The sequence below is a fragment of the Chiloscyllium plagiosum genome, unplaced genomic scaffold (genome assembly GCF_037043375.1).
Source record: "Chiloscyllium plagiosum isolate Xiang-an unplaced genomic scaffold, Cpla_swu_hap1 HiC_scaffold_27, whole genome shotgun sequence".
NCBI lineage: Eukaryota > Metazoa > Chordata > Chondrichthyes > Orectolobiformes > Hemiscylliidae > Chiloscyllium > Chiloscyllium plagiosum.
In genome coordinates this window covers 3,097,527-3,169,615 of record NW_028270165.1, presented here as the reverse complement: position 1 = coordinate 3,169,615, position 72,089 = coordinate 3,097,527, and the positions used below count along the sequence as shown (strand labels likewise).

General features: G+C 45.4%; 5 non-coding genes across 5 annotated transcripts; all 5 read left to right on the top strand.

The window, feature by feature from the left end:
- Positions 1 to 8,843: 8,843 nt before the first annotated feature.
- On the top strand, positions 8,844 to 8,917 carry trnan-guu (transfer RNA asparagine (anticodon GUU)). The gene has a single exon. It is a non-coding gene; the product is annotated as a tRNA-Asn (tRNA).
- Positions 8,918 to 12,218: 3,301 nt separating this feature from the next.
- On the top strand, positions 12,219 to 12,296 carry trnan-guu (transfer RNA asparagine (anticodon GUU)). The gene has a single exon. It is a non-coding gene; the product is annotated as a tRNA-Asn (tRNA).
- A 3,208-nt stretch (positions 12,297 to 15,504) lies between these two features.
- Positions 15,505 to 15,576, top strand: trnae-cuc (transfer RNA glutamic acid (anticodon CUC)). The gene has a single exon. It is a non-coding gene; the product is annotated as a tRNA-Glu (tRNA).
- Positions 15,577 to 33,557: 17,981 nt separating this feature from the next.
- trnae-uuc (transfer RNA glutamic acid (anticodon UUC)) lies at positions 33,558 to 33,629 on the top strand. The gene has a single exon. It is a non-coding gene; the product is annotated as a tRNA-Glu (tRNA).
- Positions 33,630 to 38,214: 4,585 nt separating this feature from the next.
- trnam-cau (transfer RNA methionine (anticodon CAU)) lies at positions 38,215 to 38,286 on the top strand. The gene has a single exon. It is a non-coding gene; the product is annotated as a tRNA-Met (tRNA).
- Positions 38,287 to 72,089: the final 33,803 nt, after the last annotated feature.

The window sequence follows — 72,089 nt, the reverse complement described above, 5'->3', positions numbered from 1 at the left end:
TGTGTGGAGGGGTGAGGATGGGGGAAAAGAGCTAAAGAGGGGAATACAATTAAGGTGAAGCTGGATACAGATACATAGGAAATACAAGAATTGTACGATAAATTTCAGACCACATAGAAGCACTTGCAGGGCTTACTGAAGATCTACAATATGCTGCAGTTCGATATTACAAGCCCATAAACAACTGCAAATCAGACAAGGTATTTTCAGAAGTTGGACCATGAACGCCTGAAGCTGCTGCTGCTCTTTCTCTCTCTCTCTCTCTCTCTCTCTCTCTCTCTCTCTCTCTCTCACGCAATGAAGATTGATCTTCACCCAGACTAGAACTTCTTTCCTCTGTCCAAATATTTGTGAACGCAGACCTTGTTTTGAAGGATGGCATGTTGTCTGATCATCACAATTAAAGGGGTGTCTTCCCCCTGATATGCAAAGGGACAGTCAGTCAGGGGAGGGCAGGGTCACGTCTTGTGTTGTTGTGTGGAATCTGTGACAGCTGCAACAATTCATCCCAACTCCTGTACTCAGTGCTCTGACTGATGAAAGCAAGCATGCCGAAAGTCTTCTTCACCGACCTGTCTACCCATGACTCCACTTTCTAGGAGCTATGAACCTTGGTTTGAATTACTGCATATGAAACAGATTTGGTGCTTATCTCAAATCTAATTCGGTATTTTATACTGAATGCCATGACTGATGAAGGCCAGTGTGCCAAACAATTTCTACCTGTGACTCCATTTTCAGAGAACTGTGAACCTGTACTCCAAGATCCCTCTGTTCCACTACACTCCTTAAGGTCCTACCATTCACCATGAAATTCCTACCTTGATTTGACTATACAAAATGTAAGACCTCACACTTATCTATATTAAACTCCATTTGCCATTAACTTTAAACCTATGCCCTCTAATTTTGGACTTCCCCACCCCAAGGGAGAAGACCTTGCCTATTTAACTTACCCATGTCCCTCATGATTTTATAAATGTCTTTAATGTCACCCCTCAGCCTCCAAAGCTCCAGGGAACATAGCTCCAATCTATTCAACCTCTTCCTGTAGCTCAAACCCTTCAACCCTGGCAGCATCCTTGTAAATATTTTCTGAACCCTTTCAAGTTTCACAACACCCTTCCTGTAGCAGAAAGCACAGAAATTGCATGCAGCATTGCAACAATGATGGAACCAATGTCCTCTCTGAAGAGGATTTTAAAACAATATTTATAACTACAAGCAAATCAGGTTAGTTGGGCATGACTTTCCCAAAGCAGTTTGTTTTGGTTGTCCTTCATTAACCTATGCTTTAAAATACATAAGAAAATATTTTGAGGGATGGGATTGTTGCTAGCACGTCCAACATTTGCTCCCCATTCCTCATGGCCTTTGGACTGAGCGATTGGCTTCCTGCGAAAAGGCAGTTGAGAGTCAACCACATTGTAGTAGGTCTGGAGTCACATGATGTGAGCGTGTGCACGCGTGTGAAGAGTTGTCAGTGGTAGATTTCCCTCCCTAAAAGAACACTTTCACAACACTCTGTCATGACTGGACAAAAACAACAGTTCTGGCAGCATCTATGAGGAGACGACAGTGTTACTGTTTTGAGTCCGGTGGCCTTTCAAAATTAGGCTGGATTCAAAACATTAACTGTTTTCTTTCCACAGATGCTGCCAGACCTGCTGCATTTCCCCAGCAATTGTGTCTTTTGTTGCTGATCTCCAACAGCTGCAATTCATTGTCTTAGCCAATAATGGTTTCCTGGTTGCCAGTGCAGAGATAAACTCTCATTTCCAGATCTTTTTATTCGTTGAAAATAAAGTCCACTAGCATCCATGATGGGATTTTAATTTTTGTTCTCAGAAGACCGAGATCTTTGGGCTACTTAACCAGTATCACTAGATCGCAATCTTCCCTTCACTGACAGTGACATTGACAATCTTGTCCTGAATATTTTTCTTTATTCATTCATGGAACGTGACACTTCGTCTCCCAAAAAATAACCAAGTGCCAATTCAGAGGGCAGTTAAGAGTCAACCACATGACTTTGGATCAAGAGTGACACATTCACCAAACTGGGAAAGGACTGAAGATTTCCTTCCTTAAAAAAAGGTTATTAGTGAACAAGATAGGTACTTATGATAATTGATAAGATCACTAAAGCAGCGATAAGTTTATATTCCAGATACATAAATTGATTTCAAATTGCATCGGGGCCATAGCAGCATCAATTTGAAACTCCAGATGTTAAATCCAGTAACAATGCCCAAATGCCACCAACTCCCTCCAATCTCTAGGCTTCCAACACTGACTGGTCTGTAATTGACAGTTGCATCCTTTTCCTCCTTACTATTTACTCAAAGTTTGTGCGAAGATTTGTCGCTCGGGTGCTCGTTGTTGTGTGACCCCTAGGACTCATAACGGTACACAAACCAACAGCCACGCTCAGACAACAACTCACCAGAACGAAGGACCCGATACCCAACATGAGCAAGACGGATGTAGTGTACAAAATACCATGCAAGGACTGCACTAAACACTATATAGGACAAACAGGAAGACAGCTAACAATCCGCATACATGAACATCAACTAGCCACGAAACGACACGGCCAGCTATCCTTAGTAGCCACACACGCAGACAACAAGCAACATGAATTCGACTGGGACAACACTACTATCATCGGGCAAGACAGACAGAGAACAGCCAGGGAATTCCGAGAGGCATGGCATTCATCCACAAACTCCATCAACAAACACATCGACCTGGACCCAATATACCAACCACTACAGCGGACAGCTGAAACTGACAACCGGAAGCGGCAGGGTCAGACCACTATAAACACCGGAGGAAACATCAAAGAAGCGCTTCGCAGGAGGCTCCCAAGCACTGATGATGTCGCCTAGCCAGGGGACGAAATGTTTGCAACAAAAACTTCCAGCTCGGTGAACAGAATTACTATTTACTATTCAATTCAGCCCATTGAGTTGACTCTGCCATTTGTTCAGATCACGATTATTCTGGGAAACATTTACTCCATTTTGCTGCCATTTCCCCATAATCCTCAATTCGCTTACTGATTTAAAAAAAAATCTATCTCAGCCTTGAATGCACGTAACAACCCAGGCTCAACAGCCCTCTGTAGTATCAAGTTCCACAGATTTACTGCCCTCAGGAGAAATTCCTATCTGTCCTAAACATGCAATCTCTTATTTGGAGGTTACTTCCTCTGGTTCCAGACTCACCCACTTTTCCACGTCGAGCCTGTCAAGTCTCCTCAGAATCTTGTACGTGACAATAAGGTTACCTCTAATTCTCCAACTTCTAATAAGCACAGGCCCAAACTATTCAGTTCTCCTCATAAGACGTTCTTTCCATCCCTGGTATCATCATGGTCAACCTTCTCTGGACTGCCTCCAATGCCAATATATCTTTCCTACAGGTAAAGGGCCCTAAACTGTTCACAGTATTCAGTTGTGGCCTGACTAATGCCTGACATAGGTTCACTATAACCTCCCTACATTTCTACTCTATTGAAAAGGCCAACCTCCCATTTGCCTCCCTATTACTCACTGAAATTGGATGAAGAGATTCGTGGACGTGATTCCAAATCCCTCTATTCTAAAGCTTTCTCCATTAATATTCATTTCTTCACCTCCTGACAAACTGTATTACCTCATTTTCCCATCTGCCAAGCTTTCGCTCATTTGCTTAACCTGTCTATATCCCTCTCCAGATATCTAATGTCATCCTCACCACCTGCTTTCACATCAACTGTCTCTTCTACAAATTTAGCAATAGTACCTTCACTTTACTTATCCAAGTAATTCGTATATATATTGTAAATAATGTTGGCCCCAGCGCTGATCCCTGTGGTACACCACGAGTTACAAGTTGTCATCCTGAACATGCCCCTTACCACAACTGTGGTAGTTAGCCAATCCTCTATCCATGCTAACATACAGCCTCCCAACACTGTGGGCTCTTTGCTTACTATTTCATGAGATGTGAATGTCATTGGCTGTGCCAACAACTCTTCCCAAACACACCTTGAAAAGGTGGTGCTCAACTGCCTCTTAAATTGCTTCACAAATATGATGTGGACTGCAACAATGTTCAGGAGTGAGTTCCAGCATTTTGGTCAATAACAAAGAAACAATGCGATATATCTTGCAGTCGGAAGCCTGTGTTCACACTTGTCTGTTCTTGGTGGTTGAGGTCATGACTTGGAAGGTGCTTTTGAACCACCACCACTCATGCAATCAAGCCAGACTGATAGATTGTGGCCCAAGACTCTGCCATTTTGACTTCCCTCATCAATCTACATTCTTTCCAGCGAAGTTTCAGTCTCAAACCGCCATGCCTTCTGTTACGGCTTAAAAGATAAGAATACACATGATTACCAACCGTATTTTGGGTTGTATAAATCTTTGCCTGCCAGAATTATTTTCCAAAAGACTTTAATTAAACTGGGTGACTGCATGAAATGGTTTGTTGGTCAGACTATAATCATCATCCTCAAAGGAGACAATGCCAGTAATACCATTGAACTCGTCTTTTTGTTTAAAAAGCACAAGTTCTTGATTTGTTTTTACAACTTACTGGCATTACACCATTAATTTTGTTTTACAACAATCCAACAGATTAATTAATAATACACAGTGAATACCAAGGCTGATTAATGTGAAATTAAATTTGACTGAAAATGTAAAATCGAGATGAGAGATAGCAAATGGAGGAAGGGCAGAAGGCAGGAAATGCAGCATCACAGAAGGTGCTCCTCCAGGGAGTGTATTTTACCAACTACAACTGCTCAATATAAACAAACACTCTGACATGATCCTCTGGTTTTGATGTAAACCATAGCCCCATACAGTAGGTACCATTTAAATAAGTTAATAGATACAAGCCTTGAGCAAATCCAGCCTCCAGCCGGGCCCCCCGCTTCTTGGAGCTCGGAGAGGGGTTCCCACTCATTCATTCAACAGGAGGCGGCTCAATTTATTGTAATGGGCACGGAGGGTACAGTGGTCGTGTCTCATGTTGAGGAGGAAGCTGTTTCCTCTCATTCAACTCAAGAGGACCTATTTACTGGAGGTTTTTTTTTGTGGTGCAGCTGTAGTCACCCATAGAGCCCTGAGGCTCAGGTTCAAATCCCACTGCTCCAGTGTGTGTAATAACATTACTTCCCAAGTCACGTGCCAATTGGCACAGGGATAAGAAAATTAGGGAAGTAAACACGTCAACCTGTTCAATGCTATCTCCAATCATTTCACTTCCTGTCCCATTCGTACTCCAGGGAGCCCAGCCTCGTTTCACGAAGGTTCTTTTTGAGAAGTTTAATCGGGCATTTTTGCACAAGTCAAGTTAAGAAAGCCGGGATCTCTCGCCAGATTGCGCGGGAGACAACAACAGTAATTCTCGGCGGGGAGGCTGAATTATGAATTCACTAATAGCCTCGCCTAAGCGATGGCACAGCGGATGCCAACGCCTGTCTCTGTGGCGCATTTGTTCAGCGCGTTCGGCCGTCAACCGAAAGGTTGGTGGTTCAAGCCCAACTCGGGTGGCAGTGTTTGCTGTTCTTCCTTGGCTTCGAAGCTGCACGCTTTTAATGGGGTCAGGAAAGTGTTCCCCAAACGGAAATCCTCTCCCCAAAGGGGTTTCTGAATTGAATTAATGTCTAACGTAAGGGACTGCGGATGCTGAGAAGCCGAGACAAAAAGACAAACTCGGCAGGTTTGACAGTACCTGTCGGAGAAAACAGAATTTTGAAATGTTGTCTCTGATTCTCTTTCCACAGATGTTGCCTGACCTGCTGAGTTCCTCCTGCAATTTCTAGTTTTGTTTTTAACGGAAATTTCACCTTTTGGGATGAAACATCTCGACTCGCCATGTGCAGATATTTAATCCTTTCGAATCACTGTGAAGTGATTGGATTCAAACAAACTCTGCGATGATTCACTCTTTCTCAGCTCCAAAGGCACACAGACCTGGGAAGTGAAGTTGTCAGTGTGGTTCTGTATTCGTGGGCCGAGTGGTTCATGCGATGGACTTGAAATCCATTGCGGTTTCCCCACGCAGGTGTGAACCCTGCCGACTACAAAATGAGAAATGTCGTCGAAAAGAAAGGGAGCTTGCTCCCCGGCTTCTTCTTTAAGATTCAAATCAGTGGAGGGGGAAAAGTATTTCACTCACATTGGGACTGGTGGGAATCTGCAACCCACTGCCTGTTCGGGTGGAACAAGCAGATACCCGCAGAGATTTGTTTGAGGCTGTGAAGAAAGTGTTTGGAAATGAGATTAGAACAGGGACGGGCATGAAATCGTGATCGAAATGAAGCAGGCACCTGAGGACAAGGGTGTTTCCTTTGCCAGTGAAAGATGCTGCTTCACAAAGTTGGGCCTGTGGAAGGGAATCAGTGACGGTGATTATCTTTGGTTGTTCACCTTGTGAAGGTTCCCATTGCTGCACATGTCCGTGTTAACGTCAGAACTCTGCAGCATGGTGGCGTTAGATACGCACAGGGCCGGGGCGCAATGGATGACGCATCTGCTCCACCTACCTGTTTGAAATGCAGCTCACAGCTTCTTCACACACCCCAATTAATCTTTCTCATTGTCCTGAAGCCGGCATACGGTTTGAATTCCCGATCTGCGGGAATGAGAATCTTTTCACTGTCTCGCGTCAGTCAATGTCCCTGAGAACATCGGAGTCAAGTCACAGCGCTGTCAGATGAGGGGAAGCTGAAATAGCCCCACACGCTGCTCACGGGCACATTTTACTTTCCCCAACTCACCGCTTCAACCACTGCGGCTCCTGGGAGTGGAAAGGAACAATCACCAAAAGCCAGTCTTAGCTTTGTGAATCTTCAGAAAATCCGCAAACGTTCATCCCTTCGGATTTTCTATCCTGGGCTGAGAGGGATTTGTATTGTCACTCTTTTGTAGGACATTGCAAGTGGATGTTTTGCAGAAAAGCACCACAATGCAATCTGATTAATCAGGACCTGGATGTTTTCGGTCTTTGAATGTAAGTGTTGTGCTCAACAACTTTGTTGTTCACAGTTTATAATACTTATCTTCCCAGTCCACTGTATCACTTGTTGAAAATGTTTAATTTGCGTCTTGTAATCCTTTCACTGTCTGCTAATGAGGATCGCGTTTCCGTGTTTTACCTAAATTATCTTGACCTTGCATACCTCAAGCCTCAAGCTCATTTCACGAGAAACCTTCTCCAGTTCAAAAGCCAACTGTTAATGATGGCTCTGTTTCTTGTCACGTATCCAATTTCAGATCGATGTTGTTAATGTCCCTTTTATTCCTTCAGATCCAAGTTTCGCTCTCAGGGCTAGAACAGAACTGTCACCAAATACATTTACCAATCTCCGTTCATCCTACCGATTGTATTAGCATCATCAACACTTCTCATCAAAATAACTCGAGAGACTTTTATCACAATTTTCTGTGAACAGTTCTACATTAGCTTTGCTGAATGAACCCCAAATTTCTTGAAGTGGCTCCTTATTTTCGGCCCTGATTATTAATCTCTCTATGCATGGGAATGGATCCTTCCCACCCGCTCTATCACTCATCCATGTGTGTAGTTCAATTCGATCTCCCATCAGCCTCCTTTGTCCTGATCAAATCCAGGGGAACAGGATACGTTGGGGCTATGGCGCGGACAGGACAAGCCCAATACTCACCTTTCCTGTTAGAACCATTCCATGAGAAATTTTAGACCACAACTTTGGGCGTGCAGTTGTGGCCGAACACTTAAGGTGTTGGCGTAGAGATCCTTTGGGGCTCCCCCGCCCAAGGTGGTAACCTGCTGACTATGCTTTCTTCGCTGGCGATTTTAAATGACTTCCTGTTGGTTGCATTATCGCTCAAACTTCACTAAACCCGTCTCAATAAAGTCCCGCTTTCTCATGTCTGGGAATTGATTGCCATGCAGGTAACTCTGGTTCTGAACAAACAACGTACCAGCCTCATAACGCCAGCTCTGTTTACCTTTCCACAGATGCTGCTCGACCTTTTGGCTTTCTGCAGTATTCTCTGTGTTTATTAGGCACAAGTGCTGCTTTTCATTCAAGAACTTCAATCCCTGTCCTCTGGTAACTGACTCTTGTCAGTGGCAATTGGTTCTTCTGATCATTAATCTGCCCATTCCCACCGCTTCTTCTCCCATCATTACCAACAGCCCCAGGAAATCTCCAGTTAACCTTCTTTGCTCCAAAGCGAACATTCCCAACGTTGAGAATGTCTCTCCAAAATGGAAATTCCTCATCCCTGGACATGACGCAAGGGGTACAATTGGGAAGAGATTTTGGCAAAATATTGTCAGTTAGGAAATGGAAAAATGTTCATGAAGCAAAACAGAAATCCCAGTCTCCAGCTTTGTGAATCTTTAGAAACTCTTTGGGAAGCGGATTTAGAGGAGAATGAAAGATGAACTGTCCGATTGAGTAGAGACTGTCCTGACACCGTCCCCTTGTTGAAGAGGCCGGGAGATTGACTCTGATGTTCACGGGACATGAACTGATCTGAGACATTGAAAGAATTGTCGTTCCTGCACATCAGGAATTCAAACCCCTTCTCGTCTCCGAGCCAATGAGAGAACTCGGGAACAGGCAAAACACTGAAAGGCTCGAAGGGCGACGGCCCCGGAGTAAGAAAGCTAGTTCCTCCTGACGTGGATGAGTCTCCAGCCTGTCCCCGGTGTCTCCACAATAAATCTCCCAGGCGTTATTATGGAAAAGTAAAACTGATAGACGCCAAATGTAATTCTAGGCGGGGTGGCTGAATTATGAATTCGCTAATAGCCTCCCCTAAGCGATGGCGCAAGCCTCGGGGTCCCCTGTCTCTGTGGCGCAATTGGTCAGCGCGTTCGGCTGTTAACCGAAAGGTTGGTGGTTCGAGCCCACTCAGGGGCGGTGTGTTCGTTGTTATTCCTTGGTTTCAAAGTTGTGTGCTTTTGATGGGGTCAGGAAAATGTTCCCCAAACGGAAATCGTCTCCACAAAGGGGTTTCTGAATTGAATTAATTTCGAACGTCAGGGACTGCGGATGCGGAGAAGCCGAGACAAAAAGAGAAACTCGGCAGGTTTGACAGTACCTGTCGGAGAAAACAGAATCCTGAAATGGTGCCTCTGATTCTCTTTCCACGGATGCTGCCTGACCTGCTGATTTCCTCCTGCAATTTCTAGTTTTGTTTTTAACTGAAAGTTCATTTCATCTTTTGGGATGAAACACCTAAATATCTGCAAACACCGTGTGCAGATATTTAACTCTTTCGAAACACTGTGAAGTGATTGGATTCAAACAAACTCTGCGATGATTCACTCTTTCTCAGCTCCAAAGGCACACAGACCTGGGAAGTGAAGTTGTCAGTGTGGTTCTGTATTCGTGGGCCGAGTGGTTCATGCGATGGACTTGAAATCCATTGCGATTTCCCCACGCAGGTGTGAACCCTGCCGACTACAAAATGAGAAATGTCGTCGAAAAGAAAGGGAGCTTGCTCCCCGGCTTCTTCTTTAAGATTCAAATCAGTGGAGGGGGAAAGGTATTTCACTCACATTGGGGCTGGTCGGGAATCTGCAACCCACTGCCTGTTCGGGTGGAACAAGCAGATACCCGCAGAGCTTCGTTTGAGGCTGTGAGCAAAGTGTTTGGAAATGAGATTAGAACAGGGACGGGCATGAAATCGTGATCGAAATGAAGCAGGCACCTGAGGACAAGGGTGTTTCCTTTGCCAGTGAAAGATACTGCTTCACAAAGTTGGGCCTGTGGAAGGGAGGCAGTGACGGTGATTATCTTTGTTTGTTCACCTTGTGAAGGTTCCCATTGCTGCGCATGTCAGTGTTAACGTCAGAACTCTGCAGCATGGCGGCGTTAGATACGCACAGGGCCGAGGTGCAATGGATGACGCATCTACTCCACCTACCTGTTTGAAATGCAGCTCACAGCTTCTTCACACACCCCAATTAATCTTTCTCATTGTCCTGAAGCCGGCATACGGTTTGAATTCCCGATCTGCGGGAATGGAAATCTTTTCACTGTCTTGCGTCAGTCAGTGTCCCCGAGAACATCAGAGTCAAGAAACAGCGCTGTCAGATGAGGGGAAGCTGAAATAGCCCCACACGCTGCTCACGGGCACATTTTACTTTCCCCAACTCACCGCCTCAACCACTGCGGCTCCTGGGAGTGGAAAGGAAACAATCACCAAAAGCCAGTCTTCGCTTTGTGAATCTTCAGAAAATCAGCAAACGTTCATCCCTTCGGATTTTCTATCTTGGGCTGACAGGGATGGGTTTTGTCACTCTTTTGTAGGACATTGCAAGTGGATGTTTTGCAGAAAAGCACCACAATGCAATCTGATTAATCAGGACCTGGATGTTTTCGGTCTTTGAATGTAAGTGTTGTGCTCAACAACTTTGTTGTTCACAGTTTATAATACTTATCTTCCCAGTCCACTGTATCACTTATCGGAAATGTTTAATTTGCGTCTTGTAATCCTTTCACTGTCTGCTAATGAGGATCGCGTTTCCGTGTTTTACCTAAATTATCTTGACCTTGCATACCTCAAGCCTCAAGCTCATTTCACGAGAAACCTTCTCCAGTTCAAAAGCCAACTGTTAATGATGGCTCTGTTTCTTGTCACGTATCCAATTTCAGATCGATGTTGTTAATTCCCCTTTTATTCCTTCAGATCCAGGTTTCGCTCTCAGGGCTAGAACAGAACTGTCGCCAAATACATTTACCAATCTACGTTCATCCTACCGATTGTATTAGCATCATCAACACTTCTCATCAAAATAACTCGAGAGACTTTCATCACAATTTTCTGTGAACAGTTCCACATTAGCTTTGCTGAATGAACCCCAAATTTCTTGAAGTGGCTCCTTATTTTCGGCCCTGATTATTAATCTCTCTATGCATGGGAATGGATCCTTCCCACCCGTTCTATCACTCATCAATGTGTGTAGTTCAGTTCGATCTCCCATCAGCCTCCTCTGTCCTGATCAAATCCAGGGGAACAGAATACGTTGGGACTATGGCGCGGACAGGAAAAGCCTAATACTCACCTTTTCTGTTAGAACCATTCCATGAGAAATTTTAGACCACAACTTTGGGCGTGTAGTTGTGGCCGAACACTTAAGGTGCTGGCGTAGAGATTCTTTGGGGCTCCCCCGCTCAGGGTGGTAACCTGCTGACTATGCTTTCTTCACTGGCGATTTTAAATGACTTCCTGTTGGCTGCATTATCGCTCAAACTTCACAAAATCCGTCTCGATAAAATCACGTTTTCTCATGTCTGGGAATTGATTGCCATGCAGGAACCTCGGGTTCTGAACAAACAACGTACCAGCCTCACAACGTCAGCTCTGTTTACCTTTCCACAGATGCTGCTCGTCCTGTTGGCTTTCTGCAGTATTCTCTGTGTTTAATCGGCACAAGTGCTGCTTTTCATTCAAGAACTTCAATCCCTGTCCTCTGGTAACTGACTCTGGTCAGTGGCAATTGATTCTTCTGATCATTAATCTGCCCATTCCCACCGCTTCTTCTCCCATCATTACCAACAGCCCAGGAAATCTCCAGATAACCTTCTTTGCTCCAAAGCAAACATTCCCAACCTTGGGAATGTCTCTCCAAAATGGAAATTCCTCATCTCTGGAAATGAATCATGGCGTACAATTGGGAAGAGGTTTTGGCAAAATATTGTCAGTTACGAAATGGAAAAATGTTCATGAAGCAAAACAGAAATCCCAGTCTCCAGCTTTGTGAATCTTTAGAAACTCTTTGGGAAGCGTATTTAGAGGAGAATGAAAGATGAACTGTCCGACTGAGTAGAGACAGTCCAGACACCGTCCCCTTGTTGAAGAGGCCGGGAGATTAACTCTGATGTTCTCGGGACATGAATTGATCTGAGACATTGAAAGAATTGTCGTTCCTGCACATCAGGAATTCAAACCCCTTCTCGCCTCCGAGCCAATGAGAGAACTCGGGAACAGGCAAAACACGGAAAGGCTCGAAGGGCGACGGCCCCGGAGTAAGAAAGCTCGTTCCTCCTGACATGGATGTGTCTCCAGCCTGTCCCCGGTGTCTCCACAATAAATCTCCCAGGCTTTATTATGGAAAAGTAAAACTGATAGACGACAACTGGAATTCGAGGCCGGGAGGCTGACTTATGAATTCACTAATAGCCTCCCCTAAATGGTACCGCAACCCATGTCATCGCCTCTCTCTGTGGCGCAATTGGTCAGCGCGTTCGGCTGTTATCCGAAAGGTTGGTGGTTCGAGCCCACCCAGAGGCGATGACCGTCTGGTTGCCTGTCCCTTTAGCACGCCACCCTGTTCCCTGGCCAACATCTCTGTCTCAGGCATGCAGCAGTGTTCCAGCAAAGCTCCGCTCCAGATGGAAGACCAGCGCCTCATTTTCCGTTTGGAATCCTCCAGTCTTCAAGATCGAGTTCAATATTATTTGGATCCGAACTCCCGCATGCCCTTGATCCCTACCACACCCACACGAGGCCGTGTTATCACATCGTCTGCTGTTACACACGACTTATTGTTCGCCAGGAATAGTCTCCATGAACAGTTCGTCAAACCTGACACAGATCGTTATTCTCTCCTTTGTCCCTCCAATGTTCTCCCTCTGAACTAGTGGCAAAGAGAGCAATGTAGATTGATATCCCTGAGCCAGCTCTTTGTCCCATCTCCAGGAACCGGGTTCTCTCCACTGGCGGATAATTAAACCACTTTGTTGTTGCGTTGACGTGAGGAGATTGTATAAATATAAACTTTTCTAAATCCCCACCTTCCGTTGATTGAACTGTGAGTTCACTCTGAATCACAACACGTGTCACAGCGCAATTTGAGGCCCACATTAGTTCTGCTGGTTCTACACAGCAAGTAAATGAGAGTCTCTATTCGTATCATTCTCTTGCCTTCGCCCTGTAAATCTCCACATTGTTACTTTGGACATGACCACCGAATGCCCTTTTGTGTTCTTGAATCTGCCTCCTTGTCACGGTCGGACAGGGACAAGAAAGTGTTCTTCCTAATGTCACTTTTACTTTTTTTACCGAATGCCTTGAAATCTCTGACAATTTTTTGGGAAATTGAAAGGATTCTCATTCCTGCACATGAGGTTGAATTGATTTAATTTCTAACGTAAAGGACTGCGGATGCTGAGAATCAGAGACACAAAGAGGAGCTGCTGGAGAAACTCAGCAGGTTTGGCAGTACCTGTGGGAGAAAACAGAGTTCTGAAATATTGTCTCTGATTCTCTTTCCACCGATGGTGCCTGACCTGCTGAGTTGCTCCTGCAATTTCTGTTTTTGCTTTTAACTGAAAGTTTATTTCATCTTTCGTGATGAAACAACCAGACTCGCCATGTGCAGATATGTAACCCTTTCGAAACCTGTGAAGTGATTGTATTCAAACAAACCCAGCAATAACTCACTATTTCTCAGCTCCACAGGCAGAGAGACCTGGGAAATGAAGCTGTCAGTGTGGGTCTTTGTTCGTGGGTCGAGTGGTTAATACGATGGATTTGAGATCGATTGCGGTTTCCCCACGCAGGTGTGAACCTTGCCGACGACAGTTGAGAAATGTCGTCAAAAAGAAAGGAAGACTGTTCCCCGGTTTCTTCTTTAAGATTCACATCAGTGGAGGGGTTGGAAATCTGCAACCCATTGCCTGTCAGGGTGGAACAAGCAGATACCCACAGAGCTACTTTTGAGGCTATGAGCCAAGTGTTTGGTAATGAGACGAGAACAGTGAGGGGCGTGAAGTCGTGATCGAAATGAAGCAGGCACCTGAGGACGAATGTGTTTTATTTGCCAGTGAAAGATACTGCTTCACCAAGTTGGGACAATGGAAGGTAAGCAGTGACGGTGATTATCTTTGGCTGTTCCTCTTGTGAATGTTCCCATTGCTGCGCATGTCCGTGTTAACGTCAGAACTCAGCAGCATGCTGGCGTCAGGTACGCACAGGGCCGGGGTGCAATGGATGAGGCATCTGACTCCACCTACCTCTTTGAAATGCAGCTCACAGCTTCTTCACGCACTCCAATTAATCTTTTTCATTGTCCTGAAGCCGGCATACGGTTTGAATTCCTGATTTGCGGGAATGGGAATCTTTTCACTGTCTCGCATCAGTAAGTGTCCCTGAGAACATCAGAGTCACGTCACAGCGCTGTCAGAGGAGGGGAAGCTGAAATCGCCCCACACGCTGCTCATGGACATATTTCACTTTCTCCAACTCACCTCCCCAACCACTGCGGCTCCTGGGAGTGGAAAGGGAACAAACACCAAAACCCAGTCTCAGCTTTGTAAATCTTCAGGAAATAAGAAATCTGTTCATCCTGTTGGACCTTGCATCCTGGCCTGACAGCGTTGATTTTAAATGGCTGTCCAGTTAGTGCCGATTCGTTTTGGCTGAAAAAAATCTTCCTTATCTCATCCCAGCATTTCTTGCCACAGAGAACTGTGCGGCAGAGTTCATGTATATATTTCCTTGTATGGTATTTTGTAAATAACATTCGTTTGCGGGTTGTTTGTATAGGCTATTCCAGGTTCATTAGCCGCTGTTTAAGTGTGTTGGTAGGTTTGTGGGCTACCATGATGCTGAGAGCGTTGAGTTGTCTGGACATCATTTCCCAGATGTCTTTTATGTAAAGTAATGTGGCTAGGGTTTCTGCACACGTTGTGTCTGCTTGTGTCAGTTTGTTGATGTGAAATCGACACACTTGGTAGGCTAAAGTGCGGATTGCAGATGCTGGAAACCAGAGTTTAGATCAGAGTGGTGCTGGAAAAGCACAGTAGGTCAGACAGCTTCCGAGGAGCAGGAAAATCGACTTTTCGGGCAAAAGCCCTTCATCAGGAATGGAAGCAGGACACCTCCAGGGCGGAGAGATAAATTGCGGGGTGGAGGTGTGCTGGGCCGAAGGTAGCAAAGAGTTCAATAGGTGAATGGGGGTGGGGATGGAGGTGAAAGGTCAGAGAGGAGGGTAGAGCGGATAGGTGGGAAGGGAGATTGGCAGGTAGGACAGGTCATGAGGATAGCACTGTGCTGGAAGTTTGGAACTGTAGTAAGGTGTGGGGAGGGGAAATGAGGAAACTGGTGAAGTCTACATTAATGTTCTGGGTTTGAATTTATCCGAGGCGGAAGATGGGGCGTTCTTCCTCCAGGCATCGGGTGGGGAGGGAGCGGCGATGGAGGAGGCCCAGGACCTGCATGTCCTCGGCAGAGTGGGAGGGGGTGTTGAAATGTTGGGCCAGAGGGCGATGGGGTTGATTGTTGCGGGTGTCCTGGAAATATCCCCTCAAGCGCCGTGACTGGACTCTGCGAGGAGTCTCCAGCCTCCACAATGTAGAGGAGACCGCATCCAGAGCAATGGATACAAGAAATGACATTGTTGGATGCACAGGTGAAAGCTTGCTGACGACCGCGGCCCAGGTTCGATTTCCGGGCAGGAAAGTAATTTTTAGGAGAGCTGATAAGCGGACTCCGCATCTCCCTGGTGGTCTAGTGGCTAGGATTTGGCGCTCTCACCGCCGCGGCCCGGGTTCGATTCCCGGTCAGGGAAAGCATTTTCAGGGGTGCAGGCTACCCATTCTTCTTAAATGCGCTGTGTAATTATTTATAGTCGTTCCTGGGTGCTGCAGTGTGTCGTGGCTCGTTGAAATAGTGTCCTGATTCAGATTTGTTTGTGGAGGGATGATTGCTTCTGTAGTTCAGTACTTGGTTCGTGTGTGTTGTTTTCCTGTAGACGCTGTTTTGAATTTACCATTGACTGTTCGCTCTACTGTGACATCTAGAAATGGCACTTTGTTGTTGTTCTCCTCTTTTGTGAATTTTATGTCAGCGAGGATATTGTTGATGGTGTTGTAGGTTTCCTCTAATTTGTTTCATTTTTTGATGACAAAAGTGTCATCACTGTAGTGGACCCAAAGTTTGGGTGGATCGTTGGAAGGGCTGTTTGTTCGAGTCTCTGCATTATTGCTTCTGCTCGGAATCCTGATACTGGTGGTTTCATGGGTATTTCGTTGATTTGTTTGGAGGGCTTGTTACTGAATATGAAGTGGGTGGTAAGACACAGTTCTACGAGGTTGACAGTGCTATCTTTGCTGATGAAGTTGGTGCTGTGTTTGTGTCTCTGGTTCTTCGAGTAGTGTCTTCAGTTTTGTTTGGCCACGTTGATGTTAATGGATGTGAACAGGGCTGTTATGTCATAGGACAGCATTATTCCATCCTCTTCTATCTTAGTGTCTTTGGTGTTCAGGAATTCTTGGATGGAGTAAATGGAGTGGCGTGAATCTTCGACTTGGTGTTTTCAGTGGAGGCCTTTGACTAGTCTGCATATTGGTGTTCCAAATGGTGAGGCTTTGGGGCTGAGGGGGGCTCCTGGTTTGAAGAGGAGAACAACAACAAAGTCCCATTCTTAGATGTCACAGGAGAGCGAACAGTCAATGGGGAACTTCAAACTAGCATCTACAGAAAAACAACACACACAAACCAAATTCTTATCCACAGAAACAATCATCCCAACACCCACAAACGTTGCTGCATCAGGACATTATTTCAACGAGCCACTACACACTGCAGCACAGAGAAACTACGAAGAGCAGAAGAGGAATACGTATATAGTGTATTTAAGGAGAACGGGTACCCAATAAACCCAGTCCGCCGATTTCTCATTGATGCTTCCAAGCTGACTCTCAAAAATTCGTTTGTCCCTCCATTCTTTCCTGTTTGTTTTTTGTGGGTTTTGAAAGCTTTCGCAATCCTCTGACTGAGTATTTGAGTTGTGAAGTTATGTTGTGGCTGTACAGGACATTGGTTAGACCAGTTTTGGAATATTGTGTGCAATTCTGGTCTCCTATCAGAAGGATACTGTGAAATTTGAAAGGGTTCTGAAGCACCAGTGGGTCCACAGAGGGGAAGAGGCCCTTCTGCTGCCCTGAGTGTGGGAAGGCCTTCAGTGATTCCTCTGCTTGCTGCCGCAACAGTTGGTCCACACCGGGGAAGGCTGTTCTCCGGCCCCAAGTGCGAGATGGCCTTCAGCAGTTCTTCCCACCTGCTGAGACACCAATGGGTCCACACTGAGGAGAGGCCGTTCTTCTGCCCCGAGTGTAGGAAGGGCTTTGCTCTTTCCTCCGACCTGCTGGCCCATTGGTGAGTCCACATGGGGGAGTGGTCGTTCAGTTGCCCTAAGTGCAGGAAGTCCTTCAGCAATTCCTCAGCCCTGCTGAGGCACCAGTCCGTCCACACCGGGGAGAAGCCGTTCTCCTGCCCCGAGTGTGGGAAGGGCTTTATCCGCTCCTCCACACTGCGGAAGCACCAGCTGGTCCACACGGGGGCGTGGGGGGGGGGGTGAGGCCATTCTGCTGACCTGAGTGCGGGAAGGCCTTCAGCAATTCCTCCACCCTGCTGAAACACCTGTGTGTCCTTCAGCAGTGGGAGGCCCTTCAGCTGGCCCGAGTGTGGGAAGAGGTTCATGTTTGCTTGCAACTTGCGGAAGCACCAGCGGGGGCACTGCTGCTCATTGAGCCAGGGACTGCACATTGCCAATGAAATGATCCAAATAAACCTCAGACCGCAAGACCATCGGAGCAGAAGTTAGGCCATTGGGCCCGTCGAGTCTACTCTGCCATTCGTTAGAGACAAAATTAGTGCAGATGAGATTAGCGACAGGAAACAGGCCATTTGTCCCAACAAGTCCACACAAACCCTCCGAAGAGTAACCCATCCACACCCATTTCCCTCTAACTAATGTACCTAACTCTATGGGCAATTAAGCATGGCCAATCAACATGACCTGCACATCTTTGGTTTATGTAAGAAGACAGGATCACCCAGAGAAAACCCATGCAGACACTGGGAGATTGTGCAAACTCCTCACAGACAGCTATCCAAGGCTGGAGTCAAACCTGGGTCCCGTGCGCTGTGAGGCTGCAGTGGTAACCACTGAGCCACTACATATTGCAACCCGAAGTTGCAAGCAGGAGGTTGGGAGAATACAACCTCAGAATGTGGAGTAGTCAGCGTTTTGGGTATTAACCCTTCTTCAGGACTGAAACGGTAACTTCTCCATGAGAAACGATTTATGGGAATGATGCTGGGGGTTGTAGGGTTTGAGCTCCAGGGAGAGGCTGAATAGGCTGGAGCTGTTTTACCTGGAGCATCGGAGGCAGAGGAGTGACCTAATAGAGGTTACAAAATCATGAGGGGCATGGACAGGGTAAGAGACAAGGTCTTTTCTCAGGGGTGGGGGAGTCCAGAACTAGAGGGCATAGGTTTAGGGTGAGAGGCGAAATATATTAAAGGGACAACGTCTTCATGCAGGGGGTGGTACATATATGAAATGAGCTGCCAGAATATATGGGTCAGGTGCTGTCAAATGGGACTAGATTAATTTAGGATATCAGGTCAGCATGGACAAGTTGGACCGAAGGGTCTGTTTCCATGCTGTACGTGTCTTTGACTACTGGTCCTGATGTAATTTTAAAATAGGGTCCAAGTAACTTTGAATAGTTCAATCTTATTGAGCTCACTTCCTGAAAAGTTTCAAATCAATCATCTGAGCGATACTGTTTAAACATGCTAAGTTGGACAAAGTATCCCATCAAGTTCAACACAAACCCAGAGTTGAAGAAGTCAGAACACCAAGGGGACCAAAACTGATCACAATATTCCAGGTGCAACCTCATCAACGTCCTGTATAACTACAACATAACTTGCCAACATCTATACTCAATTCCCTAATTGATGAAGGCCAGTGTGCTGAAATCTTTCTTCACTGCCTTGTGTACCGATGTTGTCAGAGATATAGGACCTACTTTAAACTGATCCACAATCCAGCTACTGGGAGCCCAGAAGCAGAGTAGTGCTGCGTGAGTGTGCTGGGCACATAACCCAGAGGTCGATGGGAAAAAACCATGTGATGCTATTGCCCAATGTCTTCGTAAGCTGCTTTCATTTACAATGGTGCTCTGTTCTGTATCTTGCCTTTGCATCTGCTTCCCAAAGCTTCTTCAGTGGAGGAGTGGCAGCTGGAGCCCAGGAGTTCAACGACCCGCCGGAGCTTGAGGAAGGTCCAAGCTCCAAGAAGCGGGGGGTAAGGCTGGAGGCTGGATTTGCTCAAGGCTTGTTATTTTAACTCATTTAAATGGTACCTACTGTATGGGGCTATGGTTTACATTGAAACCGGAGGATCATATCAGAGTGTTTATATTTAGCAGCGGTAGTTGGTAAAATACACTCCCTGGAGGAGCACCTTCTATGATGCTGCATTTCTTGCTTTATGCCCTTCCCCCATTTCTTATCTCCCAGCTTGGTTTTATGTTTTTTTGGTCAAATTTAATTTCATTTTATTCAGACTGGGTATTGACTGTGTGCTATTAATTTGCTTCTTCGAATATTGAAAGTCAAAATTAATGGTGTAATTTCATTTCTGATGTCAGAGTTTGACATTGAATGTGCAGATGTGAATACCAGTAAGTTGTGAAAATACATCAAGAACTTGTGGTTTTTAACAAAAAGAGCAGTTCACTGATATTCATGGCATTGTCTCATTTGGGAGTGATGATTCAAATCTGACCAACAAACCGTTTCATGCAGTCACCCAATTTAGTTAAAATTTTCTTTAATTTAATTAAAGAAAAGAGCTCTGGCAGGCTAAGATTTATGCAATCTATTTATAAGATTATGTCCATTGCTTGCAATATGGTCTCATCCACATTGGGGAAACTGGACGCCAACTCGCGGAACGTTTCAGGGAACAGCTCTGGGACACTAAAACTAAACGACCGACGCCCTGTGGCTGAACGCTTTAACTCGCCCTCCCATTCCGCCAAGGACATGCAAATCCTGGGCCGCCTCCACTGCCAAACTCTTGCTACCCGACGCTTGTAAGAAAAACACCTCACCTTCTGACTTGGGACCCTCCAACCACATGGTATCAATGTAGATTTCATCAGTTTCCTCATTCCTCTCCCCTACCTTGTCCCAGATCCAACCTTCCAATTCGACACCAACCTCTTGACCTGTCATACCTGTCCACCTTGCTTCTCACCTATTTGCTCCACCCTCATATCTGACCTATTACCATCAATCCCTACCTCCATCGACCTATTGCATTCCCAGCTGCCATTCATCCAGCCCTACTTCCTTCCCATTTACCTCTCAGCCCCTTGGGCCACCCTTTATTCCTGATGAAGAGCTTATGCTCTAAACCAAGACTGTGATGAAACAACATTCTCAACAATTAGGAAATGGCTCCCAAGTCAGATTTCATTCCCTCTTCTGTTTCCCAGTTCTTTCAGAAATAAGATATGTCTTTTTCTTCCACTAGAAAGTGATCTTCCACTTTGCGCTGTCTGAAGTGTTATGCCACATTATTACTTCAGCCACCTTTTAAGAATCCTTTCAACCTGTTTTTCTAACAATTGTGGAGGTGACCAAAAGCAAACATTACACTCCTCCTGAATGTCCCATTTCTCCTCCTATGAGCCATTTTGTCATGTTGTCTGTGTTACAAGCAGCCGAGTGCACTTGGTTTCTGAATTGAAATTTGGCCATTGAAGTGATCAGAATTACTATATATCGATGGATAGCTATGTTTGCACTAACTGTAATTATCCACCAATACGATGTCGTTTGTTCCACCAAAACTGGAAACAATGCTTTGTGATTATATTGCAGTCGGATGTAGAAAATCATCCCAGCGATCTTCACGTTATTATAGTTTACTGTGGCCATACAGCATTGCGAGGCAGTTTGATGTGACTAAAACTTGGATGGAAAGAATGTAGATTGATGAGAAGTCAAAATGGCAGTGTCTCTGGCCACAATTGATCTGTCTGGCTTGATTATATGAGTGGCGGCTCTTCAAGAGCAACTTCCACTCCATCACTTCAACCAGCAAGAGGAGATAAGTGTGAACACAACATTCCAACTGTGACATATACGCATTGCTTCGATGTTATTGATCAAAATCCTGGAACTCGCTCCTGAACCTTTATTATAAACCACATCATATTTGTGAAGTAATTTAAGAGGCAGCTCACCACCACTTTTTCAAGGACAGTTTGGGAAGACTTGCTGGCAGAGCCAATGATATGCACATGATATTGGAAACAGTCTAATCGCATGGATAGATGATTGGCTAACCAATGATACAGAAGGGATAAGGGGCATGCTCAGGATCGCAACTTATAACTAGCAACGTTCCACAGGGATCAGTGCTGGGGCACAAAATTATTTACTATATTTATATGAATTACTTGGATAAGTAAAGTGAATGTACTATTGCCAGGACTGCAGTAGAGACAGTTGATTAGAATGCAGGTGGTGAGGATGACATGAACTCTTCATCCAAGTTCAGTGAGTAATCGGGAAGGCAAAAGGGAGATTGGCCTTTCAATAGAATATAAAAGTAGGGAGGTTATAGTGAACTTCCGCCTGGAGGTTTTGATTGAAAGTGCAGTGAAGATTCAACCAGCTGACAGTGGATCTGAATCACATGTAGATCAGACCAGGTTTGGACAGCAGGAAACCAGATAAGTTTTTACAACAAACCACAACGATTTCATCATTTGACTCTTAATTCCAGATTTATATTGAATTCAGATTCCACCATCTGCCGTGGCAGGTTTTGAACCCAAATCCCGTGAACATTACCTGGGTGAATGGTCTGGTGACAATAAAGTGGCCATCGCCTCCCCTGAACACATTGGCTTCTTGTGTTCAGAGGTAACAAAGGAGCAAGAGGTTTCAGCAGCTGCTAAATTGTTGATATTACACAAGGGAACATTAGCACTCTCAGTAATGGCACAAACTGAAGTCAATGTCCTGTATCAGAGGTAAGGGCTCGGGATCCACAAGAAATAGGAACAGCAATACGCCATTCAGCCTCTTGAGCCTGCTCCTCCATTCAGTAGGATCGTGGCTGATCTGGCATTCCCCACATCCACTTTCCTGCCCTTTCCCTGTAACTGTTCATCCCCCGACTGATCACGAATCTATCGATCCTAGTTTTAAATGTGACAAGAAGGATGTCAACAGAGTTACTGGGGTTGGGGGAGGGGCGGGGGGTGCTCAGGTCGAACTTGGGGACTAAAACAATGGCTTCACACTTCACAATATTTAACTAAGGGAATGTTTATGGTTATCCAATGCTGGAAATTGGGCAGGCATTCAGATGAAATTATTGATAAATTATGAATGACAGAGGAGTCGGGAGAGAAGTGGTGTTCAGGCACAGTTGGATATCATCAGTATAGATGCCAACACCAGCAGCTACGGTTAAATAAATAAGAACGGAAGACGCTAAAAGCAGACCCTCCCAGAGGATACAGCGATGTTGGAGAGGGTCAGTACTGTCATTAACCCTGATCAAGGCTGTCCGCAGGTCGACGAGGGAATGTTCATCCCTGTCACCGTTACAAAGGATGTCAAATATGACCTTGATAAGAACTGTTTCAGGGCTAGAAACCAGACTCGAGGGCTTTAAATATAGAATTCTGGAAAAGATGGGAATGGCTAATTCAATAATGTTACATCCAAACCAACACTTCCATTGGTGCGATAATTATAGAAGTGTTTTGGTTTTTATTTAGATGATTCTCAGCAATACTGAGTAAGAAGCAACAAAATTAACACAAGAAATATTGCAATTGCTACAATATGCCTGCTCCCAATAGGAGACCATCTGGTGTTCACTTAACTGTCTGCAAGGCGCAATATTGGAAAGGAATTATCCAGTTCATAGCTATAAGAGGGGAGACACAGACTGCTTGATACAAAGGGCGGGAGTAGGCCACTAGGCCCTACGAGCCTGCTGCAACATTCAATAAGATCATGGCTGATCTGAATACAACCTCAGCTCTACATTCGTCCACATCCCCGACAATCTGTCACCCACTTGGTTAGCAAGAACCTATCTACCTCTGCCTTAAAGATTTTGAATTCACTGCCTTTTGAGGAAGACACACAACCATGAGAAAGAAAAAAAATCATCCTCATTTTTGTCTTCTACTTTTAAAATATGACCCTCTATTTTCAGATATTAAGATAGGGATACAATCTGCATTCAAATAATACCTGTGGTACAGTTAACTATCTCAAAGTGCTTCACGTGAACATAATGAAAATTCCTTTAAAAATCACAAGAGTGGAGCACAGATTAGGACAGGTGACCAAAGACTTGGTCAAAGGGGCAGGTTTAGGGCAATCTTTTAAACAGGTTCAATTTCCCAAACATCTGAGGATAAAGACGTAAAGAGCAAACACAAAATAGCAAAAGATGGGAAACAACAGTGTGGACATAATGTCACAGGATGAGTAATCCAGGGAACATGAGTTCAAATCCCACCACAGCAAGAGGTGAGATGTGAATAATTCAAATCATAAATGGGGAACACAAAATTAGTCTCAGTATGGTATCGATGGCACTGACGTCAATTGTCATAAAAGCCCATGTTCACCAATGTCCTTTCAGGAGGGAAACTGCCATGCTTACCTGGTCTGGCTTACATGTGACTCCAGACACACAGCAATGTGGTTGACTCTTAAATTGCCCTCTGAATTGGCATAAGCAAGACACCTTGCACTTAGGGATGGATATACACCATCAACCTTGTGAAAGTGTCAGAACAGAAAGTGCTGGAGAAACTCAGCCAGTCTGGCAACACCGGTGGAGAGAGAGAGAAAGAAACAGAGTCAATATCCTGGCATGCGCCCAGAACAGTTGTGAAGAAGGGTCACAGCACTTGAAATGCTAACTCTGCTTCTCTCTCCACTTGTGATTCCAGTCCTATTGAGTTTCTCCAGCAATTGGTGCATTTTTGTGTTTCAGATCTCCAGCATTGCAGTTCTTCATTACACTGACTTAGGGAAGCTCAAATCCGATAAAAGAATAAAACAGAAGGGATGGAATTACTCAGCAAGTCTGGCAGCAGCTATGGAGATAAAAACAGTTAGTTATTCGGGTCATTGAATGATCTTACATCGGGGACAAACTTTTGGCAAGCTGCAAGAGTAAAAGGCACTGGTGTAACTTCAACATCTGGGAGAACTCTCTCAGCCATGGAGGTCAGACTGACTCAGCATTCTGGTCCTGCTCATTACCTGTTAACTTCTCTATTTGTTGTTCTTGTTATATTTCTACATGATTGACACATTCCTATGTTTTAAAATGATATTCCAAACTGACAGGAATTTTCCATGTAAGTAATCATACATTAGAGGGTTTGGAACGTGAATGTAACTTTTAAACAAAAAGTATTTATTCATGCATGGTGTGTGGGCATCGCTGGCAATGCTTGCATTTATACCATCCTTAATCACCCTGTGGTTGGTTGGAAAAGTGAATGAAGTTGTCTGAGAGTGTCTTGATTAGCACAGCAATCTCAAAGATGGGTGTGCTCAGGTAGAAGTACCCTCCACTCCCACAGCAAGTCTGCATTCACTTCAATTACAGATGCCATCTCACACTCCCAGGAAAAGGACAGCATGGGATTACAATCAGAATAAAGCTTCCTCTACTCTTAAATTGAAAGTGAAGCTACCTCAACACTGTCCCCAACAAACACTGTCAAGACAGAGAGAGCATTGGGTTAGATACAGAGTAAAACTCCTTCTATACTTCCCCATTCATTCAGTCCCTGGACAATGACAGCAAAGGGTTAAATAAACAGTAGAGCTTCTTCCATTATGACTGACACTTTGTACGTTCTACACCAATCCTCAAAGATAATTCAGAACTGAGTCTATTATCTGGTACTGAATTCACACACCCAAAGGGAATGACAGCAACAGAAAATCAGGTAAAACACACACAATGTACAAGAAACTATACCGTTATTGGGATCTAAGATATTTAAATGAGAGGAGATATGATCCCTGCAATGATCTGAATGTGAGCTGAACAACTTTCTCGTTTGAACAATATTCTCTGGGAATGCAATGTCCACCTCACTGCTGTCTATTCAGTTCCTCTGCTCTCGTTCAGGGCTGAGTTGCGGCTGACCACATGGTGGCGTGGGCGTCAAGAGGTTAGACAATTAAGGTCAACTTGGATTGAGGGCATCCTGTGTCATGCCAGTGAGGTCGAGGGTCGCTGATTTACTCAACTTATAATCGGGGACAAGGGGATGTCAGGCTGGGCTTGTATCAATTTGCGTTTAGAAGAAACAGATGATCTGATGAAGCTGTATAACATCTGGAGAGGACTGAATGTCAATGTAATGTCCACTCATTTCCAGCCAGAGACTAGCCTCTCATTTAAGATAGGAGAGTTTTGTTTTTCTCTCAAGTGTTCCCAAGTCTTTGAAATTCACTTCTTTAGAAAGCAGCATGTGGTGGTGGCACGGTGGGTAGCACTGCTGCCTCACGGCATCAGTGATCTGAGTTTGAACCCACCCTTTGTGAGGAGTTTGCACATTCTCCCCTTGTGTTTGCGTTGGTTTCCTCTGGTGCTCTGGCCTCCTACCACAGTCCAAAGGATGTGCAGGTGACTGTAGATTGACCATGGGAGATGCAGTGTTACAGAGATAGAGTAACGAACTGGTTTTGGGTGGGACGGTCAGTCAATGTTGACTCGATGGGCTGAATAGCCTACTTGCACGCAATTGACCTATATCAAGCAACAGTATACTCTTGCTTTATGGTTACCGGCATCAAATTACATTCGTGGTTTTGGTTATTTTATCGCTTACGTCATCATATTCAACCAACTGCAGCATCTCGAAACTTGCTTAATTACAATATCCAATATCAGCAGAGTACTTTTTCTTTTTGTCACGACCATTATCTTGAAATCTGACGTGTGACCTCTTCATTGCTGTCAAAGTTCCTTATTTGTCCCTACATTGTCATGGTTTTACTTTGTCGAATGACTTCCTGGCTTTTGCATTTAAGACCCTATATTCTGCCCTCGTCAACATTTTCCCTTCCAATTCTGGACTAAAGATTTCATGAAAAACCTCAGAGTGTGGTGAGACTGTGGAACTCACTCCTATAGTGAATAGTTGGGGTGAAAGACATTACAACTAAGGGTAAGCAACCAAATACAAATGAATGTCACTCTCACCAGATTCACAACACAGTGAAATTAAAACATGCAATGTCCCTCAATTTCTCAACTGTTCCTAACCAGACTTGATGAAGAACAGATCTTGCACATCAACATTATAATTTAAACAAAAACCAACAATTATAAATACGGCAACTTTTCTAGGCCAAAGTTAAGTAGATAATCTAATTAATAGCAATGAATTAAACCCTTTGATCAAATCCCCCATCATCTCAGAAATAGAAATTTCAGCGGCAAATTAAGAAAGAATTTTTTTTAAAAACTTACCAATTCAAACAAACAGTTTCCAACAATGTATTGCCAAGCCTTTGTGCAATACTTGGACTATGAGTGTTTCACAGACACGTAACTGTAAATCCAATTTAAAAGTCACTGCTGAATGTGAATAGACACCCCAAAGTATTCAGCTATTTCTTACAGGCTGGGACTCATTCCCAGAAAGTGCCAACAATTCTTTAAATGGACAGTAGAATCTAGAGAGAACAGCTCCTGGGCTCAACAAGCAGCAACGCCCAATGGAAGCAAAGTTGGCGGCGGGACAGGGCGGGGCAAGGGCATAAAACAAAAAAGCCCACTGACTCTCCCACTGCACAAACACACTGTCAGAATGCACAGGGGCTCAGTCCTGGGAGTGACCCACAGCAGTTTCATCAAGAGGACCACACTTGATGAACACATCTTGCACACCAGAATTATAATTTAAACAAGAACAAACAATTATGAATACCGCAAATTTACTAGGGCAAAGTTAAACAAAATAATCCAGTTAATAGCGATGATTTAAGCCTTATGATCAAGTCCTCCACCATCCCATAGACACAAAATTAAGGGGTAAATTATGGAAGAGAATTTTTTAAATTATCAATTGAAGCAATCAATTCCCAACAATGGATTGCCAACCCGTTGGGCAATTCTTCGATGATGAGTTGTTCACAGGCACATAACCGTAAATTTAATTTCAAAGTCATTGCTGAATGTGAATGGACACCCTGAAGTATTCAGCTATTTCTTACAGACTGGGGCTCGTTCCCAGACAGAGCAAATAATTCTTTAACTGGACAGAAAACACTAGAGAGAACAGCTCCTGGTCTCAACGAGCAGCAGTGCCCACTGGAAGCAAAGTTGCGGGGGTGGGGAGCACGACGGCATAAAACAAAAAAATCCGACCGACTCTCCCGCTATAAGCACTGTCAGAATGGGCAGGGGTTCAGTCCTGGCAGTGACCCACAGCAGTTTCACCAGCAGAATCAGATTGCTGGGAGCACTGGTGTGCCCGCTGGTGCTTCTGCAAGGTGCAGAATGATGAGAACCTCCGCCTGCACTCGGGGCAGGTGAACGGCCTCTCCCCGGTATGGCCCCGCCTGTGCCTCAGCAGGTGGGAGGAATTGCTGAAGGCCTGCCCGCACTCTGGGCAGGGGAAGGGCCTCTCCCCGGTATGGACCCGAAGGTAGGATGCCTGGTTAAAGCCCTTCCCGCACTTGAGGCAGGAGAACGGGCTCTCCCCGGTGTGGACCCGCTGGTGCCTCAGCAGGGCAGAGGTATCGTTGAAGGCCTTCCCGCTCTTGGAGCAGCTGAAGGGCTTCTCCAATATGTGGACCCGGCGGTGGGTCAGCAGGACGGAGGAATAGCTGAAGGCCTTCCCGCATTCGGGGCAGGAGAATGGCCTCTCGCTTGTGTGACCCGCTGGTACCTCTGCAGGACAGAGGAAATGCTGAAGGTCTTCCCGCACTCAGGGCAGCTGAAGGGTCTCTCCCTAATGTGGACCGGCTGATGGCTCAGCAGGCAGGAGGAATTGCTGAAGCCCTTTCCGCACTCAGAGCAGGAGAACAGTCTCTCCCCGGTGTGACTGCGCCCATGAGTCTCCAGGTCAGATGGGAAACAGAAGCCTTTCCCACAGTCGCCATACTTCCACGGTTTCTCCACGGGACGGGATTCCTTAGGTTTCTCCATGACCGAAGCTTCACCTGCACACAAACGCGTGTACAGTACCTCTCTGCCGTGAATTCCTCTTCCCAGTCTGTATAACATTTACTGGCTCCACAACCAAAGTGCTGCAACAGTAGGGTCTCTCTTCCAGTCTCACTGATGCTGAAAACGTACTGAAACAGGAACTAAAACGCTTGGTTCCTTCTCACAGAATCATGGTCGAAAATTGTTATAGTCCCGATGGATTCAGTGACTGTCAGACATTGACGTGAAATTGAGGACTGCAAATGCTGAAAGGTCAGAGTCAAAGTGCAATGCTGGAAAATCACAACAGATCAGGCAGCATCCGAGGAGCAGTCGAGTCAATGTTTCAGGCAAAGCCCTTCAGCTATTGATATTGAAACTTGCGTCTTCAGATCTTCAAATAATCTGTAAAAAGAGATTACAAAAATCATCACTGTCAGTCCAGGTGAGAAATTCCAAACAAGCAATTCTACTTTACGCAGAACATTCTTTTCTTTTTCCACAAAATTGAAAGCACCATCCCACCCCCTCTCACTCCTCTATTCTCACTCCGCTCAAACTAATTCTCCCGATGGTACTGATTCAGGATCTTACAGAGACCGAAAAGTGAAAACATCAAGACAGACACCTCTGAATTTTGGATACATCCACCTGAAAGTTAGTATCTTTCACGATATGAAGCAGTGAGTAAGTCTGATTTTGGGAAGCAAAAAAAGTACCAATTCAGGATGAACCTTCAATGCAGCTTCTTGAGAAACAACCAGACACGGAATGGTTAACATCTGGGGAGGTGGAGGAAATGAGATATCAAGGCATTGGCACCGACACCAGACAGGAACTGAACATACAGGCATGGCAAACATTACGGGCAAGCCAGAGTCATTGAGATACACAGCACAAAAACAGGTCCTTCAGTCCAACTCATCCGTGCCGACCAGATAGCCTAAATTAATCTCGTCTCATTTACCAGCACTTGGCCCATATCCCTCTGAACTCTTCCTATTCATATATCCATCCAGACGCCTTTTAAATGCTATAATTGGATCTACATCCACTACTTCCTCCGGCAGATCATGCCTTACACTTGCCTCCCTCACGCCAAACATACTACCCTCCTGTTCTGGACTTCTCCCATCCCTGGGAAATGACTTTGTCTATTTAACCTATCCATACCTCGCATGACTCTATAAACGTCTGTAAGGTCACCCCTCAGCCTCTGGTATACCGGGGAAAACAGCTCAAGTAATGCACTGCGTGTACTTTTAGCTTCACACTCGCTGAACCTCCCTCCCGTGTAAAACATTGTTTCCCTCCCCAACACTGTCCATGGGAAAAGCCAAGAGTGCTGAGACTCTGGAGTTGGGGGAATGCCACGTAGAATTCCTACAATGTGGAAACACGCCATTCAGCCAAACAAGTCCACGCAGACCATCCAAAGTGTAACCCATGCATACAATTTCCCCTATCCCATTTCACTACACTACACTACACTTACTGCACACTCTGGGCCCATTTAGTATGGTCACTTCTCCCGAAACCGCACATCGTTAGACTTTGGGAGGAAACCAGAGCAGCCGGAGGAAACCCACGCAGACACGGCAGGGAGAATGTGCAAACTCCACACAGACAGTCGCCCCAAGGCTGGAATCGAACGCTGGTGCTTGGTGCGGTAACGCAGCAGTGCTCACCACTGATTGTGCTACTTACGTGTGCAAAAGGAGGTGGGGCCTGGGAACTTTGTTAATTGTACCACACAGTGGATTGTTGAGTCAGGTTAAATCTCACGGGATCCAGGGAGAGCTAACCAACTGGGTACAAAATTTAGAAGCGCGTTGTTGTAGATGCTGGAATCCTTCCTGAAAACAACAAATGCTGAAGATCACAGTGGGTCAGGCAGCGCTGTGCCACTCTATTACCGGACAGTGTGGATGTGGAGATGATGTTTCCACTAGGAGAAGGGTTGAGGATGCCAAGTCATTGAGGGCATTTAAGACAGAGATAGGTTCTTGATTAGTAAGGGGTCAAGGGTTATGAGGAGAAGGCAGCAGAATGGAATGGAGAAATATATCAGCCATGATCGACTGGTGGAGTAGACTCGATGGGCCAAATGGCCTCATCCTGCTCCTGTGTATTATTGTCTTAAAGCGGAGCAGTAGTCTTAAGAGGTTCTCACAAACTATTTCAGAATCCTGAAGAGGAGTTGTTGGACTGGAAACCTTAACTCTGCTTTTTCTCCACATATGCTTCCAGTCCTGCTGAGTTTTTCCAGTGTTGTCAGTTTTTGTTTCAGTTTTCCAGCATCCACAGTTCTTTGTCTTATTTATCACAGTCATTTCTTGCCTTTCCCAAGTGTCTGGAACTTCATCTCCCTGATCTACAAACTGTTCAGTTACCCTAGAAATGACCGCTATCTCCTTATCAGAGTAGACCCCTTTTTTGCAAAATGATTGTTCAATTCTGTGACCAAAATAATTGCATTCGTAATTACTTACACCAGGGACTCTCAATATCTCAGGCAAGAACACAGCCAGATTTTTTCAGACAGTACATTTATGTGATTTGATACAAATCCCTATTCCCTACTTTACCAGCGTGCTGCTGGGAATGGAGGGTTTGAGTTAAGAAGAAGCTGGGACATTTTTCCAACGAAGCCTAGCAAGTTGACAGATAACTTTATAGAGATTTTTAAAATCAGGAGGGGGAAAAAATAAGGTGTCATTTCCTGGAGGCTCAGAATATTTTATTGCTCCAGAAGGTGTAAAAGGGGGTAAAAGATTCAGCAGAAATCGAGTAGAGCTGAGAACAGACAACATTTTACTCTGTTTGAACAGGGGGACCAGAGGACAGAGAAATCAGGACCTGAAATCGAGCTGACACCAGACTACCATGTTATCAGTGCTTTGACAATGGCACTTCTGTGCGGGGCAGGTTGAATTATGAATTGAATAGTAACTTCCTCAAGGAAACTGTGCAGGAAGGGCCGGGCCTGTCTCTGTGGCGCAACTGGTCAGCGCGTTCGGCTGTTAACCGGAAGGTTGGTGGTTGGAGACCACCCCGAGACGGCGCGTTTGTTGTTCACGCTCAAACCGCTTTCTTGGCTGCAAAGATGCGCGTTTTTAATGGTGTCTGGAAAATGTTTCCCAAACGGAAATCTTTTCCACTGAGGAAGCACAAAGGGGTTTCTGAATTGATTGAATTTCTAACGTAAAGGACTACGGATGCTTACAGTCCGAGACAGAAAGCGAAACTGCTGGAGCAACTCAGTACCTGGATGAGGAAAAAAAAGTTCTGAAATGTTGTCTCTGATTCTCTTTCTACAGATGCTGCCTGACCTGCTGAGTTGCTCCTGCAATTTCTGGTTTTGTTTTTAACTGAACGCCCATTTCATCTTTCGGGATGAAACACCCAGAATCGCCATTTGCAGATATTTAACCCTTTCGAAACCTGTGAAGTGATTGGATTCAAACAAACTCTGCAATGATTCACTCTTTCTCAGCTCCACAGGCAGAGAGACCTGGGAAATGAAGCTGTCAGTGTGGTTCTGTATTGGTGGGCTGAGAGGTGAATGCGATGGACATGAAATCCATTGCGGGTTCCCTACGCAGGTGTGAACCCTGCCGACTACAGTTGAGAACTGTCGTCAAAAGGAAAGGGAGATTGTTCCACGGCTTTTTTAAAGATGCAAACCAGTGGAGGGGTTGAAATATTTCAATCACATTGGGACTGGTCGGGAATCTGCAACCCACTGCCTGTCAGGGTGGAACAAGCAGATATCCGCAGAGCTGCTTTTGAGGATATGAGCCAAGTGTTTGGAAATGAGACGAGAACAGTGAGGGGCATGAAGTCGTGGTCGAAATGAGGCAGGCACCTGAGGACAAAGGTGTTTTATTTGCCAGTGAAAGATACTGCTTCACAAATTTGGTACAATGGAAGGGAAGCAGTGACGGTGATTATCTTTGGCTGTTCACCTTGTGAATGTTCCCATTGCTGCCCATGTCCGTATAACGTCAGAACTCTGCAGCATGGCGGCGTCAGGTCCGCACAGTGCCAGGGGCGCAATGGATGACGCATCTGACTCCACCGACCTCTTTGAAATGCAGCTCACAGCTTCTTCACACACCCCAATTAATCTTTCTCATTGTCCTGAAGCCGGCATACGGTTTGAATTCCTGATCTGCAGGAACGAGACTCTTTTCACTGTCTCGCGTCAGTAAGTGTCCCTGAGAACATCAACGTCACGTCACAGCGCTGTCAGAGGAGGGGAAGCTGAAAGAGCCCCACACGCTGCTCACGGGCACATTTCACTTTCTCCAACTCACCGCCCCAACCACTGCGGCTTCTGGGAGTGGAAAGGGAACAAACACCAAAACCCAGTCTCCGCTTTGTAAATCTTCAGGAAATAAGAAGAACTAATTGTCCCTTCCAATCTTCCATCCTGGCCTGACAGCGTTGATTTTAAATGGCTGTCCAGTTAGTGCCGATTCGTTTTGGCTGAAAAAAATCTTCCTTATCTCATCCCAGCATTTCTTGCCACAGAGAACTGTGCGGCAGAGTTCATGTATAAATTTCCTTGTATGGTATTTTGTAAATAACATTCGTTCGCGGGTTGTTTGTATTTAAGGTTCACTAGCCGTTGTTTAATGCTGAGAGAGTTGAGTTATCTGGAAATCATTTCACAGATGTCTTTAATGTAAAGTAATGTGGCTAGGGTTTCTGCAGACGTTGTGTCTGCTAGTGTCAGTTTGTTGATGTGAAATCGTCACACTGGGTTTATTGGGTAGGCAAAAGTGGGGACTGCAGATGCTGGAAACCAGAGTTTAGATCAGAATGGTACTGGAAAAGCACAGCAGGTCAGACAGCTTCCGAGAAGCAGGAAAATCGACATTTCGGGCTTAAGCCCTTCCTCAGGAATAGAGGCAGGATCCTTCCAGGGATGGCGAGATAAATTGGGGGGTGCTGGGCCGAAGGTAGCAAAGAGTACAATAGGTGAATGGGGGTGGGGATGGAGGTGACAGGTCAGAGAGGAGGGTGGAGCGAACAGTTGAGAAGGGAGATTGGCAGGTAGGACAGGTCATGAGGACAGCGCTGAGCTGGAAGGTTGGAACTGAGGTATTGTGGGGGGAGGGGAAATGAGGAAACTGGTGAAGTCCACATTGATGTCCTGGGGTTGAATTTATCAGAGGCGAAAGGTGGGGCGTTCTTCCTTCAGGCATCGGGTGGGGAGTGAGCGGCGATGGAGGAGGCCCAGGACCTGCATGTTCTCGGCAGAGTGGGAGGGGGGTTGAAATGTTGGGCCAGAGGGTGATGGAGTTGATTGGTGCGGGTGTCCTGGAGATGTTCCCTCAAGCGCTGTGACTTGACTCTGCGAGGAGTCTCCAGTCTCCCCAATGTAGAGGAGACCGCATCGGGAGCAATGGATACAAGCAATGACATTGGTGGAAGCCTTCTCACGATCGTGGCCCAGGTTCGATTTCCGGGCAGGGAAGCAATTTACATTAGAGCTGTGAGGGAGTACTGCTGTCTCCCTGGTGGTCTAGTGGTTAGGATTCGGCGCTTTCACCGCTGCGGCCCGGGTTCGATTCCCGGTCAGGGAAGTATTTCTCACTGGATCTTTTGCCTACCCATTCTCCTTAAATGCGCTGTGCAGTTCCTTATTGGTCTTCGTCGTTACTGGCTACTGCAGTGTGTATTGCCTCGTTGAAATAGTGTCCTGATTCAGGCTTGTTTGTATGTGTAGGGATCATTGCTTCTGTAGCTAAGTACTTGGTTCGTGTGTGTTGTTTTCCTGTAGACGCTGTTTTGAATTTACCATTGACTGTTCGCTCTACTGTGACATCTCGAAATGGCACTTTGTTGTTGTTCTCCTCTTTTGTGAATTTTATGCCAGTAAGGATATTGTTGATGGTGTTGTAGGTTTCCTCTAATTTGCTTCATTTTTTGATGACAAAAGTGTCATCACTGTGGCGGACACAAAGTTTGGGTTGGATCGTTGGAAGGGCTGTTGGTTTGAGACTCTGCATTATTGCTTCTGCTAGGAATCCTGATACTGGTGGTTTCATGGGTGTTTCGTTGATTTGTTTGAGGCTTGTTACTGAATATGAAGTGGGTGGTTAAGGCACAGTTCCACAAGGTGGATAGTGCTATCTTTGCTGATGAAGTTGGTGCTGTATTTGTGTCTTTGGTTCTTCGAGTAGTGTCTTCAGTTTTCTTTGGCCACGTTGATGTTAATGGATGTGAACAGGGCTGTTATGTCAAAGGACATCATTATTCCATCCTCTTCTAACTTAGTGTCTTTGGTGAGACTATGGCCTGAGGGGGGCTCCTGGTTTGAAGAGGAGGAGAACAACAACAAAGTGCCATTCCTAGATGTCACAGTAGAGCGAACAGTCAATGGGGAACTTCACACTAGCGTCTACAGAAAAACAACACACGCAAACCAAGTGCTTAACCACCGAAGCAATCATCCCAACACCCACAAACGAAGCTGCATCAGGACATTATTTCAATGAGCCACTACACACTGCATATAGAGGATTATAAAATCATGAGGGATACGGATGAGGTGAACAACAGGTGTCCTTTCCCTCAGCTGGGGGTTTCAGGATCAGGGAGCAAATATTTTGAGGTGAGTAGAGAAAGATTTTATAAAGACAGAACAAGGATCGTTTTTAAGAGAGTGGTCTGAGTGCAGAATGAACGTCCAGAAGAAGTCATAGAGTCACAGAGATGTACAGCACAGAAACAGACTGTTTGGTCCAACTTGTCCATGCCGACCAACTATCCCAACCCAATCTCGTCCCACCTGACAGCACACGGCCCCATATCCCTCCAAACCCTTCCTATTCATATACCTAACCAAATGCCTTTTAAATGTTGCAATCGTACTAGACTTCACCACTTCCTCTGGCAGTTCATTCAATAAACGTACAATCCTCTGCGTGAAAACGTTGCCCCTTAGATCTCTTTTGTATCTTTCCCCTCTTATGCTAAACCCATGCCCTCTCGTTCTGGACTCCCCCACCCCTGGGAAAAGACTTTGTCTATTTATCCTATCCATACCCCTCATGATTTTATACACGTACAGTTACAACGTTTAAAAGACATTTGGATAAGTACATGAATATGAAAGGTTCGAAGGTTTATGGGCCAAACACTGGTAGGTGCGACGAGTTTAGTTTGAGAACATACTCAGCATGGACGAGTTGGATTAAGAATCACAACATTCCTTGCAGTAATTCACCACCCTGGTCCAGACGAGAATGACAAGCATGTCAGAAACCGCATCACGACTCAGACATAGACCCCTAATATTAGGACGGATACCACCGATTGTGAATAACCTCAGAGAGAGAGACAAGTGACAGACAGTCGCCGTGGATTCGATGGGCTGAACGGCTTCTGTCTGCGCGAGAATGATGCTACGTGTTTATGCCATTCCACTGCCTGTCTCTGGGACAGAGAGGCTGAGGGGGCAAAACTGGTTCATTTTTAACCGTCCCTTCCGTGTTGGACTGCCTGCAGTCCCTCAGCTCAGAGCCGTGGGGATGACTCTCAGTGAGTGAAGGTTTCACTCGGATTCTCTTCATCTGGGACACTTGGGGCTCAGATGTTAACTGCTGCGCGGTCGCAGCAAAGAAAGCGATGCCCACTTTGCAATAGACTTTCCGTAAGATTGCTGCGTGAAGACGATTTCTGAACACCAAGAAGGCTGCACAACAATGTGAATTTACGTGGGTGAAGAGTCCTCGGTGTCCATTTCTTTCTGTCCTGCCAGCACAGCATCTTTCTATCTCTCCGATAACAGACCCTTGGAGAAAGTTCACAATCAAAGTTGTTCATGTTCCCCGCATTAACGTAACTGAGACCTCTCACCCCAAGGGTTTCAGAGATAGAGAGAGCAGAAGAGCGAATGGACTCTACCCGCCCCCCGCCCTACACTCCGTCCCATCCCCCAAAACAACGTGCAAGTAGAAATGAAATGGTTGAATTATCCACCAGTGGAGGTAGTCGAGTTCCTGGGGATGAGACAAATATCAGCGCCCCGGGGACAGAATGACAAGCAGATGTTCTGGAAACGCTTTGCTGCTTGCAATTGTTGGAGCAATGTGGAATGTACTTCACACTGAGCAAGTTTCAGCTGGCTCAGAGTCTCCGATGTACATTGCTGTGTTTGCCGCCAGCTCAGAGAGAGAACAATAGGAAGGACGTGGGAGTGAATAACGATCCGCGTGAGAGGGCGAATAACTGTTAATGGAGACTGTTAGCGGCTAACAATACGTAGTGTGTCATAGCAGATGAGGTGGTAACAAGGAGTCGTTTGTGCGGCAGGGGTCAAGGACATGGGGGAGTTCAGGCCCTAAAGTTATGGAACTCGATATTGAAGACCGGAGGGCTGTAAGGTCTCCAAGTGGAAAATGAGGTGTTGTTCTTTCATCTGGAGCTAGAACACTGCTGCAAGCCTGAGACAGAGATGTTGGCCAGGGAACAGGGTGATGTGTTAAAGTGGCAGGCAACCGCAAGGCCAGGGCCTTTTTCCTGCGGGCAGAACCGGGATGTTCTCCGAAGCAGTCACCCAGTTTATGCTTCATGCTACATTGGGGAAATGACACTGTGAGCAGCGAATGCAGTGGACTAGGTTGTGGCAAAAGTGCTGCTTCACCTGGCAGGTATGTTTGAGCCCTTGGATATTCAGGAGGGAGCAGGTAACTGGGCAGGTGTTACACATTCGGCGGTTGCAGGGGAAAGTGCCTTGGCACTATGGGAGGTGGGTGTGGGGTGTTGCGAGTGAAGCAAGAGTGGAACCGAGGTGGAACCCCTGGCACAACGGGTGCGTGTTGGGACCATAACCCAGCTGAGAAAGCATTCTCTCCTATTCACTCAATGTCGTCTTTAGCAGCTTTCCGGTATAACAGCGCTCTGTTCTGCACCTCGCCTTCTCATCTGCTGCCGAAAATAGCTTGGACATAAATATTTCCCAGTGATATACTGGCCCAATGTGCACAGTCGAGTTGATACACTCGTGGAGGTTTGCGTGGTCTTCTCCTGTTCTCTGTACCCTATGTTGAGGAGGGCAATGCTTGTCACTGGCCACTCGGGTGTCAGAGAAAAGTTTCGAAGCAAAATGGTTGAATTATCTGCCAGTGGAGAGAGCCCGGTTCCCGGGGACGGGACAAACAGCAGCAGGGAGACTGAATGAGAAGCAGCTGTTCGGGAACCTCTTTGCCGCTTGCAATTCTCAGAGCAATCTCAAATGTATTTTATACTGAGCAAGTCTCAGGTCGCGCAAGCGGTGTGGGCGGTTCGCTGTGTGCTGGCTCTCTGGTTCGTTGGTCTAGGCGTATGATTCTCGCTTAGGGTCCTTTCCAGTGCCGAGTTGCGAGAGGTCCCGGACGAGCCCGCGTTTTTTAACTTGACTTGTGCAAAACTGCCTGATTAAGTTTCTCAAAAAACGCCTTCGTGAAACGAGGTTGGGCTGTCTGGAGTACGAATGAGGCAGAAAACAGGGAAGTGAAATAGTTGGAGATGGTGTTCAACAAGTTGACGTGAGTGGTGCGGTGTTTGAGGAATGTCAACAATCAAGGGAGATTGGAAAATTGGAACAGCTCTCCTCGGAGAACCGAACTTTTCCAAGTCATGAGGGACCAAGAAACAGGAAATAATGTTGTGAAAATGCTCCCACACCTGAAAGGATCCACAACGATTCGGCAGAATTTTAAAGTCACGAGGAAAAGAAGGAAAAGTGACATGAGGAAGAACGTTTTCGTACAGGGAGTGGTTAGGGTTAGTAAGTCCCTGTCTGTCATTGACAAAGAGTGAGATTCAATGGACACAAAAGGGAATTCGGTGGTCACGTTCAGATGTGCAGATTTACGCTGAGAAGGCGAGAGAATGAAACGAATAGAGACACACGTTTACTTAAGTGTAGAACCAGCAGAGCGAAGGTGGGCCGCATGGCCTCCGTCTGCGCTGTGACACATGTTGTGATTCAGTGTGAAATCACAGTTCGACCAACAGAATGTGGGAATTTAGAAATAAGTTTATATTTACACAGCCTCCATACATCCGCGAAACAGCATATTACACGGCAGCAGTGGAGGTCTTTGACATCAGGCTCGAACGTGCTTGCCGCGTGCCAGACGGAAACCTGAAGTGTTCTGTGGAAGGGGCGGCGCGTGCAGCAGCAGAGTGGCGCAGCGGGAGCGTGCTGGGCCCATAACCCAGAGGTCGATGGATCGAAACCATCCTCTGCTATTGTTCAATGTCGCCTCGAGCTGCTTTCCTTTGGATCGGTGCTCTCTTCTGCAAGTTGTGGAGGAGGATCATAAGACACAAAATATATAAGAAAAGATTATCGTGTCATGTAACATAAATGTTATGTTGAAGAAACCTAGATTGCTGTTGAGCCTTTCATCTTTTAAAACGGGTTGTAGATTTCGGTTCATTAATCTGTAAATCCCAGAACTTTTTAAATGTCACATTCTCCAGGTAACTTTAGGTTCTATAAAAGGAGGTGACACCTCAGGTCAGACAATGCATGAACGCTGTGATGGTAGGGTCTATCTGTATCCTAATCTTGAGTGAGACTGGTTCTATTTCCAAATATATAATCCTGCAAACGCAGATTCACCCCAAAGACTTCGATATGTGAGCGCATGCATGAGAGAGAGCGTGTGTGTGCGTGTGCGTGTGCATGCTGGGTACTGTGTGTGTTTGTGTGTGTGTGTGTGTGATGGAGTATAAGCATGAGAGATGGTGTGTGCGTAGGTTTGAGTGTGGGGATGTATTACTGTGTGTCTGAGAGAGAGCATGTCTATCAGAGAAGGTCTGCATGAGCGTGTGAGTACGTAAGAGAGTGTGCTTGTGTGTGAGAGAGTGTATTGTGTAGCCTGGTCTCCTGTAGTGTGCCATGAACCCAGGGTCTCGGCTGAGGTCATTCTCATGTGTTCTAAACTTGGCTATCAACCTCTGCTCGGCCACTAGATCAAAGACGGCTGAGGCACGAGAAAGGACGGGCGGGGACACTGGTGGTGGTGGATAAGGGAGAGAAATGGAGAGGGGACAGAGGTTGGGGAGTAGAGAATGACTGGGGTTCAGAGGGTTGGGGAGAGAATCGGGGTGCAGTGTGAAGAGGGGAGAAAGGGCGGGGGCAGTGGGTGGGGAGAAAATGGACAAAGGGCAGAATGGGAAGCGAGAGACAGCACAAATCCCACCTTCCCCAGGACTGGTGTCAGTGTCCTACGAACTGGAACCCACTCGTCCCACAGCAGATTTGCGGCAACCATTTCTCAATATAAGCATGGCTAAGGCATATCATCCCTGCAGGCCATTCACACCGACCTTCCCAACAGCATCCCACCCAGACCCACTGGATTACGCTACAGCCCTGCAGTTCCCCTTGGCTATTTCCTGATGAAGGGTTTTGCCCAAAACGTCGATTATCCTGCTCCTCAGATGCTGCCTGACCTGCTGTGCTTTTCCAGCACCACACTCTCGACCCTAATTTCCAGCGTCTGCAGTCCTCACTTTCGCCCTGTAAGGGGTGAATGTTCTATGCCTAGTCTTTTAAATCCTTTAAAATCTTTTCCCCTCACCCTAAACCTATACCCTCTAGTTTTGGAATATCTCTACCCTGGGCAAAAGACAAAATGCCAAAGGAATAACATGTCGAGGCACAGGGAAAAAAAAACATTTCGACAAAAAATTGCTTTGGTATTTTTCTCTCGTATTCGCATTTGGACACTTAAAATTTGTGGAGGTGCCCGTGTTGGACTGGGGTGTACGAAGTTAAAAATCATACAACACCAGGTTACAGTCCAATCGGCTTGTTTGGAAGCACTAGCTTTCGGAGCGCCGCTCCTTCATCAGGCGGTTGTGGAGTATAAGATCATATATTCTGTGTCTTACGATCTTATACTCCACAACCGCCTGATGAAGGAGCAGCGCTGTGAAAGCTAGTGCTTCTAAATAAGTCTGTTGGACTATAACCAGGTGTTTTGTGATTTTTGACTTTAAAATTTGTAATAAATTCCTGCACACTGAGCATGCTCCGCGGTGTCAGCAAGCACTGCGCATGACCGCCATGGTCAGCAAAGCACTGCGCATATTCCTTGGTGCCCGCAGAAACTGCGCGTCAGCTCCTTTCCATGGACCAATGGATAACCTTGGAGGACCGGAAGGAGACTGGTCCTCCAGCCAATCAGAGCCGGCCATTGTCGAAATATGGCGGTTGGACCGTGCGCTTTGAAGCTGATGCTGCACCTTTCTCTGTGAACTTCACCCCAGACTGTAACTTCCTTTCTCTGTCTAACTTTTGTGAGTACAACAGTCTGTTTCTCACCACTTTTTCCATTTTTTGTTTCATTCTGGGGTTCAATTGTTAACTTGCAGCAACTGAAAGGAAAGAGTGAATCGAGGGAGGGGGCAGACTCTGAAAAAGTTGATCCAGGTCTGTCTCAATTTACAAACACATGGCAAATGCAGTGACACAATCTATAGCCTTTGATGTTAAAAAAAAGCGCAGAGTGGAGGCGCATTGTTTAAATGGTGATATGTTGAGATGTGATGAAAGTGAGATGATGGAGATCAGAGTTGAAAAGAGTGGCACTGGAAAACCACAGCAGGTTAGGCAGCAACTGAGGAGGAGGAGAGTCAATGTTTTGGGCACGAACCATTCATCAGGAATGATGAGTGGATGGACAAAGGGGCCTCAGCGTCCTTCTGAACCAGTCGATGCCAGTTGTCAGACAGGAGCAGCAAGCAATCAGCAAGGCAAGTGGTATATTAGCAAGAGGAATTGAGTTCAGAAGTGGGGATGTCTTCCTGCAGTTAGGTCAGTCATTGAATGTATTCAAGGCTGAGTTCATTTGACTTTGAAGAACAAAGAATTGCTGAGTATTGGGGGGAGGTAAGAAAATGGTTTTAAGACCAGGATAGAACAGTTACAGAGTCATACCGCACAGAAACAGACCATTAAGTCCAACTAGTCCATGCTGACTGTGTTCTGAAACTAAACTAGTCCCACCTGCCAGTGTTTGGCCCAGACTCTCTGAACCTTTCCTATTACAATTGCAACATTTAAGAGGCATTTGGATGGTTATATGAATAGGAAGGGTTTGGAGGGATATGGGCCGGGTGCTGGCTGGTGGAATTAGATTGGGTTGGGATATCTAGTCGGCATGGATGGATTGGACCGAAGGGTCTGTTTCCATGCTGTACATCTCTATGAATCTATGTACTTATCCAATGTCTTTTAAACACTGTAACTGTACCTGCATCCACCACCTGCTCTGGACATTCTCTGTCTTAAAATAAAAAGGTGCCCCTCATGTCTTTTTAAAATATTTCTCCTCTCATCTTCAAAGTTTGCTCCCTAACGTTGAAACACCCATCCCAGGGAAAGAATACCTGCTGTTCACTACATCGATACCCCTGAAGATTTTATAATCCTTTCTAAGGTCATCTCTCAACCTCCGATGCTGCAGTGAAAAAAATCCCACCCTGACCACCTAGATGCCGGTATATTTATATCCAGTTATGAACTGTTCAATGCTGGTGCCGACTGGAAAGACCAAATGACCTATTCCTGCTCCCAATTCTCATACTCTGTGTCCAGGACAGCAAAAGACCATATGACATAGGTGCAGAAATTCGGTCATTCAGCCCATCAGATCTACTCCACCATTCAATCACAACTGATACGTTTCTCAACCCCATTTTGAAATTTTGATTTTGGAAAGGCAGATCAGGGCAGGATCTGCAAAGTTAATGGGGAGTGTTGTTGACCAAAGATACCTTGGAGTGCCGGTTCATAGTTTCTTGAAAGTGGAGTCGCAGGTCGACAGGATAGTGAAGGAGGTGTTTGGTATGCTTTCCTTTATCGGTCAGTGCATTTCAGTACAGATGTTGGGAGGTCATGTTGCCCCCGTACTGGACATTGATTAGGCCACTTTTGGAATACTGCGTTCAGTTCTGGTTACCCTGCTACAGGAAAAGTGTTGTGAACCTTTGAAAGGGTTTGGCAAAGATTTACAAGGCTATTGCCAGAGTTGGAGGGTTTGAGTTATAGGGAGAGGCTGAATAGGCCGGGGCTGTTTTCCCTGGAGCATTGGAGGCTGAGGGGTGACTTTACAGAAGTTCATATGGAGCATGGATAGGGTGAATAGCCAAAAACATTTCCACATAGTAGGGAAGTCCAAAACTAGAGGGCATAGATTTGAGGTGAGAGGGGAAAGATTTAAAAGGAACCTTATGGACAACTTTCTCACACAGAGAGTGATGCAAGCATGGACTGAGCTGCCAGAGGAAGTGGTGGAGGCTGGTATAATTACAGCATTTTAAATGGCATCTGGTAACAGGGTGAATTGAGAGGGATATAGACTAAGTGCTGACAAATGGGACTATGTTAATTTGGGATATCTGGTCAGCACAGACAATTTGGACTGAAGGAAAGCAGAAGTATTGTTGTGAAGACTGGAATTTCAGAGCAGCTTTCAAAGATATTTTGTCCTTACTGGGAGCAGAAGCTACAATGAAATCTTTCATTTGAGAGACAGCAACTGAGTAAGTGCGGACATCCAGGATTTTGATGGAATGTGGAACTTGTTGCAATGTGGGGTTGAAGTGTTTTAAGTAAAGTATCCTGAACAGGAATCCTAGTGAAGGGTTAGGTGGGTTTTTGTTTTAAACTGCTCATTTCTTTCAGCCCCAAAAAATGTACTTCCAATGCTGTGCATCAGAAGGAGCGGTGAATCAGTAACTGGTATCATCAGAAGCCTTACGATTTTCAGTACTGCAGGTATTGCATTGTTGCATCAGCATTGTAAAGGTTATCGGCAGCAGTAGGAGGTGTGGGCTGTATTCACTGGAAGCGATGAAGCAGTTCGCTAACACACATAGGAGAGGGCAGGATGGGACTTGTCTTTCAATTTGCAGAAGTTGGGAGGTTCTGGGAGCTGTGGTTCTGGGCAAACACAACTGCAGTAAATCATAGAAGCCCTACAGTGTGGAAGGAGGCCATTCAACCCATCAAGTCCACACTGAGCCATCGAACAACTTGCGACCCAGACCCACCCTATCTCGTCGTTTCTGCGGGTGGGTTAGACTAGGTAACAAGATTAGGGGTAGGTTTAAGGCAGAGGCGGAGGGACTACGTCTCCTGGAGAGTGGTGAATCTATGGAATTCTTTGCCCAAGAAAGCAATAGAAGCAGGCATATTCAAGACACAGTTCAATGGGATTTTGGATGGTAGGTGAATTCAGGGTAGTCAGGATAATGCAGGTAAGAGGAGCTGAGATGATGGATACATCAGCCATGATCTTAAAGAATGCCGGAGTAGGCTCGATGGGCCAAATGGCCTCTTTCTGCACTGCAGGGATTTTATGATTGCTTCATATGGTGTATATCTGATATTCGCTGTTGTACAAGCTGCATGGCTATGATTTTTCACCTTCTAATATAGTAATGGAATTACATCCCGTATTTCTTGTATTCATTTTTATTTTAACAGGTCAGCAGGACGTCTTTCAGCAACTTTACTGGCTTTCTTTCCTGAAGCAGCCTTGACATTTCATTTTCATATCCTTCATTCAGCTCCATTTCCAGCAACTTTGTAGGAAGGTTGTTCCAGGTCATTGTCACCTAAATGAAGTTTTCCTCTTTATATACTTAATGCTATCTGGCTGAATGAGGGTTTTCAGGTTTCTGTGTCATGAATAATATATGATCAGCAGGTATCTGGCAATCTAAGGAATTGTCACCGATGTTATGTTCATTTGACTGTACTGACCGTGACTTACTTCATGGTTTTATTTGCAGGAAGACATGGGGAAAGAAATCTGAAACCAAAAGATACATCAGCTTCTGACAGTCATTTGATTCATTGGGACTTGAATATCAGCAGCCATTCCAGTCGAGAAGAAATGTGTGCTTCTGTCTGCTTGGACACTGGTGTGGCAGGAAGAAGACTGATACACCCGAATGAGGGAGATTCAGTGCGGTGACCGTGAAAAGTACAGGACTTCACACCATTTACTCAGCTTGGAGGATCAAAGAGGCCGTTCACTTGCTCTCTGTGCGGGAAGGGCTTCACCTGCTCCTCCCACCTGCAGAGACATCAGTGAGTTCACCTCCCATCGCAGGGGGATTGAAGGAGCTTCGGCCGAGTGCCATTATCAACTGCATTAATAACCCAGTTCTGGGGACTCCCGGGTTTGAATCTCACCATAGCAGATGGCGGATTTGGAGTTCAGTCAGAAATCTGGAGTTCAGAATCTCATTATGAAACCATTTTCGGGGAACAAACACCCCAATCTGATTCACTCATGCTTTAGGGGAGGAACCTGCCGTTGTGGGAAAGGATTCACTCAGTCGTCCCAGCTGCAACCTTTCCCTGGTCTGGCCTATATGTGACTCTAGACCACAGCAGTGTGGTTGACTCTTGACAGACCATCTGCAAATGCGCGGGGGGAATCTTACTTGCATACAGGCTATGGGTTGCAATTGCTGAGTGAAGCAATACTTCCTCCAGGCTAAGGCTGCACCAAGGATCGAATTACAAAGGAACAACTCAGCTGACCAATAGTGAAGAAAGTGGGATGCAGGGGAGTGTGTGTGTGTTTAAAAAAAAACGCTACTTTTTGTGCACCTTTTCGCTGGGACGATCTGAAGCTGCAACAAAGTTGGGTCCCAACAAAAGTTACCTGAACTTACCGTCGGACTCAGACATTGAAGGCTATGAGATCCAACAGGTTTTTCTTTTAAAGCTGCTAATTTCTTTCAATCTCCGGCGGGAGGTTTCCAATGTCTTATATCAGAAGGAGCAGTCAATGTGTAGCTCGTATTATTAGAATTGTACATTTTTCAGGACTGATGGTTCATTGTTTCCTCAGCATTGTAAAGTTTACTGGCAGCAGTGGGAGGGGTGGGCTGTTTTCACTGGAAACATAGTTAAAAATCCAGTTATAGTCCAACAGGTTTATTTGGAAGTACTAGCTTTCGGAGTGTTGCTCCTTCGTCAGGGAGCTGTACAGCAGGATCATAAGACACAGAATTTGTAGCAAAATGATATATCGAACAAATCTCGACTGGTTTTAAGTGTTTTCATCTTTAGAATGGGTTGCAGGTTTCAGTTCATTAGTATGTAAATCCCAAAACTTCTTTTAAGTCACAGTTTCGAGGTAACTTAAGGTTTTACAAAGAGGTGCCATCTCAGCTCAGACAATGCATGAAAGATGTGAGGTTCGCGTCTGTCTTGAGTCAAAGTAGGAATTTATAAAATATTACATGGATTGACTGTCTGCAGATTGTGCACTTTTTGAGCAAAATAGAATTTATCTACAAACATAATTCTGGAAATGCAAATTCACCCCATAGTCTTATCTATGTGTGCATGCATGAGAGTGAGTGAGTGTGTGCATACACGTGAGTCTGGTGAGAGAGTGTGTGTTTGCGTGTGTGCATGCTTGGTTAAGTGAGAGTGTGCAGGAGTCTAAGTCTTTGAGAGGATGTGTGTGTGGGTGTGCATCTGAGAGAGTGCCTGCCTTAGTATGTGAGAATGTATGGCTGTGTGTGAGAGACAGAGAGACAGAATGTGTACAGTGTAATGGGGTCACCTGTAATGTAACATGAACCCAAGATCCTGGTGAAGGCCATCCTCATGGGTTCCAAACTTGGCTCTCAGTCTCTGCCCAGCCACGAGAAATGATTAAGCAGTTACACAATAGACACGGGAGAGGGCAGGGTGAGACTTGTCTTTCAATTTGCATAAGGTGGAAGGTTCTGGATGATGTGATCCAGGGCAAACACAATTTGGAGGACCTTCGGCTCAGAGAGGTGGAGCTGGAAGCCAGGTTGCTGACACGCTGGGAGGGCAAGGCGGAATGTTAATCAGATGCTTTTTATTCCGGGAGATGGTCTTTCCCTGGGTACAGAGCCTTCCGATGGGGTCAGTGGACAGGGTCAGGAGGGTGTGAGCCCGGGTCAGGCAGGTAAAGGGGATCTGAGAGAGGGCTGGGGGGGGGGGGGGAACTAACTGTGGGGTGGTGGGAGTAAGAACAACGTTAGGGAGGGGTAGATAAGGGACAGAAGAGTTACGGGGATTGCCTCCGTTCTCTGCAGTTGGCAGCAGAAGCACAGATGGCATCAGAATCTGGTGCCAGGATTCAGGAACCGCTAAGCTCTGGGCTGGAGAAGTGGGAAAGGGAGGTGCAATGGGTGTGGTCCAACGATGTCAGCAGGACACAGCCTCTGCTGAGGGCGCATGAGAAGTTAAAAGCTGCAAAGACAAAGCAGAACCTCAAAGCACTGGGTGGGGTGGTGGCTCAGTGGTTAGCAATGCTGCTTAATAACGCCAGGAGCCTGGGTTTGATTCCACCTTTGGGTGACTGTCTGTGTGAAGTTTGGCATGTTCTCCCCCTTGTGTCTGTGTTGGTTACCTCTGGGTGTTCTGGCTTCCTCCCACAGTCCAAAGATCTGCACTTTAGGGTGGATCAGCTGTGCTAAAGTGTGCAGGAGAGCTTGCATCTTTTAGGATGACCATGTTAGTTTTGGTTCCTTCATTTGTAAATCCCAGAACTTTTTTAAATTTACATTCTCAAGATAGCTTTTAACAATAGGTGTCACCTCAGCTCAGATAATGCATTGAAGGTGAGACATAAAGTCTGTGTCCCAATGTTAGGTCAGACTGATTCTATTTCTAAAGTGGGAGCTACAGAATCTTACATGGATTTATGCAGTTTTTGAGTAATTCGGAATAGAATGGACTTCTGCAAGGAAGTGTACAAACAACTGACCAGGAACACGACAGGCAACTACCAGCTGATCTGACCAAAGAGCACAACGTGAACTGACAGCATTCATCAAGACTTCTGAACCAATCCTTCAGCACCCACGGACTAGTTGAATCCGTGGACATGTCAGTACTCTACACCAGCATTCCTCACGATGATGGCATCACGGTAACAGCCTCAGTACTCAATACCAACAACTGCCAATCTCTCAGCACTGTCCTACAACTCATCCACTTCATCCTTGACCACAACATTTTCACCTTTGTCAACCAGTTCTTCATCCAGACACATGGAACAGCCATGGGGACCAAATATGCACCCCAGTATGCCAACATTTTCACGCAGAGGTTCTAACAAGGCTTCTTTTCTGCACAGGACCTCCAACCAACACTATACATCAGATATATTGATGACATTTCTTCCTGTGGACCCATGGTGAGGAGTCACTGAAACAACGATGCTGTGATATTAACACGTTTCATCCCACCATCACATTCACCACACTCTTTAGTATCTGTCTCATTTTTGAACACATACAGCTCTATCAAGGATGGGTATCTCAGCACTTCTCTGTACCGCAAACCCATGGATATCCTGACAGTGCTATACTTCTCTAGTGAAACATATTAAAACAGCCACCCCCTCTGGACAAGCCCTTCGCATATATAGGATCTGTTCAGGTGAGGAGGAACATGACAGACACTTGGAAGTATACAAGCATGCTCTCATAAGAACGGGGTACAATGTTCAACTCATCAACTGCCAGTTCCAATGTGTCACAGCAAGAAAATGTAATGACTTCCTTTGGGAGACAGACATGAGCTGCAACCAAAACTGTATCCTTTGTTGTCCAATACTTCTCAGGAGCAGAAACACTACGCAATGTTCTTCACAGACTGCAGCACATTATTGATGAGGTTGAGCACCTCACCAAGACCTTCCCCACGCCTCCAATTACCGCCTTCAAACAACCGCCAAACTTTAAACAGATAATTGTTCGCAGCAAACTGCCTGGCCTTCAGGACAACACGATACAACTCTGTCACAGCAGATGATGAAAGACGTATCAGAATGTTGACACGATTACCACCATTACACGTGGGGACACCACCCGCCATGAGTGCAGCAGGTACTCATGTGACTCAGCCAACATTGTTTATCTCATATGCTGCAGGCAATGATGCCCTGAGTCTTGGTATATTGGTGAGACCGAGCAGAGGCTACAGCAACAGATGAATGGACACTGCACAAAAATCACCAGCCAGGAGTGTTCCCTCCCAGTCGGGGAACACTACAGCGGTCTGGGACATTCAGCCTTGGACCTTCGGGTGACTATCCTTCAAGGTAGACTTCAGGATAGGCAACAACGGAAAGTGGCTGGGCAGAGGCTGATAGCCAAGTTCAGTACCAATTGAGACGGCCTCAACCGGGGCCTTGGGTTCATGTCACACTACACTATACATTCTCTCTCTCTCTCATACACACACACACACGCGTGCATGCATTCACACACACCCTCTCGCAGACTTATACTCCATTATACACTCTCTCTCTCACGCACACACACCCACACCCTCTCAGACTATTCCCCATTACACTCTCTCACACACACATGATCACTTGGTTTCTCCTGCACACACATAAAAGTTTGTGGGTTGAATTTGTACTTGCAGAATCGCATTTTATTTTGCTCAAAAACTCATACACGTAAGATTCTGTCATACAACGATAGAAATAGAATCCGTCTGACCTAACATTGGGACACAGACAGCCTTTAACTTAACACCTTCAATGCATTATCTGATTGAGATGACACCTATTGTTAAAAGCTAGCTTGACAACGTAACTTTTGAAAAGTTCTGGGATTAACATGTGAAGGAATCGAAACAAACATGGTCATTCTAAAAAATGGTAGAGGTAAGCTAAAGTTGTTTAATATTCCATCCCATGACACTGCAATCCTGTTGCTATAAAGTCTGTGTGTTATGATTCTGCTCCACAACCAACGATGAAGAGGCAGCGCTTAGAAAACTAGTGATTCCAAATAAACCTGTCGGGCTATAACCTGGCATTGTGTGATTTTTAACTTTGAAAATCTGCAGTAATACCAACATCTCCATACTGCACATGCTACTCGGTGTCAGCAACGCACTGTGCATGTTCCACGGTGTCAGCAAAGTATTATGCATGCTCACGCAACAAGCGGAAACACTCCGTGTCCTTGTTTTGATGGACCAATGAGAAGCTCTGGAGGACCGGATGTAGACTGGTCGTCCTGCCAATCACAGCAAACCCATTGTCTGGATGCGGAAGTAGGACCATGTGTTTCTGAGGTGGTTGCTGTTGCTCCTCTCTCTCTGAATGAAGATTGAGCTTCACCCCAGACTGCAACTTCCTTCCTCTCTCCAACATCTGTGAGTACAGCACACTCTTTTCTCACCCCCTTTTCCATTCCGGGGTTGAACTGTTGACTTGCAGGAACTGAAGGGAAACGGAGTGAATCCAGGGAGGGGACAGACTCTGGGAAAGTTAGTCCAGTTCTTTTTTTTAATGGCAAATACAGGAGAATTGACATTTCAGGCTCGAGCCTTTCATCAGCAATGATGTGTGGATGAACAAAGGGGCCTCTGCGTCCTTCTAATCCAGTCAATGCAAGTTGTCACACAGGTGCAGCAAGTAGTGAGCAAGGCAAGTGGTACATTAGCAAGAGGAATTGAGTTCAGAAGTGGGGACGCCTTCCTGCAGTTTGGGCGTAATTGAATATATCCAAGGCTGAGTTCATCTGATTTTTGAACAACAAAGAAGTGATGATTATGGGGGAGGCAAGACCATTACAGATCACTTACTATGCTGACTATGTTCTCAAACTAAACTGGACCCACCTGCCTGTGTTTAACCTTTCTCCCTCTGAACCTTTTATATTGGAGTCATAGAGATGTACAGCACAGAAACAGACCCTTTGGTCCAATTTGTCCATGCCGATCAGTTATCCTAATCTAGTCTATTTGCCAGCCCTGGGCCCATATCCCTCGAACCCCTTCTATTATAGACCAATCCAAATGCCTCTTAAATTCTGTATTTATACCAGTCTCCACCACTTCCTCTGGCTGGTCATTTCATATATGCACTACTCTGTGTGAAAAGGCTCCCCTTAGAGCTCTTTTATGTCTTTCCCCGTTCGCCCAAAACCTTTAGTTCTGCACTACCCCACCCCAGGGAGAAGACTTTGTCTATTTATCCTATCCATGCCTCTCATGACTTTATAAACCTCTCAGGTCATCCCTCAGCCTCCGACGCTCCAGGGAAACAGCCGCAGCCCATTCAGCCTCTCCCGAGAGCTAATTTTTTCAAATCTGGTAACATGCAGGTAAATCTTTTCTGAACCCTTTCAAGTTTCACACCGTCCTTCTGATGGGCAGGAGACCAGAGTTGCATGCAATATTCCAAGCACACAATATTCCAAATGTGGTCTCACCAATGTCCTGTAGAGCTGCAACATCACTACCTCCCAACTCCTTTACTCAGTGCTGTAACCGATAAAGGAAAGCATGCCAAATGCTGCCTTCACTATCCTATCTACCTGGGACTCGACCTTCAAGGAACTATGAACCTGCACTCCAAGGTCTCTTTATTCAGCAACACTCCCCAGGACCTTATACACTTTATGCTAAGTCCTGCTTTGATTTGCTTTTCCAAAATCCAGCACTTCACATTTATTTAAATTAAACTTCATCATTCATATACTAATCCAAATGTCTTTTAAATGTTCTAACTGTATCTGCATCCACCCCTTTGTCTGGAAATTCATTCCACACACAAACCATTCTCTGGGGGGGAAGAAAATGGCGACCCTCATATCCTTTTAAAATCTTTCTCCTCTCTCTCTTTCAAAATTTGCTCCGTAATCTTGACCCCCAGCCTAGAGAGAGGATTTTGGTTCACCTCATCTATACCCCTCACGATGTTATAATCCACCTCTGCTCCAGTGGAAAAATTTCCCGCTTATTAACCTGAATGTAGGTATATTCATGGCAGGTCAGGTAGCATCCGAGGAGCTACCTGATCTGCTGTGCTTTTCCAGCACCACTCTAATCTAGACTCTGGTTTCCAGCATCTGCAGTCCTTGTTTTTACCTTTTACGTCGGTATACTCAGATCTACTTATGATATGTTCAATGCTGGTGCAAGCTTGACAGGCTAAATGGCTTATTCCTGCTCCCAATTTGCACACTCCTAGTCCAGAACAACAAGAGACCATAAAACACAGGAGCAGAAATTAGGCCTCTCAGCCCATCAGGGGTGCTGCACAATTAAGTTCTGGCTGATAAGTTTCTTAATCCCATTCTCCCACTTTCTCCCTGTAACCCTCGATCCCCTTGATACTCAAGAACCTATCTATCTCCATCTTAAATCTACTCAGTGACCTGGCCTCCACAACCTTCTGTAGCAATGAATTCCACATATTCACCACTCAGCGGCTGAAAATGTTTCGCCTTATCTTTGTTCTAAAAGATATTCCTTTTACTCTGATGCTGTGCCCTCGGGTCCTAGACTCTCCTACCAATAGGAACAGCTTCCCCATGTGCACTTTGTCCAGACCATTCAGAATTCTGTCTGTTTCAATTAGATCTCCACCTCCCCCGAGTGTGGGCCTGTTAATCAGCATGAACCACACCCTTCAGGATGAGTTACAGCAGGAATTAGGTTCAGCAAAGTCAGAACGGAGGGAGTGTGTGTAGGATGGAGATTCTCAGCTTTTAGTGGATGAGAGAGGAAATAAAGTTCAATATAAATTAGAATTGATCGGATGGGCTGATGGGCCGAGGAATGGCAACATGAGTTTAATTTAGATAAATCTGAGGTGTTACATTTTGAAAGGCAAATCAGGGCATGACTTACATAGTTAATGGGGAGTGTTGCTAAACAAAGTGTCCTTGCAGCTTCATAATTCCTTGAAAGTGGAATTGCAGGGAGACAGGAATGTGAAGAAGGCATTTGGTACGCTTTTCTTTATTGGTCAGAGCATTGAGTACAGGGGTTGGGAGGTCATGTTAGGCTACTTTTGGAAAACTGTGTGCAATTCCAGTTGCCCTCCTCTGGAAGAACGTTGTGAAACTTAAAAGGGTTCAGAAAAGATTTACAAAGATGAAGACAGAGTTGGAGGGTTTGAGCGATAGGAAGATGCTGAATACACCAGGGATAATTTCCCTGTAGCATTAGAGGCTGATGGGTGACCTTACAGAAGTTTATAAGGGATATGGATAGGTTGGATAGACAAAATCCTTTCCCCATGGTAGGCAACTTCAAACCTAGAGGGCATAGGATTCGCGTGAAAAGGGAAAGATTTAAAACGGACCTGAGGGGCAACTTTTTCACACAGAGAGTAGTGCATGTTTGGAATGAGCTGCCAGAGGAAGTGGTGGAGGCTGCTACAATGACAACATTTAAAAGGCATCTGGATGGGTATGTGAATAAGAAGGATTTAGAGGGATACAGGCCAAATGATGGCAAATGGAATTAGATGAGTTTAGGATATCTGGTCGGCATGGATGAGTTGGACGAAGGTTCTGTTTCTGTGCTGTATGACTTTAATCATCTTGTGTGAAAGCAGAAGTGTTGTTGTGAAGATTGGACTTTCAGAGCAGCTTTCAAAGGTGTTTTGCCTTTCCTGGAAGCAGAAGAAGTGACAATGAAATATTTCATTGGTGAGACAGCAACTGAGTACGTGAGTACGTCTAGGATTTTGGTGGAAAGTAGGAATTCATTGCACTGTGGGGGTGAAGTGCTTTAAGGCTTACCAGCAGTAAGGACAGTGTGCTGATTGGGGTGCCCAGTGAAGGGTTAGGTGGAATTTTGAGTTAAACTGCTCATTTCTGCCAGCCTCCAACATTGTATTTCCAACGCTGTCCATCAGAAGGAGCGGTGAATCAGTAACTGGTATTGTTAGAAGCCTTACGGTTTTCAGTACTGCAGGAATGGCATTGTTTCATCAGCTTTGTAAACGTTACTGGCAGCAGAGGGAGGTGTGGGCTGTATTTACTAGAAACAATTAAGCATTTAGATAACGTACATACGAGAGGGCAGGGTGGGATTTGTCTTTCGATTTGCAGAAGGTGGGAGATTCTGGGAACTGTGATCTGAGGCAAACACAACTGCGGTAAATCATAGAAGCCCTACAGTGTGGAAGCTGGCTATTCAGCCCATCAAGACCATTCTGACCCCTCCGAAGAGCATCCTGCTCATACACCCCTCTCGCCCCCACCTCTTAGGGAATCAAGAGTTTGAGATAACACAAGTAAGAAGAGCTGAGATGATGGATAGATCAGCCACGATCTTAATAAATGGTGAAGCAGGCTCAATTGGCCAAACGGCCTACTCCTACTTCTATTACTATGAAACAATAACCCTGCATTTCCCATTGGCTAACCCACCTAACCTGTACATCCCTGGGCACTATGGGCAATTTAGCATGGCCAATCCAAATCAAGGTTGGTAAGCAATTTAGTGATGTGGAAAATGGACGTCAGAGAAAAATAGAAAGGAACAAGGAGAATAAACGTACCAGCAATTAAAACTGGATTCAAAAGATTACAAACAATAAAACTAAAAGCTCAGTATCTGAATGTGTGCTTGTTATGAAGGGGTAGAGGTACTGTGCCTTGAAGGGGTAGAGGCACTGTACCTTGAAGGGAGTTAAAAAGCTGAACAGAACAAAGTGTTCTAAACAAGATGAGAATGTAATATTTGGTCAACACAAATAGAGCAACTGGGTTGCCATGAGGCACAAACAAATTCAAATTTGGCCAATCAGTTTAAATTTTGCCCCAAAATACCAAAGTCCAATCAAGTTTGAATTATGTATTTTGATAATATTGATACCAATAAAATGATCCGATGTTTTGGATTATAAAACCAGGCATTTTTGTGAGTTTTAATACTCTGTGTTGGACATAAAGAGTAAAGTTGTTAATTCTTACTTTAAATATTTACCTCTGGGATAGTACTTTGCCTCTCAAACTTTTACATATTACTGCGTGGGGTGAATCATTTCTGTGTTTCTGGTTTAATTTAGCAGTGTGTCGTAATAGCACTGCAACGTAACAAAAGTGAATGAATTGACTGCACACGTTGAAGAGAATAATTATGATCTGGGACTCCTTACAGAGACATAGCTTCAGGATGACAAGGATTGGATCCTAAATATTGAGGGGAGCTGTGGCATTCAAATCGAATGGGAAGCTAGGTAAAGGTAGAGGGTTGACGCTGCTAATCAAAGCACTGATCACAGGGTAGTCTGGTGTCAGCTCGGATTTCGGGTCCTGGTTTCTTTGTCCTCTATTGATCTCCCTGTTCCCACACAGTTGTTGTCCGTTCACAGCTCTGCTTCATTTCTGCTGAAGCTTTAACCTCCTTTGACACCTTCCGGAACAATAAAAGTCAATCAAAGTCCAGCCCACAATCTCCCAGCCTGTCAACCATCCAGACACAGAGTATCGTACCAGAAAATATAACAAAACAGGCGAAAAGTTAGAATTAAATAGGTGCTTGTGTCTGTTCATTGGCAAGTAACCTAGAAATAGGGGTCTGCCAGGATTCTTATAGTGCCCTAATTGAAAAATTGTCTCTCCCTTACATCTAAGTATTAGTACCCAGCTACGATTTATAACAATATTTACATCAACAGAAATAAAGCATCTGTTATGCAATAGACATAGAGATATACAGTATGGAACTAGACTTTTACTCTCCCTCGTGCACACACCGAGGTCTATGGGGTGAATTTGTATTTGCAGATACCATCTATTTCGCTCAAAAAATGCACAATCTGCAGGCAGATAATACATGGAATATTTTATAAATTCCACTTTGGAAATAGAACTAGTCTGACTCAAAAACTGGGATGCAGACAGACTCTGGCCTCACACGTTTAATGCATTGTCTGAGCTAAGTTGTAATCTTTTCTTATAAAACCTTAAGTTATCTTGAGTAGGTGTCTTATAAGAAGTTCTGGGGTTTACATATTAATGACACCAGCAACTCATTCTAAAGATGAAAGACTTTACAATCCAGGCTTCTTCAATATATCATCTCAGTGGCATGACTCTGTAATGTTTTGCTGTAGACTCTGTCTTATGATCTTATACTCCACAACCACCTGATGAAGGAGCAGTGCTCCGAAAGCTAGTGCTTCCAAATAAACCTGTTGGACTGGCATCATGTGATTTTTAGCTTTGCCCAGGTTAGGGTGGATTGGCCCTGCTAAATTACCCATGGTGCTCAGGGTTTTGCAGGTGTGGGAGAATTGTTAGAAGCGATTTGATTCCACCTTCTCATGACTGTCTGTGTGAACTTTGGTATGTTCTCCCCATTCTGTCTGCGCGGGTTACCTCTGGGTGCTCCAGTTTCCTTCCACAGTCCAAGGATCTGCAGTTTCGGATGGATCGGCTGTGCTAAAGTGTCCAGGGATGTGCAGGTTAGAGTGGGTTAGCCATGGGGAACTGCAGGGCTGTAGAGTAAGTTGATGAGTCTGGGTGGGATGCTGTGTGGAAGGTCGCTGTGAATTTGATAGGTGAAATGGCCTGCAGGGATTATATAATTCTTCTCCTTTAGCCATGTGTGGATTGAGAAATGACTGCTGTGGGAGGAGTAGGTTCCAGTTCATGGGACACTGCCCCAGTCCTGGGGAAGGTGGGAATTGTGCTGTCTCTCTCCCCACCCACCGCCCCCATCCATTCTCTCTCACCCTGCAACTCTCTGCCCCCCATTTTCTCTCTCTCCCCCTCATTCTCTTCCTCCACCCTTTGACCCCCGAGTCTTTCCTTTCAGCCCCCACCACCCTCTGTTCCCCCCAGTCTCTCAATGGCCCCCACACTCTGTCACCCTGTCCATTCTGTCTCTCTTCCAACTCCCACTGAACTTTCTCATGCCTCAAGCTCTCTTTGATCGCTGTATCAAGCTCTTAGAAGAGAGAGAGAGAGAGAGAATGGTTGGTGATGAAACTGCCTGGGAGATGGGGGTGCACGAGAAATGGTTGATCTTTCAAATTGAGAATAGCTAAAATAATATATTCAGAAATAGCATTAACGTTTGAACGCATGTTCAATTTTATATTAAGACAAAGCTGCAGCCATCTTTCTCAAACTTGCTTTGAACTATGTGCAGTTGAGGACAGGCTGTTCGGGGTGAATGAGGCTTTTGCTCGAAATGTCAATTTTCCCGAAATGTCAATTTTCCTGCTACTCAGATGTTGCCTGACCTGCTGTGCTTTTCCAGCACCACATTCTTGACTCTAATCTCCAGCATCTGCAGTACTCACTTTCTCCTGTTAGGGGTGAATGGCCGAACCCTAGTCTTGAAAAATTGGTTCTGTTAGAAGGTGTAGAGGTGTATTCTACCTTCAAGAGAGTTGAAAAGCGAGCAGAACCACCTGACGTAGCACCAAGCGTTCTGAACAAGGTAACAGTTTAACATTTGGTCGAACAGCTCAGTAGCTGGGTTGCCTGGAGACAAAAACATACTCAATTTTGGCCAATCGATTTAAAATCTTGCCCCAAAATACTGAATTCCAATCAAGTTTGAATTTAGTATTTTGAGAATATTGGTTAGCACTGCTGCCTCACAGCACCAGGGTCGTTTCCAGCCTTGGGTGACTGACTGTGTGGAGTTTGCACATTCTCCCCGTGTCTGCGTGGGTTTGCTCTGGGTGCTCCAGTTTCCTCCCACGGTCCAAAGATGTGCAGGTCAGGTGAAGTGACTATGCTATATTGCCCATATTGTTAGGTGCATTCGTCAGAGGGAAATGGGTCTGGGTGGGTTACTGTTTGGAGTGTCAGTGTGGACTGGTTGGACCGAAGGGCCTGGTTCCGCACTGTAGGGAATTTAATCCAATCTAATATTAACACCAATGAAACGATTTGATGCTTTGGAGTACAAAATCAAAACAAAAAGTTGAACAGTTACAGGAGAACTGCCAAAAGACCAACAAATGTAGGCTGCTAGTGAGAACTCTGAGAGTACCTGTCCAGAGAAGGAGTCTGCACAGAGAAAAAACATCGACACCGACCTGGAGAGCAAATCTACAGAGGAAGGTACAAAGAGAAGATTTAACAGCTGGCTGGGTTTGAAGTTTGAATCTTTCGGTAAATCTTAATCAGGGGTTTTTATTGGACTGGTATCATACAGGGGAAGGTAGAAGATAGGTTAGAGACAGGAGTTGTAAATAGTTGTTAATTAGTTATTCTCCGTTAGACTTTAATAAATAAAGTTGTTAATTTTTACTTTAAATACTGACCTTTGGGAATAGTTTCTTGGTTCTTGAATTTTCAGATGACTGCATGGGTTAAACCTTCTCTATGTTGCTGGTTTAAATTAGGTGGGGGAGGTTGCACGCAATGTTTTAAAATTTGAGGGCTTTCGTCCGAGATTTGAACTGGTTTAGACAGATTTGAATAGATTTGGCGGTACGAAAAATCCCAGCAGATTTAAACACTTGCAAGTTAGTGTCCTAGATCATTAAATAAAACTTTAAATAGTGACTTTTAGAAACAGTTCCTTACCTCTTGAATTTTCACATTACCACATGGGGTAAATCTTTTTTGGGTTTAAATTAGTTGGGGGGGGTGGGGGGTGCAGTCCGTGTCATAACAATTCTGACTATATAGAAACAGTAGTGGAGCGTGGAAACAAACTGTTTGTTCCGTGCCAATCGGATATCCTAAATTAATCTAGGCCCATTTGCCAGCTCCTGGCCCATATCCCTCCAAACCTTCCTGTTCATATACCCATCCAGATGCCTTTTGAATATTGTAATTGTACCAGCCTCCACCACTTCCTCTGGGAGCTCATTCAATCCACGCACCACCCGCTGCGTAAAATAGTTGCCCTTTAGGTCCCTTTTAGTCCTTTCCCCTCTCACCCTAATATAAATCAATTGCTGCTTTTTCTGAACAGGCTCAGTGGCTGGCATTGCTGCCTTATAGCGCTGGGGACCCAGGTTTGATCCCAGTCTCGGGCAACTGTCTGAGTGGAGTTTGCACCTTCTCCCCATGTCTGCATGGGATTCCTTTGGTGCTCCGGTTTCTCCCCACAATCCAAAGATGTGCAGGTTTGGAGAGGGCACTTGTGGGGAATTAACTTTCACACTTTTTTTCTACTCCTTAGGTCCCTTTTAAATCTTTCCCCTCTCACCCTCAACCTATGCCCTCCAGTTTGGGAATCCCCTACCCTGAGGAAAAGATGAGTCGTCAAATAAAATGTGGAGCTGCAGGATAAATATAAAATGTCGCTCCAGCCTTTCTTGTCTCCGAGTGTCATTTGGGCACAAAACCTGTCGGTAACACCAGCAACGTCACAGAGCATCTTGCGTATGCTCCTCGGTGACAACACACACTGCGCATGGTCGCCGGTGTCAGCAAAACCTGCGCGTGCTCCTAGGTGACAACACATACTGCGCATGTTCGCCAGTGAGAGCAAAATCTGCGCGTGCTCCTGGTTGTCCGCGGAAACTGCGCGTGATCTTCTTTTGTTGGGCCAATCGGAAGCCCTGGAGGACCGGAAGGAGCGTGGTCCTCCTAATCAGAGACACCCCTATTGTGTGTGTGTCTCTCTCAATCTCAATTTTTGGAGGGGAGAGATTCTGGAAAAGTTGGGCCAGGTCTGTGTCTCAGTTGGCAAACTCATGGAAAATGCAGTACCACGATGTGAAGTGATAGCATTCCCTGTGGGCGGGGAAGCAGAAAGGAGATGCATTGTTTAAATGGTGATATATTGGGATGTGGAGAAAGTGAGGACCGCAAATGTTGGAGATCAGAGTCAAAAAGTGTGGTGCTCGAAAAGCACAGCAGATGAGGCAGCATCCGAGGAGCAGGAGAGTCAGCGTTACAGGCACGAGCTCTTCATCAGGAATGTGTATAAAGGGGCCTCAGCGTCCTTCCATACCAGTCAATGCCAGTTGTGAGGTAGGTGCAGCAAGCAATGAGCAAAGCAGGTGTTATCTTAGGAAGAGGAATTGAGATCAGAAGTGGGGATGTCTTCCTGCAGTTATGGGATCATTGAATATATTCAAGGCTGAGTTCATCTGATTTTGGAACAACAAAGAAGTGGATGTTTATGCGGGAAGGCAAGGAAATGGTTTTCAGACCATTGCAGAACAATTACCGAGTCAAACAGCACAGAAACAGTCCCTTCAGTCCAACTACTCCATGCTATGTTCTCAAACTAATCTAATCCCATCTGCCAGTGTTTGGCCTATATCCCTCAGTCACAAAGCTGGTCCTTTTTACTAAAAGCTGGTCCTTTTTACTAAAAGCTGGTCCTTTTACTAAAAGCTGGTCATTCTTCTCAAGGATGCTGTGTCCTTGTTTTTTTTTTCAGAGGGGTGGTAAAAAAAACCCGGGCTCCGAAGTGACTGGTTTAGTACAGAGATGAAAAACAGTATTGGGAGGCATTTTTGGTTATATGTGAACAGATGAGACTTGAGGCCAAAGCTTTTGTTTTAGAAGTGACCTGTACAATGAAAGGGGAGTGGTCAGTCCTGAAAGCTGAAGTCTCGTTTGGGTGAGTTAAGCAGTGGACGATGTGGAGAAAGGCTGCTAACACTGTCTCCTTCTGCCCTTCTAACTTCAACTGTCAGCCTCTGTTTCAGTTTTACTTTGTTTAAGGGATTTGTTTTTTTTTGGTACTGTTGTGTTCCAGCATTGCGAAGAGTGTTAAGAGTTTCTCCACAGCTTGTACTGTACTTAATAAAGTTTGGTTGTTCACAGAAGTTGGCGTATTGCAGTGTAAGAAGCTCAAGCAAAAGAACTTAACAAAGGAACCTAAGGGATAAGTCTTTCATGCAGAAAGTGGCATGTTTAAGGAAAGAGCTGTCAGAGGAAGTGGTGGGTGCTGGTACAATTATGACATTAAAAGGCATCTGGATGGGTATACGATTAGGAAGGGTTTAGACGATATGGGCCAAATGCTGGCAAATTGGCCGAGATTAGGTTAGGTTATCTCGTTGGCACGCATGAATTAGACCGAAGGGTCTGTTTCTGTGCTACATATCTCTATCACTCTGGCTTGCCACTAACATTTGCCACATCTATATGTACAGTTTCTCTCTGGTGTCAATGTCAATGCCTTGATATCTCATTCTTAACTGGACTGGCAGTGCTTGGAATATAATGCGGCAAAATGAGGGCAATTCACATAAAACATCCCCCTATGCACCGATAGTGGGAGCATGGGGATTCCAACCGGGGTTTACAGATGCCACTTTTAAACTCTGGAGATCCAGGGGTATCTCATGTTTAGGGGATCTATTTAAAGATGGGGTCCTGATGTCTTTTGAACAGCTGCGTCAGAAATTCGGATTACCTAATGGAGACCTCTTTCGATACTTCCAAATTCGAGATTATATACAGAAGAAGACCACGTTATCAGATAGTCTTTATAAATCAGATAGAGAATGTAATGTCCTACGACCAGTGGGAGTATTTTCCGTCAGTACTATTTATCATTTACTACATGATAAAGTATCGGGAGATATGTATAATCTGCTTAAAACATGAGATCAGGATTTGGGACTAGAAATCTCTATAGAAACGTGGAATGATATTTGGGAAAATGCTAGAAGAATTACGATCTGTAACAGAACCCAGGCTATCCAGCTGAATATACTTCATAGGGCCCATATAGCACCGGTTCGATTGGCAAAATTTAAGGCAGGAGCATCTCCAATGTGTTCTCAATGCAAAATAGAAGTGGGCACTCTTATACATTGCCTATGGACCTGTCAAAGATCCGTAGATATTGGACTAAAGTAGCAAGTACCCTGACAGAAATTTTAGGAACGGAAATTAAAGTGGACCCTGTATCTCTCCTCTTGAGCTTTTCAAACCTTCCCTCCCTGGACACGTACGGGAAGAGACTATTTTCTATTCTTTCTTTCGTGCAAGGAAAAATATTTTGGTGAACTGGGCGGCTGAGGGCCACCCTGGACTTTCAAATTGGCACAGATTAATTATGGAATGTATTCCCCTTGACTTCCTTACAAATATGGTGCACCGAAAGACCGAATTATTTTATAAAATATGGCAGCCCTTCTTGAATTACATAAATACAGTTATTTCGGCTATCCTAACAAGGGCTTTTATTTAATTGAGATTACAAACCTGGCTGGTCCGGGGCCCCTCGGGGGACGAATCCCGCACGAAGACGGGCTTTATTATATCTGATGCTAACACAGTCCGAGCATGTAAGAGACTTAAATATACACTCTGGTTAGTTGTAGGTTAGATTAGTAGATAGTTGAGTTTTGTTTGTTTTTTTTTTCTTTTTCGTTTTTTTCTGTTTTTTGTTAAATTTTGACTATTGCATATTTGAGTTAATTGTATATCAATGTTTATATCTGAGAGTTTTGTATATTTTTGTAAACTTGTTAAAATGTTAAATTTCTAATAAAAATATCTATAAAAAAAACTGGATTGGCAGTGATGACTTTTGTAATCTTTTCTTACAGACTATCTGAAGACAGAAGTTTCAAGTTAACAGATAAAGGGCTTATGTCCAAAATGTTGATTCTCCTGCTTCTCTGATGCTGCTTGCTGTGCTGCGCTTTTCCAGCGATTCAGTTTTTGACTCTGACTCTCCAGCGTCTCCAGTCCTCACTTTCACATCAATGTCTGATAGTTACTCAATCCATCAGGACCGCAACAATTTTCAACTATGATTCTGTGAGAAGGAGCAAAGCGTTCTTTTTGGTTCCAGTTTGAGTACGGGGGACTGGTTGAAAGACCCTACTGTTGCAGTGCACTGAGTGTGGAGCCTGAAACAACTCTACTGCCTGGAAAGAAGAATTCATGGCAGGGTTGTACACGTGTGTGTGCAGCTGAAGCTTCGGCCATGGAGAAACCTGAGGAAACACGCCCTGTTGAGAAACCATGGAATTGTGGCGACTGCGGGAAGGGCTTCCATGTCCCACCTGTCCTGGCGGCTCATCAGTGCAATCACACTGAGAAGAGGCCGTTCTCTTGCCCCGAGCGGGCAAAGGGCTTTACTTGCTCCTGTGTCCTGCTGCCCCACCAGCATATACATATTAGGTTAGGTTATCTCGTTGGCACGCATGAATTAGACCGAAGGGTCTGTTTCTGTGCTACATATCTCTATCACTCTGGCTTGCCACTAACATTTGCCACATCTATATGTACAGTTTCTCTCTGGTGTCAATGTCAATGCCTTGATATTGACACTGGTGAGAGGAAGTTTTACTGATCCATGTGCGGGAAAGGATTCACTTGGGTGGACAACCTCCAGACCCACCAGCGAATCCATGCAGGGGAGAGGCTCTTCAGTTGCCACGAGTGCGGGAAAGCCTTCAGCAATTCCTCCAACCTGCTGACGCACCGGCGAGTCCACACGGGGGTGAGGCCCTTCAGCTGCCCAGAGTGTGGGAAGGCCTTCAGCAATTCCTCCTCCCTGCTGGTCCATCAGCGGGTCCACACGGGGGAGCGGCCCTTTAGCTGCCCAGAGTGCGGGAAGGCCTTCAGCAATTCCTCCTCTCTGCTGACCCACCGGCGAATCCACACGGGGGAAAGGCCCTTCAGCTGCCCAGAGTGTGGGAAGGCCTTCAGCAAAACCTCCCACCTGCGGAGCCACCAGTGGGTCCACACGGGGGAGAGGCCCTTCAGCTGTCCAGTGTGCGGGAAGGCCTTCAGCAATTCCTCGGACCTGCTGAGACACCGGCAAATCCACATGAGGGAGAGGCCTTTCGCTTGCTCTGAGTGTGGTAAGGCCTTCAGCAATTCCTCGGACCAGCTGTCCCACCAGCGGGTCCACACCAGGGAAAAGCCATTCAGCTGCCCCGAGTGCGGGAAGGGGTTCACCCACTCCTCCAAACTGCTGGCCCATCAATGGGTCCACACCGGGGAGAGGCTGTTTGCCTGCCCTGACTGCGGGCGGAGGTTCACATTGTCCTGCAACTTGCGGAGGCACCAGTGCATCCAACAATCAGATTCCACCAGTGACACTGCAGTGGGTCACCCCCAGGGCTGAACCTCCCGCCCATTCTGACAGTGGGTGCAGTGAGCTTTTGTGTTTTGTGCTGGACTCACCCCCACCAAGCCCACCTACATGGCTCAGGGGTGGCATGGTGACTCAGTGGTTAGTATCACTGCCTCACGATGCCGACCTGGGTTCAATTCCACCCTTGGGGAGACAGTCTGTGTGTAGCTTTCACGTTGCACGCCCCACGTCTGTATGGGTTACCACTGAGTGCTCTGGTTTCCTTCCCCTGGTTTAAAGGTGTGCAGGTTAGGATGAATTGGCCCATCTAAATTGTCCCATAGTGTTCAGGGATGTGTCGGTGTGGTGCATTAGTTGGGGTAAATGTAGAGGAATAGGGATAGGGGAATGGCTGGGTTACTCTGCGGTGGGCCAGTGTGGACTTGTTGGGCGAAAGGACCTGTTTCCATACTGTAGGGAATCTAATCTTTAAAAAAAAGAATTCCTCCAAGCAATCTTGATAAAATCTGCCGAGTTGGACAAAGTATCCCATCAAGTTTGAGTTGAAGAAGTCTGAAGTCACACGACACCATGTTATAGTGCAACACGTTTATTTGAAATCACAAGCTTTAGGAGCATTGCTCTTTCATGAGTACTGCCCCCTCATCACTTCATCTGGTGCCATGTGACTTCTGACCTTGTCCACCCCAATTCAACACCAGCACCTCCGCATCAGAGTTGATGAATGAGATTGGATTTTATTCGGCCTGATTGTGAGATGTTCCATTTGGAAACTCAAAACTGTCTGACCAACAAAGAGATGCAAATCATAGAGTCCTACAGCAGGAGACAGGCCCTTCGGCCCAACATGGTCCACACCGACCAAACTGTCCATCAACACTAAGCCCATTTCCCTGCACTTGGCCCATTTCCTTCCATACCTTTCCTATCCACGTATTTGCCCGAATGCCTTTTAAATGTTGTTAATGTACCCACCTCAACCACTTCCGCTGGCATCTCATTCCATATGTGTACCACCGTCTGCGTGAAAAGAAATGTTGCCCCTCACATTCCCTTTTATTCTTTTTCCTCTAACCTTAAACTGATGCCCTCTAGCCCTCACTTCCCCAACCCTGGGGTAAAAGTCTGAGTGCATTCACCCTCTCACGATCTCTTCACTTCTCGAAGGGCCTCTCTCAGACTCTTAATGCTCTAAATAAAAAATACCTTAGCTTGTCCAACCTCTCCCTTTTACACAGACCCTTGAATCCTGGTAACATCCTTATATATGTCTTCAGCACTCTTCCATGTTTAATAACATATTTGTTATAGACACTGCCCTGTCTACCTATTTTGTTGGAAATATAGGACCTAATCCAAACTGGGTAATCTGGCTGATGGGGCAGGAAACCACTTCCTTTCTTGAGAGACAAGTCTCCTGGAGAGAACTGGCTGGCTGACTGATCTACTGACCCTCAGTGTCCCACTGCCCTCAGTTATCTGGAGGGGTGTCCACACATTTGCCTAAGGTGGTGCTTGAAACCTTTATCATCTTTGGGATGGATCCTCATTCATTCCGTGCTATGGAGTCATGCAGCCTGGAAACAGACCCTTCAGACCAACCAGTCCATGATCCCCAACTAAACTAGTGCCACCCATCTGCTCCTGGCCTGTATCCAGTATGTTAATACTTTTGTTCATTTGTTCACCGTGAGAGTTGGATAAATAAATTGCTGATTGTTGATTTTAAAGTGTTGGGGATTTATTCTTATCACTAGAGCAGGTTACACCACTTTTCATGCTAATTTTACAGATTATTGGGCGACACGCTTCTCTGGGTGTTTCTCTTTGAGATAGGTGTGGCTGTCAGCCTTTGCTTTATAAAAGTATTGACGTAATGTAGTGCTGAATGCAATGGAGTCAACATGAATCCCAGCCTCTCACTGTGGTTGTGGGTGAATCGTCTTAATTTGGCTCTTAACTCAGAAACTGCACACAATTAACTGCTGAAACAATGATTAACACTTTATTGTATGGAGCAACCAAAAATACAACTCCTCAAGTTTTCATTGGAGAAAAGAAGGTTTAGGGGTGACTTGATAGAGGTGTACAAGATGATTAGAGGTTTAGATGGGGTTGACCATGAGAACCTTTTTCCACGTATGGAGTCAGCTATTCCAAGGGGGCATAGCTTTAAATTAAGGGGTGGTCAGTATAGGACAGATGTTAGGGGTAGATTCTTTACTCAGCGAGTCGTGAGTTCATGGAATGCCCTGCCAGTAGCAGTGGTGGACTCTCCCTCTTTATGAGCATTTAAGCAGGCATTGGATATGCATATGGAGGATAGTGGGTTAGTGTAGGTTAGGTGGGCTTGGATCGGCACAACATCGAGGGCCAAAGGGCCTGTACTGTGCTGTATTCTTCTATGTAACCAAGTTCAACCTCACTCACAACTTGGCTATCACCCAATTGATGGCAGATTTAACTGAGTTTCCCCCAACAGTATCTGTCTCTGGAAGTGTCCAGGGATTCAGTGCAGCATTCTTCTTCCAAGTACTGCTGCTTCATCATTCTGGTTGAATTCTGGTGGAGATTCCTCGCTTTCAAATCTGTGATGTGATGCTTCTTTAGATTCTAACACCACCTCCCCACACTTCTGGAGATCTCCGGTCTGTAGCTTACCTTCTTATCCTCGAGGTTTAGTGGTTTGTTTAATACAGCGTTTCCTGCAAAAAAACCCTTTACGTCAGGGCCTTCCTTCCACAGACAAACTTAATTGTCCTTTTATCATGAGCTTATTAAACACTTCGCTCATCTGTCCCAGGAAACATCTTGTTGTTTTGTGTCCTTCTTCCCAGGGATGGTTAACTACCAGAAATTAGGCCATTCAGCCCATTGAGTCTGCTCTACTATTCAATCGTGGCTGATACGTTTCTCAACCCAATTCTCCCTGTAACCCTTGATACTTAAGAATGATTGAGTCTGCTCCACCATTCAATGGGCTGAATGGCATAATTTCTGCCTCCTGATGTAGCAGTTTCTCAGTGGCCCTTTTGTTTCTTGGTCCAGAAAGAGTTCCTGCTCACCCAGGGAGTTGGAAAGTTCTGCAGTTTACAGGACCACACCACATTCCCCTCTGCCTCCTCCTGAGATACTGGCAATTCCCAAGATCCTTTGGTATCCCTGAAAACAATCGAGGTGTCTGGAAATCTCTGCTGCTACTCTGGAACAGAAGGATTATGGGGAGAAAATTCAGAAATCTGATGTGAAAAGGGACTATGGAGTTCTACTCCAGGATTCTCTCAAGCTAAACTTACAGGTTGAGTCAGTAGTTGGGGAGGCAAATGCAATGATGGCATTTATTTTGATCAGACTTGAATATAAATGCAGGGATGTACTTCTGAGGCTCTGTAAGGCTCCGGTCAGCCCACAATTAGAATACTGTATGTAGATTTGGGCCCCATATCTCAGGAAGGATGTACTGGCCCTAGAACATGTTCAGAGGAGGTTCACAAGAATGGTCCAGGAATGAAAAATTTAACATATGAAGAACATTAGAGGACTCTAGGTTTATACTTCATGGAGTTCAGAAGGATGAGAGGGGATCTAATTGAAACCTACAAAATAATGAACGGTGTGGATGTTGGGAAGGTGTTTCCATTGGTAGGACAGACTAGAACCTGAGGGCTCAGCCTTCGCGTCAAGGGAAGACCCTTTAGAACAGAGAGAAGAGAGGCTCCTTCAGCCAGAGTGTGGTGAGTCTATGGAATTCACTGCCACAGAAGGCTGCGGAGGCCAGGTTACTGAATATATTTAAGACGGAGATAGATAGTTTCGTGAGGATCAAGGGTTAAGGGAGAGAATGTGGTTGAGAAACTTATCAGCCATAATTGAATGGCGAAGCAGACTCAATGGGCTGAATGGCCTAATTTCTGCTGCTATGGTCTGATGATATGCTGATGTGTGGAGGGATGAGAAGGGTGGAAAAAGAGATGAAGAGAGAAAGACAGTTAAGGTGAAGCTCGATAGAGATGAAGGAAATATAAGAATTGTATGATAAATGGCAGAACACATAGGAGCACTGGCATACAGAGAGATCTTGGCATATAGATCCATGGAAGTGGTAATGCAGGTGGGCACGGTGGTCAAAAAAGCACACAGCACACTTCCTTGAGTGTAAGAGTTACGTTACAGCTGTTTATTATGGCCACATTCAGAATATAGTGTGTAGTTCTGGTCACGGTGCTACTGGAAGAATGTGGGTGCTCTGGTAGAGGTTCACCAGGACATTGCCTAGTCTGGAGGTCTCTCGTTATGAGCAGAGGAGGCCTAAACCTGGATTATTTTCTTTGGAAAAACAGAGGCTGAGAGGAGACCTCGACAAAATGCTGAGACACACAGATTGGCTGGACAGGGGTGGCAGGGTAGCTCAGTGGTTCGCACTGACGCCTCACAGTGCCAAGGACCTGCGTTCGATTTTAGTCTCAGGCAACTATCTGTGTGGAGTTGGCACATTGTCCCTGCACCCCACCTCCCGTGTCTGTGTGGGCTTCCTCCGGGTGCTCCGGCTTCCTCCTACAATCCAAACGTGTATACGTTAGGGTGGATTAGCGATGCTAAATTACCCATAGCGTCCAGGGAGAGGCAGGATAAGTTGGATTGTCTGTGTGTAAATTGCCCCAATGTTCAGGGATGTGTAAGTTCGGTGCATTAGTCAGGAGTAAATGTAGATAATGGGGGTAAGAAAACGGGTCTCTATTTGTTAATCTTTAGAGGGCCAGTGTTGACTTGTTGGGCTAAATGGTCTGTTTCCACGCTGGAGGGATTCTACGATAGTCAGAGGCGTTTTTTTTCCCTCCAAAGTAGAAAGTTCAACTAAAAGAGGTTCAAGGACTGTTTGGGGGGAAAGTGGTGGGGGTGGGGAATTTACACAGAGGGGTGGTGGGTTTCTGGAACGCACTGCCAGTGGAGGTAATGGAAGCAGGCACCTTAACAACGTTTAAGGTGTATCTTGATAGACGCATGAAGGGGAGGTGAATAGAGGAACAGAAGCCACACATGGGCAATAAATAGCAGGTCTAAGTAAGAATTAAGAAGTAGCACAGGCTTGAGGGGGTCTGTGTGCCTAAAGCAAGTGAGAAGGGCCTGTGACTGTGCTGTATTGTATTGATACAGCTTTCCCCCACTATTTGAAAGTAGAGTGTTCCTTTCATAAGGCGAAATGGCCTAAAGCGCAGAAGCAATTACCATGAATTAATTTATATTATGCCTTTCTTTGTAAAAGCGACAATCCTCTTCGGATTTCTTTCGGTTTGTGAGAACAGGTATTAATGTAGGTCTTTTGTAAAAGTGAAGTAGTGTAAAGTGAACTTTCGAAAAGTGGGGGATATCTTTATGCTGATGGAGGGGAGATGGGGGAGCAATGAAGAGGGGTGGATGTAGGCTCAGGTGCAGAATAATAAACACTGAGACACCAATTGAGCAGCCCAGACTGGCCCTGTGCTGGAGACTCAATGGGATAGAGACAAATGTATCTATTTCAGGTATACCTGCAGTATGCTCCATCCAGGATAAAAAAAAAAATGTCCTTCATCTGCTTCAGCAAACAGGGCAGATGAGCAGTTTCTCCCCAATGTGGACCAGGAGGTGATGCGACTGAGTGAAGCCTTTCCTGTGCTGAATGCAGGTGAATGGCCGCTGCCCGGTATATAAATGCTGATGAATATCGGGCAGGCGGGGAAGGGAAACCGTTCCTACACTCCCTGCATTTTCATGATTTCTCCATGGTGCAGGTGTCCTCGTATTTCTCCAGGTTCAACAATCAGTTGAAACTCGCTCACACTTACAGCATAGGTGTGGTGTTACTGGTGAACCCTCTGATAATTGGAGAACTCTGTAAAACATGTTCCAGTCACTACTCTGGTGTGTGGGTATGTAAGACTCTGTGAGTTTCCAGTCACACTGACATTTAAAACCTAACAAAGCAGACAGACCTTCTCCCCTTTGTTTTCAAGGCCATCTATATCCAAGTCCTGGTGAATCAAGCGATTGTCAGACTTCGATGTGATGTTTGGTCTGAGATTTCTGCCTCCAAATTCTTCTCTTGTAATATTCCTGTGGAAAGAGATTGCAAAGGTCATCGCTGTCAGTCCACAATAGAAAATCAGAACACACATTTCTAGTTTCTGTGGATCATTCTTTCCTCTCTTAATACCCAAGATTTTTGTGCTGATCTATATGTAAATGCACACAGCAGGGTAATGTGGTGGATTGCATACTCCAGGAAGAGTTCACTCAAGTTGCTGAATGGACATCTATCATGCGGTATTGACGTTCTTACTGAAGATATACAATATGCTGCAGTGCAATATTATGAGCCCAGAAACAACTGCAAATTAGGCTTTTAGAGCCATAAACATTCCATTAAATATGTAACATATACCACAGACTTATCTGTCTTACATTAACGCACGGTTGTCTTACATTTCCAGAAGACTCAGATTTAAGTTTTAAGTGTGACTTTTTGTAAAAGAAGCCGTCGTTTTGGACTCCTTCCATGCCATACTGACTCTATTACTGGAAATACATCCATACTACACCGGGATTCATGGATCAATGACGTGAGGCTTATCTTTACCCTCTTATAATTTTCTGTTGCATAAATGTTTCGACGAATGCCAACGCTTTTCACCAGTCATACAGTCAGAGACATAAAGCACAGAAACAGATCCTTCAATCTAACTTGTCCATGCCGACCGGATATCCAAAATTAGTCTAGTTCCATTTGCCATCACTTGGTCCATATCCCTCTAAACCCTTCCTTTGCATATAACCATCCAGATGCCTCCAGCACTTCCTCCGCAGCTCATTCCATACACGCTTCACCCTCTGCAAAAAAAAAGGTTGACTGCAAGGTCCCTTTTAAATTTTCCCCCTCTCGCCCTAAACCTATGCCCTCTAGTTCCGCACTCCCCCTATCCCAGGGAAAAGACCTTGTCTATTCACCCCATCCACACTCAAGTTTTTATAAACCTCTTTAAAAAACACACACTCAGCCTGCGATGCTCGAGGGAAAACAGCCCCATCTTATTCAGCCTCTCCTTGTGGTTCAAACCCTCCTACCCTGGCAACAGCCTTGTGACTCTTCTCTGAATCCTTTCAAGTTTCACAACATCCTGCCTATAGGAGGGAGACCAGGATTGCACACAATATTTCAGAAGAAGCCGACTGAAACTGACTTTTGCAGAGTCTGCTCCCTGCTTGTATTCATACTGCCTCCCGTTGTTGCAAGTGAACAGTGCTTCCCCCTTTCTCTCTCCCTCCCAGGATAAGGAATGGAAAGGGGGAGACATTGCTTCATTCCCAGATTTTGCCCAGAAGAGCCCCCCTATTGTCTGAATGCGCAAGTTGGACGGTGAGCTTCTGAAGCTACTGCTGCTCCTCTCTTTCTGAATGAAGGTTGAGCTTCACTCCAGACTGCAACTCCCTTTCTCTGTCCAAACATCTGTGAGCACAGCACATTTTTGTTGAAATAAGGCATATTTCCTGAATGTTACAATTAAAGGGGTGTCTTCCCCCCGATATTCCAAGGGATGGTAAGTCAGAGAAGGACCACGCCTTGTGTTGTGTGGCTCGTGTGACAGTTGCAACAGGATGTCCCAACTCCGATGCTCATTTCAAAGTTTGAGAGAAGATTTGTAGCTCGGGTGCTCAGTGTTGTGGTTCTGTTCGCCGAGCTGGGAATTTTTGTTGCAGACGTTTCATCTCCTGTCTAGGTGATATCCTCAGTGCTTGGGAGCCTCTTGTGAAGCGCTTCTGTGATGTTTCCTCCAGCATTTATAGTGGTTTGTCTCTGCCGCTTCCGGTTGTCAGTTCCAACTGTCTGCTGCAGTGGCCGGTATATTGGGTCCAGGTCAATGTGTTTGTTGATAGAATCTGTGGATGAGTGCCATGCCAGAGAACAGCCAGGGAATTCCCAGAGGCATGGCCTCGAGGCATTTTTCCAGCACCACATTTTTCAACTCTGGATCTGGGACAAGGTGTGTGGTGTGGGGGGAGGGGAGGGGAAATAAGGAAACTGGTGAAATCTACATTGATCCTATGTAGTTGGTGGGTCCCAAGGCAGAAGACAAGATGTTCTTCCTACAAGCGTCAGGTAGCTCGAGCTTGGAGGGGAAGGCACCAGAGTACTTGCGTGTCCTTGACGGATTGGGAGGGGGAGTCAAAGCGTTCAGCCACAAGGCGGTGGGGTCGTTTCGTTTTGGCGTCCCAGAGCTGTTCCCTGAAATGTTCTGCAAGTTGGCGTCCAGTCTCCCCAATGTAGCAGAGACCACATCGAGAGCAAGGGACATATAAATAAATCTTATAAACAAATTGTACAAATTTTAGCCTGCCAGGGTTATTTTCTTTAATTAAGTTAAAGAAAATTTTAATTAAATTGGGTGACTACATGAAACGGTTTGTTGGTCAGACTCAAATTATCATCCTCAAATGAGACAATGCCATTAATATCAGTGAACTGCTTTTTTTGTTAGAACCACAAGTTCTTGATTTATTTTCACAACTTATTGGTATTCACATCTGCACATTCAATGTCAAACTCTGACATCAGAAATGACATGACACCATTAATTTTTTTCTTACAGTAATTCAACAAACAAATTAATAACACACAGTGAACACCAAGTCTCATTAATATGAAATTAAATTTGACCAAAAAAAAAAGTAAAATCAAGATGAGAGATAACAAATGGGGGAAGGGCAGAAGGCAAGAAATGCAGCATCATAGAAGGTGCTCCTCCAGGGAGTGTATTTTACCAACTACAACTGCTCAATATAAACAAACACTCTGACATGACCCTCCGGTTTTAATGTAAACCATAGCCCCATACAGTAGGTACCATTTAAATAAGTTAATAGATACAAGCCTTGAGCAAATCCAGCCTCCAGCCGGACCCCCCGCTTCTTGGAGCTCGGACCTTCCTCCAGCTCCGGGGGGTTGTTGAGCTCCTGGGCTCCGGCCGCCACCGAAGAAGCCGCGGGCGCCGGCTCTCTCTCTTCCACCGCCGACATTTTTAATTTGTTTTCTCGTTCACCCGATAACTGTCACCTCCCCCTTCCCGGGCCCCGGGAATTATACACAAATAAACAATAAACCCCACCGGGGACTGTCTCCTTTTCTTCACAACTTTTGTTTGAAAAGTTCCGATTTTAATTTGAAATGTATTTTAAAGGTATTTTCTGAGGTAAACGGTGCCTGTCTGCCCCCATCCCTCCGTCAGAAACCGCC